General features: G+C 43.3%; 1 protein-coding gene across 8 annotated transcripts; it reads right to left on the reverse strand.

Annotated features, from left to right (window-relative positions):
- Positions 1–21,082: 21,082 nt before the first annotated feature.
- LOC129051639 (uncharacterized) lies at positions 21,083–42,655 on the reverse strand. 8 transcript variants are annotated; one of them, XM_063716961.1, is made up of 5 exons: positions 42,406–42,641; positions 42,169–42,309; positions 41,828–42,050; positions 23,611–24,012; positions 21,084–22,803 (listed from the first exon to the last, which is right to left on the reverse strand). In XM_063716961.1, the coding sequence occupies exons 3-5, from the start codon at positions 41,932–41,934 to the stop codon at positions 22,623–22,625; spliced, it is 690 nt and encodes a 229-aa protein (XP_063573031.1). In that variant the 5' UTR covers positions 41,935–42,050; positions 42,169–42,309; positions 42,406–42,641; the 3' UTR covers positions 21,084–22,622. The 8 variants fall into 8 exon arrangements, 4 of the variants coding, with proteins under 4 accessions (XP_063573030.1, XP_063573031.1, XP_063573032.1 ...); XR_010137639.1 differs by having other exon boundaries at positions 21,382–22,258; positions 42,406–42,655; XR_010137637.1 differs by having other exon boundaries at positions 21,382–22,258; positions 41,778–42,050; positions 42,406–42,633.
- Positions 42,656–72,089: the final 29,434 nt, after the last annotated feature.

The following is a 72,089-nucleotide window of genomic DNA, read 5'->3' on the forward strand; positions in this document are numbered from 1 at the left end:
AGGGAGACACCAGCCTCCAGCTTTCACTAAATGTAGCCACAGATTACATTCGTGTTTTACAATTTTGTTTGACTGTTTATTAGTAATTTCATAATACTCTTTACTGATTTTAAAGTGAAAAATAAACTTTTAGCACAATACAGATTCTCCTTGACTGATGGGGTTACATCCCAATAAACACATTATAAATTGAAAATACAGTAAGTCAAAAATGCATTTACTATTCCTAACCTACCGAACGTTGTAGCTGAGCCCAGCCTACCTTACACGTGCTCAGGACATTCACACTAGCTGGGCAAAGGCTCTGACACAAAGCCTGTCTTATAATAAAGTGTTGAATATCTCATGAAATTTATTGACTGTACTCAGTGAAAAACGGAATGGTTCCATGGGTCCTCAAAGTAGAGACTGCTGAATAGGTTTCACTTTCACACCATCATCAAATGGAAAAATCCTAAGTCAAACCATCGTCAATTGGGGATGTCTGTACAGGAATGAGGTCTGGTTGACAGGCCTCTTGTGCTAACCATTCAGAGTTAGAGAAAATTAAAGGGAGTGTCCAGACGTGGAGAATATCTTTGACCTAGATATTCGAAGAAGAAAACTAACTTATGGGCCGGGAAATTGTTGAGGACTTCAAAGGTGGTGGGTGACATGAGGAGGCACAGCGTGAGTGCTGGGGTGGCAATCCCAGGCTCTGGCCCATGCTGCCACTCAGGAGGAGGGCACCTGGGTCCCATTTGCTCATCTCCAAAGTTGGGTTAACTAGATACAGTAATATCATTGAAGGACTTAGTTTATAAGTTTTCCAATTTATTGAACAATGCCTATTCAATAAATGGTAGTGATGGTGATTTCATTTGATTTAAACAATGGTTTGAGATAGGCAGGAGTGATACTAAAAATATTTAACAATCCACTGGGTATCAACCAACTAGCATGGACGAGGGATATGGTTGCAGCAGCCAGCTACACCCAGCAAATACTAATTGGCCTTGGAAATAGGTATTGCTGCTGTTTTACAAACAGAGACACAGAGAGTTAATTGCCCCAAATAAATTACTATGCATTTGAAATATGAGGACAGCTTGAGAGATTCAGAGAGATGAAATGTGTTTTACTGCCCTGCACATTGGGTGTTTGGGTTGGAATACTGAATAGAACATCTTCTGCTTCCAATGCACCTATCTTCTAATCTTTTAAAAGCTTCAGTGTGAAGTCTATTTCATAACAGGCTCTGAGAAGCAACATCCCATTTTCAAAATGGATATATGCCTTGTGATCTCCAGCAACATTACATAATGAAATAATATCTGACCCTCTATATTGTCACCATTGACATGATATTTCAGCAGGGTGGGACCCGGCTGCTGTTTAGATCAAGCAAGAAAGGAAATGAAAACTATGCAGATATGGGGGTTTAATAAATGCGTTCCTGTCCCCGTGCTCGTCTCATGGAGAATGACCCAGAGTTAATGCATGTATTGTGCATCCATGAATGTTTCAGGATAAATATTTAAACTACAGCTTGCATCACACATGCCGGTGTTAAATTAAAGTCATTAGCTTCAGGTACTCTATTTCGGAAATGCACTGAGCCCGTAAATCACACTGTAATTCCAGTGATTTACACTGAACGTACACCTATGCCTTTTTTTATTTAAATGCACAAATTGTGCTAAGCCCTGAGGCGTTTGTGCTGAGATACATTTCCCATGTAAGACATGCATGCCCTGCTACATAAGAATTAACTGCCCTCTTCCCAGCTACGTTATGGTGTTACTGATGGGAACAGGCTGTGATATTCCTGTGTAATTTCCATTCATATTGTATTAAAATGTCCAAGATGCATTTTATGTCAAAGAAAGCATCATTTAATAAAATTATTCACTATTGCCCCATATGGAGATGTCAGACATTACTAATATAATCCTGGAATGATTGCACAGAAGTATCTTTAGGCTGAGAGGCACAGTCCCTGTGCTGTAGTACAGGTGGTTTGTTCACTCTATCCTCAGGTAACCGGTCCGAGTCTTGTTTGCTTTTACTCCATGTTTATATGGTGTCATCCCCACTGAGAGACTTCTTTTTCCCTTATTTTCTCCTCTTAGTGATTCCACAGGCATAGAAATTGAAAAACATAATAAACAAGATGCCTTATTTCCTTGATTTTGGAACACTATTTGTGAGTGATTTTCAGCTTGGGGATGCATAGAGAGCTTGTAAAAACATGCATTCCTGGGACCCTGCCTTAATGATTCAAAGTTGGAATATCTAAGGAGGTGCCTAGGAGTCTGCATTTTTGACAAGCATCCCAATATCTTTTTTAAACCTATGTACTATGTATGTCATGCTTTAAGAAGTATTGCTAAGTACATTAACACTACTTTCATAACTAGATTCAGTGTAAATTTCCTTTCCATTTTAAAGATGCCACTAAGTCAGCCAAGTCATATGAGTTTCATTCTCTTCTAATCTGTCCTCTTCAGCCTTCCCTCCTGCCCTTCTTCATCTACCTACTCTTCCATTCATCCATCCATCAGTCCATCCATCCATCCATCCCTCCCTTGATCCGTCTATCTATTCTCCTATCCATCCATCCATTCACCTATTCTACTATACATTCATCCATCCATCTATTCTTCTATTAATCCATCCATCAATCTAGTCTATCCATCCATTCATCCACCCATCCATCCCTCCTTCTATCCATCCATCCATCCATTCTTCCTTTCTTCTGTTTATCATCCATCAATTACTCTATCAATCCATCTATTCTATCCATCCACCCATTCACCTATTCTAGTATACATTCATCCACCCATCTATTCTTCTATTAATCCATCCATCAATCTACTCTATCCATCCATCCATCCATCCATTCTGCCTTCTATCCATTCACTCATCCATCCATCCATTTTTCTATTTATCATTCATCAATCTATTACTCTATCAATCCATCTATTCTATCCATCCATCCATCCATTCACGTATTCTCCTATCCATCCATTCATTCATTATCCTTCATCCATTCATCCTGTCCTCCATTCTTATTTTGACCACTTTTGAAGTATCATTATGTATCTCAGGATTCGGAGATTCTTGTCTTGAAGGGACTAAAAGACTTAAGAAGAGTTTATAATTAGCCATCTTGTTTTCTCCTTTTATCTATTACTGAAAATCTAAACAATGCTCTGCTTTAAACAAACAACAACATAAAAGTAAAACAAAACAAAATTGTTGCCTGCTTTACTTGAACTGCTTCCTATTACTTACATCCATGATGTCACTAACCATTAAAACTGAAGAGTTGTATTGAACTGTAATGAATCTAAGATCTTTATCCAAGTTACATGGGCTGAATGTGTGTGTCCTCTCAAAAATCACATGTTGAAACCTGATCTCCAATGCAATAGTATTACGAGGTGGGGCCTTTGGGAGGTGATTAGCTTATGAAGGCTCTGCCCTGGCTAATGGGATTGCAGCCCCCTAAAAGAGGCCTGAGGGAGCTTGTTCGTCCCATCTGCCATGTGAGGACACATGGAAGGCTTCATCTGTGAGGAACGGGCCCTCACCAGACACCCAATGTGCTGGTCCCTTGATCGTGGACTCCTCAGCCTCCCTAGAACTGTGAGGAATACATATCCATTGTTCATAAATTACCCAGTATAAAGTATTTTGTTATAGCAGGCAAACAAACTGAGACACCAAGACCCTCTTTCTCTCTCTCTCTCTCTCTCTCTCACACACACACACACACACACACACACACACACCTGTGTAGCTATGGACATACTGACCCTAGTAAAAATCACCAACTGTTTGCCTTTGGTCCATTGAGAATAGAACTTAGCATTTTGAAGGATTTGAAGGACCTGACCCCTCTTTTATAGACTAGGAGGGCCAAGCATCTTGTGAAACACCCCAGCAGTCCCATACCTACTGTATTATGCCAGGACATCTCACTCTCAGTATTTTGAGGGATTTGAAGGACCTGACCCCTCTTTTATAGACTAGGAGGGTCATGCGTCCTGTGAAATACCCCAGCAGTCCAGTGCGTGCTGTATTATTATATTGATGCCAGGACATCTCACTCGCAGTCCACTTGCTCATTTTCTCATCTTGGGATAAATTTAGTTTGGTGAGGAATTTGTGCAAAGTAGATTACACAGAGTACCAATCTTAATGTTAAAGTCAGGTATATGCTTCATTTCTTTGCATGTGGACAATATAAGAATGTATCCTTTAATATGGAAAAATAAGGTCTTAAACACTGCTGTTTGCAAAAATATTAAACCTGGATCCATTAATATTTTGAAAATCTGTACTACATGAGAATTCATTTATTTCCAATAGAATTTTACTTATATGCATAATACTATTTTCTTCAAAGTACTTTCTCATATATTAAATCGCTATAAGTATATCCTAGGAGTTAAGATATATTCAGTTGTATACGTAATTTTAAGGAGGTCTAAAATCTACATTCCCCCGTCCTGCAAATCAGGAATTTATATGAGGTTAACCTCAAAAGTATATTTTAATTGTAATTTTGGGGCGATTTTTACTTTCTTAAAACTTTGCCCTTAGCGAGTTCTCCTCAAACACCACCGTGTGAGGAAGCACACTGCTGAAGGCCTCCCCATCCACCCTGTGGTGGAGTCATCTTTTTCCCATTGTTACCCAGGAGGCAGAAGTTGCGGTGAGCCAAGATCGCACCATTGCACTCCAGCCTAGGCAACGAGCAAAACTCTGTCTCAAAAAGAAAAGAAAAGAAAAAAATTTTCAAAAGGACTACAGGCATGGTGGCACATACCTGTAGTCCCAGCTACTCAGGAGGCTAAGGTGTGAGGATTGCTTGAGGCCAGGAGTTAGAGGTTACAGTGAGCTATGATTGCAGCACTGTATTCCAGCCTGGGCAACAGAGTGAGACTCTGTCTCAAACAAATACATTAATTAATTAAAAATAAAATAAAATCCTCACACATACACCAAATAGAAGGAATGATTGGCCACATTTTGATCTTTTCTATCAAATCCACATATGCAAATAACAATTGCACCCAGAAGGGGCATAAATAACATAAACAAGTAGAAAGGGCCTCTATACACAGCCCAGGATGTGAAGGGAAGTGTCAATATCAGTACCACCTCTGCTCCGTTCAGACAGGGATGGGTCATCCTGGCTTTCTTCACCAGTAATCAAAACTTTGCCAGTGTCTATCCTAGAATATTGTGATTTCTATATAGAATATTTAAATTGTGTAGGTTTAAACTTCTAACTGGATTTCACAAACCCTTTTTTTTTTTTTGGAAGAGAGATGTTGGAAAGAGTGAAAATGGATCTGTGATATTCTACCCAGATCTCGGAGAAACACAAGTTTAGGGTATACGAATCCCGATCAGATTTCTCTAGACCCTCTGCTGGCGTCAGAGACTCACGTCTCTGCTCCCCACATCCTTGCCTTCCACGTCTGACCTTTTAAAATCCTTTCAAGGAACACTGACCTGGCTCAGACAAAGTTGGCCTTTACAAGGGTGACCATGGGTAATGCGGATGGCATTCTTCAGAGAGGGCTGCCTGAGCTGCCCAGGTGATGGGAGCAACTGGGGTTGTCACTCAGGGACTGGGACCAAACACTTGAAACCTGCCGTGTCCCCGTCCTGGGACCACTTGAGGACAGGCCTCCCAGGCAACAGAGAGGCTGCATTCTATCATGTGGTGCTGCCTTCTGCTGCCAACCATGGCCCCCAAAGCACAACTTGTTTCTGTTTTCTTCCCCCTAAAGTAAAGCAATTCATTTTATTCTTGAATTGTTCTACACACACAAAAATGTCATCCCTTTTTTTGTCCACAAAAAGTGTAAGTTTATTATTATTTTTTAAATTTGTTGTTTCTATCAGTTATTGGGGAACAGGTGGTGTTTGGTCACATGAGTAAGTTCTGTAATGGTGATTTGTGAGATTTTGGTGCACCCATCACCCGAGCAGTGTACACTGAACCCTATTTATAGTCTTTTATCCCTCACCCCCTTCCCACCCTTTCCCCTGAGTTCCCAAAGTCCACTGTGTCATTCTTATGCCTTTGTATCCACATAGCTTAGCTCCCACTTATGAGTGAGAACATACAATGTTTGGTTTTTCATTCCTGAGTTACGTCACTTAGAATAATAGTCTCCAGTCTCATCCGGGTCTCTGTGAATGCCGTTAATTCATTCCTTTCTATGACTGCGTAGTATTCCGTCATATATATACACCACAGTTTCTTAGTCCACTCGTTGATTGATGGGCATTTCGGTTCGCTCCACATTGATGGGCATTTGGGTTGTTTCCACATGAATGCTTATCTTACCATGCTAAATGCTAACAAAAGGCTGGGCACAGTGGCTCACACCTGTAATTCCAGCACTTTGGGAGGCTGAGGTGGGCAGATCATCCGAGATCAGGAGTTTGAGACCAGCCTGGCCAACGTGGTGAAACCCCATCTCTACTAAAAATACAAAAATTAGCTGAGTGTGGTGCTGGGCACCTGTAATCCCAGCTACTTGGGAGCTGAGGCAGGAGAATCACTTGAATCCGGCAGGCGGAGGCTTCAGTGAGCCAAGATCTCTTTATTGCACTCCAGCCTGGGCAACAAGAGCAAAATTCCATCTCAAAAATAAATAGTAAATAAATGAAGAAATAAATGCTAACATAAGCATTTTGCAAAATATATGATAACTAACACTACAATTTTGGTTTCCTTTCCTGTTTCTATTTTTAGCTAAACTAAAAAAAAATTGGTTTTCTTAGATTTCTAGGTGGGGCTATGTTGAAAATTTGTTTTTCAATTGTGGTAAAATATATGTATAATAAAATGTGCTATTTAACATTTCTAAGTGTACAATTACTTACATTCACAATGTTGAGCAACCATCACTACTCTCCATTTCCAAAACTTTTCCATCACTTCAAAGGGCAAATTTAAGCCCTGTAAATAGACTTAGGCTTAATTAAGCAGATAAAAGAAGAAGCGAGCTGTAATGGGTGATCAAGGTGTTACGTTTATAAGGAACGTGAAACTCTGGGGTTTTTCAACCAAGTGATTAAACCCACAGCTCAAAGCAAAACCCAGAATTAAAGCTCAAGTTCACATTCAAGGGAACATTAGTTAATTCACTTGGACCCACCGGTTCTGAATTTGCCCCATTTCTTCTGAATACTTCTCTCTTCTCTCGGTCATATCGATGGAAGGGCCTTCAGTTTTCCCCTTGTATTGAATTCCGGCGGGTCTCACTTGCCCAGTGCTTTCTGTTTTGTTTTGTTCTCAAGTTATTTTTTTTTTCACAGAGAATACGCTGCATCGAACACAGAACAAAAAGACTCACTACAACGCTGCAGCCACAATAGCGTGTGATTTCAAGTCTTAAAAACCAGAATCACTTTTTTTCTCTGGACTGGAAGCATATTTATTTTGGCCGGTAAATGAGGACTTGTTCCCTGCCTGGGGTGGTGGGGCGGGGGAGAAGCTCTGTTCCGCTGGCTGTGGCGGCAGGCGGGCAGGCGGGTTCCAGTTTCAAGTTTGGCCCAGTTCCTCCAAGCTAGCCCTGGTGTCACCTATGGAAAACAGAGAACCTGGGGAGATTTGCTGAAGGCAGCTCCTGAGCCTTCCCACTCCCCACACGCCCTCACATCAGCAGCAGAGCCCGGGGCTGACGGAGTGGGTTTCTCTGGGAAGGACTCTGCCCTTGGATAGATCTGTATCTATGGTAACAGTAAGATGTTTGTGTGAATAACTAAAAAAAAAAAAAGTCTTTCAAATCTCTTCTTCTAAACTGTCAAGGCATGTTATTTCCAGCTTCAAATATTATTTTTAATAAATACTTATTTTTCCCATGTAAACACTCAGGCAACTCTCTTTAGAACTTATGTGTTCCCAGGGTGCATAATGGGAGGTGTTTCAGTTACACACGAGGGAAACATGCTGTGAGTCAGAGGAAAGAGTAAATTATGTAAGAAAAGTGTGTGTGTGCCTGCGTGTGTGCGTGTGTGCCTGCGTGTGTGCCTGCGATGGAGGGGGCGATGTGCCTGCGTGTGTGCGTGTGTACCTGCGTGTGTACCTGCGTGTGTGCCTGCGTGTGTGCCTGCGGTGGAGGGGGCGATGTGCCTGCGTGGTGGGCTCCCTGGAGTGATGGGCATTAGCCTTCTCATGACTGCAGCCTGGGAGACTGGTTATTCCAAAGGACCTGGCGCCCAACGCCAGCATGACCGAAGCCTTGAAGGCGAGCAGGCACCCTCCGCGGGTGTGGTCTTCTGCCCAGAGGGCCAGGAATGGCATCCTTGCATCCCGCTCATGCTGGTTCCCCAGACAAGGGCAGGGGTTCCAACTGGAATTTCTTCCTCCATCTAGGAAGAGAGGACTTTTGCGATTGGTATATTCGGACCGGAGTATACACTCACCCACATTCAGTCTGGGTGAAGTGGGAGCACTGGAAGGCAGAGGGGGACTGCGTGGTTGGTTCACTTTCTGGGGTGCCAGGTAGAGTCCCCTCTACCCTGAAGGTGCCTGCACACAGCTCTTTGAGTTGGACATCGCGGGAGGGAATCCTTTTTCCGGTGAGGCAGGGTCTCAAGACAAGCACATTCTTTCATTCTTTCGCACAGGTCCAATGGAGAAAGAGGGTGGGGCCTCAGGTTAAAACGTGCCGCTGAGTTACACAGAGAGGCAGAGAGTGCCACTGAGCCCTGCGCAAAAGCTCATGCCTGAGTGAACGTAGATGATGGTCATGTCTCCTTCCCCTGAAGCCCCACGGAACACACGTCCATTCCAGAGCACTGAGGAGGTGGGGTGCCCAGGGTGCGATGGGGCGGGAGAAGGTGTTGCCTGGAGTGGACTTAGGAAAGGTGGGAGGAGATGGAGCAGATGGCATTGAAGGGGAATTGTGACAGAGCTGGGAAACGTGACGATGGTATTTACCTGGCCAGGGCACAGGGAGGCCTTTCTCTATCCTGCTGATATTAGTCTGCTCCCTGGACCCATATCCCCTCTTTCCAACTGCCTTAGTCTATTTTCAATTGCTTATAACAAAATACCTGAAACTAGATAATTTATAAGAAAGGGGAGGAGCCAAGATGGCTGAATAGGAACAGCTCCGGTCTACAGCTCCCAGCGCGAGCGACGCAGAAGACGGGTGATTTCTGCATTTCCATCTGAGGTACCGTGTTCATCTCACTAGGGAGTGCCAGACAGTGGGCGCAGGTCAGTGGGTGAGCGCACCGTGCGCCAGCCGAAGCAGGGGCGAGGCATTGCCTCACTCGGGAAGCGCAAGGGGTCAGGGAGTTCCCCTTCCAGAGGTGACAGACGGCACCTGGAAAATCGGGCCACTCCCACCCGAATACTGTGCTTTTCCGACGGGCTTAGGAAACGGTGCCCCAGGAGAGTATAGCCCGCACCTGGCTCAGAGGGTCCTATGCCCACGGAGTCTCGCTGATTGCTAGCACAGCAGTCTGAGATCAAACAGCAAGTCGGCAGCGAGGCTGGGGGAGGGGCGCCCGCCATTGCCCAGGCTCGCTTAGGTAAACAAAGCAGCCTGGAAGCTTGAACTGGGTGGAGCCCACCACAGCTCAAGGAGGCCTGCCTGCCTCTGTAGGCTCCACCTCTGGGGGCAGGGCACAGACAAACAAAAAGACAGCAGTAACCTCTGCAGACTTAAATGTCCCTGTCTGACAGCTGTGAGGAGAGCAGTGGTTCTCCCAGCACGCAGCTGGAGATCTGAGAACGGGCTGACTGCCTCCTCAAGTGGGTCCCTGACACCTGACCCCCGAGCAGCCTAACTGGGAGGCACCCCCCAGCAGGGGCAGACTGACACCTCACACGGCCGGCCAGGTACTCCAACAGACCTGCAGCTGAGGGTTCTGTCTGTTAGAAGGAAAACTAACAGAAAGGACATCCACACCAAAAACCCATCTGTACATCACCATCATCAAAGACCAAAAGTAGATAAAACCACAAAGATGGGGAAAAAACAGAGCAGAAAAACTGGAAACTCTAAAAACCAGAGTACCTCTCCTCCTCCAAAGGAACGCAGTTCCTCACCAGCAACGGAACAAAGCTGGACGGAGAATGACTTTGACGAGCTGAGAGAAGAAGGCTTCAGACGATCAAATTACTCCGAGCTACGGGAGGATATTCAATCCAAAGGCAAAGAAGTTGAAAACTTTGAAAAAAATTTAGAAGAATGTATAACTAGAATAACCAATACAGAGAAGTGCTTAAAGGAGCTGATGGAGCTGAAAACCAAGGCTCGAGAACTACGTGAAGAATGCAGAAGCCTCAGGAGCCGATGCGATCAAATGGAAGAAAGGGTATCAGCCCTGGAAGATGAAATGAATGAAATGAAGCGAGAAGGGAAGTTTAGAGAAAAAAGAATAAAAAGAAACGAGCAAAGCCTCCAAGAAATGTGGGACTATGTGAAAAGACCAAATCTACGTCTGATTGGTGTACCTGAAAGTGATGGGGAGAATGGAAACAAGTTGGAAAACACTCTGCAGGATATTATCCAGGAGAACTTCCCCAATCTAGCAAGGCAGGCCAACATTCAGATTCAGGAAATACAGAGAACGCCACAAAGATACTCTTCGAGAAGAGCAACTCCAAGACACATAATTGTCAGATTCACCAAAGTTGAAATGAAGGAAAAAATGTTAAGGGCAGCCAGAGAGAAAGGACGGGTTACCATCAAAGGGAAGCCCATCAGACTAACAGCAGATCTCTCGGCAGAAACCCTACAAGCCAGAAGAGAGTGGGGGCCAATATTCAACATTCTTAAAGAAAAGAATTTTCAACCCAGAATTTCATATCCTGCCAAACTAAGCTTCATAAGTGAAGGAGAAATAAAATACTTTACAGACAAGCAAATGCTGAGAGATTTTGTCACCACCAGGCCTGCCCTAAAAGAGCTCTTGAAGGAAGCGCTAAACATGGAAAGGCACAACCGGTACCAGCCACTGCAAAATCATACCGAAATGTAAAGACCATTGAGACTAGGAAGAGACTGCATCAACTAACGAGCAAAACATCGAGCTAACATCATAATGACAGGATCAAATTCACACATAACAATATTAACTTTAAATGTAAATGGACTAAATGGTCCAATTAAAAGACACAGACTGGCAAATTGGATAAAGACTCAAGACCCATCAGTGTGCTGTATTCAGGAAACCCATCTCACGTGCAGAGACACACATAGGCTCAAAATAAAAGGATGGAGGAAGATCTACCAAGCAAATGGAAAACAAAAAAAGGCAGGGGTTGCAATCCTAGTCTCTGATAAAACAGACTTTAAACCAACAAAGATCAAAAGAGACAAAGAAGGCCATTACATAATGGTAAAGGGATTAATTCAACAAGAAGAGCTAACTATCCTAAATATATATGCACCCAATACAGGAGCACCCAGATTCATAAAGCAAGTCCTGAGTGACCTACAAAGAGACTTAGACTCCCACACATTAATAATGGGAGACTTTAACACCCCACTGTCAACATTAGACAGATCAACGAGACAGAAAGTCAACAAGGATACCCAGGAATTGAACTCAGCTCTGCACCAAGCAGACCTAATAGACATCTACAGAACTCTCCACCCCAAATCAACAGAATATACATTTTTTTCAGCACCACACCACACCTATTCCAAAATTGACCATATCCTTGGAAGTAAAGCTCTCCTCAATAAATGTAAAAGAACAGAAATTGTAACAAACTGTCTCTCAGATCACAGTGCAATCAAGCTAGAACTCAGGATTAAGAATCTCACTCAAAACCGCTCAACTACGTGGAAACTGAACAACCTGCTCCTGAATGACTACTGGGTACATAATGAAATGAAGGCAGAAATAAAGATGTTCTTTGAAACCAACGAGAACCAAGACACAACATACCAGAATCTCTGGGATGCATTCAAAGCAGTGTGTAGAGGGAAATTTATAGCACTAAATGCCCACAAGAGAAAGCAGGAAAGATCCAAAATTGACACCCTAACATCACAATTAAAAGAACTAGAAAAGCAAGAGCAAACACATTCAAAAGCTAGCAGAAGGCAAGAAATAACTAAAATCAGAGCAGAACTGAAGGAAATAGAGACACAAAAAACCCTTCAAAAAATAAATGAATCCAGGAGCTGGTTTTTTGAAAGGATCAACAAAATTGATAGACCGCTAGCAAGATTAATAAAGAAAAAAAGAGAGAAGAATCAAATAGATGCAATAAAAAATGATAAAGGGGATATCACCACCGATCCCACAGAAATACAAACTACCATCAGAGAATATTACAAACACCTCTATGCAAATAAACTAGAAAATCTAGAAGAAATGGATAAATTCCTCAACACATACACCCTCCCAAGACTAAACCAAGAAGAAGTTCAATCTCTGAATAGACCAATAACAGGAGCTGAAATTATGGCAATAATCAATAGCTTACCAACCAAAAAAAGTCCAGGACCAGATGGGTTCACAGCTGAATTCTACCAGAGGTACAAGGAGGAGCTGGTACCATTCCTTCTGAAACTATTCCAATCAATAGAAAAAGAGGGAATCCTCCCTAACTCATTTTATGAGGCCAGCATCATCCTGATACCAAAGCCTGGCAGAGACACAACAAAAAAAGAGAATTTTAGACCAATATCCTTGATGAACATTGATGCAAAAATCCTCAATAAAATACTGGCAAACAGAATCCAGCAGCACATCAAAAAGCTTATCCACCACGATCAAGTGGGCTTCATCCCTGGGATGCAAGGCTGGTTCAATATACGCAAATCAATAAATGTAATCCAGCATATAAACAGAACCAAAGACAAAAACCACATGATTATCTCAATAGATGCAGAAAAGGCCTTTGACAAAATTCAACAACCCTTCATGCTAAAAACTCTCAATAAATTAGGAATTGATGGGACGTATCTCAAAATAATAAGAGCTATTTATGACAAACCCACAGCCAATATCATACTGAATGGGCAAAAACTGAAAGCATTCCCTTTGAAAACTGGCACAAGACAGGGATGCCCTCTCTCGCCACTTCTATTCAACATAGTGTTGGAAGTTCTGGCCAGGGCAATTAGGCAGGAGAAGGAAATCAAGGGTATTCAATTAGGAAAAGAGGAAGTCAAATTGTCCCTGTTTGCAGATGACATGATAGTATATCTAGAAAACCCCATTGTCTCAGCCCAAAATCTCCTTAAGCTGATAAGCAACTTCAGCAAAGTCTCAGGATACAAAATCAATGTGCAAAAATCACAAGCATTCTTATACATCAATAACAGACAAACAGAGAGCCAAATCATGAGTGAACTCCCATTCACAATTGCTTCAAAGAGAATAAAATACCTAGGAATCCAACTTACAAGGGATGTGAAAGACCTCTTCAAGGAGAACTACAGACCACTGCTCAAGGAAATAAAAGAGGATACAAACAAATGGAAGAACATTCCATGCTCATGGGTAGGAAGAATCAATATCATGAAAATGGCCATCCTTCCCAAGGTAATTTACAGATTCAATGCCATCCCCATCAAGCTACCAATGACTTTCTTCACAGAATTGGAAAAAACTACTTTAAAGTTCATATGGAACCAAAAAAGAGCCCGCATCGCCAAGTCAATCCTAAGCCAAAAGAACAAAGCTGGAGGCATCACGCTACCTGACTTCAAACTATACTACAAGGCTACAGTAACCAAAACAGCATGGTACTGGTACCAAAACAGAGATATAGATCAATGGAACAGAACAGAGCCGTCAGAAATAATGCCACATATCTACAACCATCTGATCTTTGACAAACCTGAGAAAAACAAGAAATGGGGAAAGGATTCCCTATTTAATAAATGGTGCTGGGAAAACTGGCTAGCCATATGTAGAAAGCTGAAACTGGATCCCTTCCTTACACCTTATACAAAAATCAATTCAAGATGGATTAAAGACTTAAATGTTAGACCTAAAACCATAAAAACCCTAGAAGAAAACCTAGGCAATACCGTTCAGGACATAGGCGTGGGCAAGGACTTCATGTCTAAAACACCAAAAGCAATGGCAACAAAAGCCAAAATTGACAAATGGGATCTAATTAAACTAAAGAGCTTCTGCACAGCAAAGGAAACTACCATCAGAGTGAACAGGCAACCTACAAAATGGGAGAAAATTTTCGCAGCCTACTCATCTGACAAAGGGCTAATATCCAGAATCTACAATGAACTCCAACAAATTTACAAGAAAAAAACAAACAACCCCATCAAAAAGTGGGCAAAGGACATGAACAGACACTTCTCAAAAGAAGACATTTATGCAGCCAAAAGACACATGAAAAAATGCTCACCATCACTGGCCATCAGAGAAATGCAAATCAAAACCACAATGAGATACCATCTCACACAAGTTAGAATGGCGATCATTAAAAAGTCAGGAAACAACAGGTGCTGGAGAGGATGTGGAGAAATAGGAACACTTTTACACTGTTGGTGGGACTGTAAACTAGTTCAACCATTGTGGAAGTCAGTGTGGCGATTCCTCAGGGATCTAGAACTAGAAATTCCATTCGACCCAGCCATCCCATTACTGGGTATATACCCAAAGGACTATAAATCATGCTGCTATAAAGACACATGCACACGTATGTTTATTGCGGCATTATTCACAATAGCAAAGACTTGGAACCAACCCAAATGTCCAACAATGATAGACTGGATTAAGAAAATGTGGCACATCTACACCATGGAATACTATGCAGCCATAAGAAATGATGAGTTCATGTCCTTTGTAGGGACATGGATGAAATTGGAAATCATCATTCTCAGTAAACTATCGCAAGAACAAAAAACCAAACACCGCATATTCTCACTCATAGGTGGGAATTGAACAATGAGAACACATGGACACAGGAAGGGGAACATCACACTTCAGGGACTGTTGTGGGTTGGGGGGAGGGGGGAGGGATAACATTGGGAGATATACCTAATGCTAGATGACGAGTTGGTGGGTGCAGTGCACCAGCATGGCACATGTATACATATGTAACTTACTGCACATTGGGCACATGTACCATAAAACCTAAAGTATAATAATAATAATAATAATAATAATAATTACAATAAAAGAAAAAAAAAAAAAGAACACATCCTTTTATCCCTATTTTATGAAGAGTTTTAATATCAGAAATTGTTTAATCATATCAAATGCTTCCTAGCCTCTGTAAAAGACATTGTAAGCCAAAAGTGTATGAAAATTGCTCAACCCTATTAGCTCTTAGAAAGGTGCAAATCAATACCAAAATGAGACATCACTACGTTCTACCTGAAATGGTAACAGTAAAATCGGGTTGACTAGAAAGTACTGAAGAGAATGCGAGCAACTTGGACTTTTAAATGCTGCTGGTGGGAGCATAAATTGGTAAAACCAGTTTGGGACAGTGTCTGCCAGCATCTCTTAAATCTGAGTAGACACACATCATAAAACCTACAATTTTGACTACTAAATATATAACCAACAGAAATGCATGCACATGTGCATATGTTTATGGTAGTTCAATTTATTGTTGACTCAAATTGAAAAGCAATGTTCATTAACAAATAATAGGATAATAGATATTTAGAATATTCATACAATTATCCTAAAAAAGAAAACACACTGTATTTTTTTCTTTGACCTAATATGTTGAATTATGTTAATAATTTGCTTAATGTTGCCAGGTGCTTCCAAAAAAAAAAAAAAAAAACTTTTACAAATGGCATAAAATTATTCAAGGGCTATTTGAATTGCAGGGCTCCAAGCCGAGCAGCCTGGCTGTTTTCACATGTGCTGATACTTTGAACTTTCTCTTGCCTATATTTATTCAACAGATGGCAAGGCTTGTGATAGGATCAAACAGCCTTCTGAGAAGAGAGAAGCTCACTTTTTGCAGGGAGCCTGTCAGGTAGCCCTCTCCGCTGGTAAACAAATAGATGGGCTGATGCGGGTCCCAAGGGGATGAACTCAGGCAAGCCACAGAGGGCAAAAAGAGCCACCCAGAGAAGGAGAAACAACTGAATTTCAAAAGGCTTACTTGCAGAAAGGGGCCTAAGAAATCCAGACTAAGACCCCAAAATCACAATTAAAACTGTCTTCCAATCATGTGCATTTTATATTAAAGAATACTTTATGTCTAGAATACGTCAATAAATCACAAAAATACACCTTGAAAAAAAAAAAAGAAAGGGAATTTATTTCTTCCAGTTATGAAGGCCTCTGAGAAGTCCAAGCTGGAGGTGTGGCATCTGGTGAGGGCCTTCTTGCTACTGGGGACTCACTAGGGAACACCAAGGCAATGCAGGGCTCCACATGGAGAGGGGGCTGAGCATGTTAGCATGGCAACGTGCTAGCTCAAGCCTCTTCCTCGTCTTCTAAAGCCACCTGTTCCCCTCCCGTGATAACCCATTAATCCATGAACCCATCAGTCCATGAAGGGATTCATCCATTCATGAGGGTGGAGCCCTCTTAAAGGCGCCACCTCTCAGTGCTGCCACATTGGGGATTAAGTTTCAACGTGAGTTTTGGAGGGGACATTTAAGCAGGAACGCCTCTCTCCCTGCCTTGCTCCTGCCAAACTTGTAAAACATTGCAATCAACTCTGAGAAAAGGGATGGAGGCAGGGGACACGAAGATGTTTCTAAAAGAGACGTCTGTCACAGTGAAGGGAGGTAGAGCAGAAGGGTTAGACTCGGGCCCTGGGCCAGGCGGTCTCGTGCAAGCCCCGCCTCTCCCTTACTAGCAAAGTTGTGAGGACAGCGCCTGCACCCAACACTTGCTTACTAACTTGTAACTGTTGTTATTACAGAAAGCGTGGAGCCAAACGGATGGCAGAGGCCCAAGGAAGAGTGCGCGAAACCCGAAGTAGATCTGATTTCACATCTTGACTTGGCGATTGTTTAGCTGGGTCAGGGTAAATGCCTCACTGTTCCTCATCTGTAAATGAACACGGGTGCTGAGGTTGGGGTGGGCGCCTCACCGAGCCTCAGTTTCTCGTCTGTAAAATGGACACCTGTGCGTGGCTCGCGGCCGGGGCTGCAGAGCACCTGGATGGGTCCTCTGGAGGCTGGGCCGCCAAGAGGCTGCGGCTGCACCACCTGATGCTAGAGAACGAGAACGGCAGTGCGTGCCCGACAGAAAGGGAAGGACAGGGGACACTGGAACAGGGAAGACGACATGGAAGAAATCAGGGGGAGCCAAAAGCGGCCATGCCGAGAAGGGGGTCGGAGGAGGCGCGGGAGAGAAAAGCCAGGGCTGTACACTCGCATCCCTCTGCTGCCGGCCCTTCGGGTACATTCAAATACTGGGCATGAGTCACGCAGACAAGGCTTTGAAAGGATATTGTTCTCCCATAAATAGAAGTGAAGGTGCTGGAAGAGGCCCAAACAGGAAAATTATGGCTGGGCTGTGGACATCTATGGAGAAGACAGACTTGTGTGTCACTGTTGAGCAAAGGAGAGCCCTGCACACCTGCCCAGAGAGAAAGCACCCTGCCTTGGGCTACTTCTGGCTGCAGAGCCAGCCTGGCGGATCCTGCAGTTCCTCCCCTCCAGACTCTGTAGCAATTTTGACGCCTCCTTTTTTTTTTTTTTTTTTTTTTTTGAGACGGAGTCTCGCATGCCCCGCTAATTTTTTGTATTTTTAGTAGAGATGGGGTTTCACCGTGTTAGCCAGGATGGTCTCGATATCCTGACCTCGTGATCTGCCCGCCTCGGCCTCCCAAAGTGCTGGCATTACAGGAGTGAGCCACCGCGCCCGGCCGACGCCTCCATTTTTATAGGCACCTGAACCCCCTGTTTTCTTTGCTTCCTTTTGCTCTAGAGAAAAATGTAAGCAATTTGAAGAGAGTCGTCGTCCCTCACCCAGCTATACATTCATATACGTAGATGCAGAAACAGGCGTACCTTTAGATTATAGGAGAAAGTACCTTCTAAATTTGCAGCAAGAGGCAGAAGCAGTCTTAAAAAGGGGATTTGAGAAGCCAGTAGCCCACTCTCAGGTGTTCTAGGGATCCCTTCCTGCCACGGTAGAAGCCTGAATTTTCAGATTTTCTCCAAGTATAAAGATAAAAAAGTAAATGAACCAAAACAGTTCAAAATTAAGTTGATATTATTTAAACACTTCATTATATATTCTGGTTTCTCTTCTGATTGCATGAAAACCAAAGGGAAATTCTTTGCCTTCTGGAAATGAATTTGTCCAAAGGAATCTCTAGCCTTGAATTTGTACCAAAAAAAAAAAAAAACCCTAAAAACATGTGAGTGATCAGTTGGCCCTGTTGGGGTCTTTCTGGTTGGAAGATGAATAAGGAAAGGCACATCTGACATTTCATTTCACTGACATTTTATTTTGTTCTCAGTTTTTTTTCCTGTTTCCTCAAGTACATTTTCTGCTATGATGCTGCAAACAGGCACCAGGATGAGTCAGACCCATTTAAGATTGTTGAGCCTCACAGGTTTGGCGATTTAATTACGTGTTTTGTGGGATTTGCAAGCTGCGTGCAATCTCCCCGCATGCGTCAGGTCCACACGTGGCAGTGGCCCTTGTCTCTCTCTGGTTTTGTTTGGTGGTACATCAGGCCAGGCTCTGGAAGCCTGGAATTGAGGATGCAAGCATGTTCATGCGCGCGGTGTGGGATCGGCCGGGAAGGAAATCGCTGGAGGCCTTCCGCTCCCTCCTCCACCTGGGGCTGGGCCGCGAAAACGTGAGTGGGATACAGTGAGGGTTTGTTGTGTGTGTTTGTTTTGTGAACATGTTGATTAAGGGTGCTGTCCAATCATATAGAAAGAAACATCTGGCAGGCACTTGGAAATGTGGAATGTGTGTTCAGGGCAAAGGACCATCCAGTTCACCAAGTCCACAGATGCTGATCTTAACAGCAATCTCTGTAACAAGATGCTGTTCTAGATGCCAGAGATATTGCAGGAAGCAAACAAGTGCTTGGGACTCAGTTTCTAGATGGGGAGGCAGAGGGACCAAGGCAGCGACGTGTCTGTCAGCAGTGAGGTGCTAAGAGGTAGGAAGAGGGGAATGCAGAGGGGCAGGGAGTCAGGGAAGGTAGAAGGGGGATGGGAAGGGCATTGGAACAGGGGGAGGGCCCGCGGCTGTCGGGGGAGAGGGCTTAGAGCAAGGGGACCTGTGCTGCTGCAGTCCCAAGAGCGGTGGTGACCAGTGCACAATGTCGTGATGATACTAAGAACCGCTGCATTGTAAATTTTAAAGTGGTAAATGTTATGGTATGTGAATTGTATCTCAACACAAAAAAGTGATTCATCATAAAATGGTTGAAAGCAGTTCAAAAATACTGAGTGATATAAATTTAAAAATTAAAACCTCTTGATTCTTTCACTGACTACACCTTCCTCATTGCTAATTTCCAAAGGGAAATCATGTTACCACTGTGCAGAAACCTTCTAGGACCAATAAAGTATATATGTGAGCATCTTTTTTAATTTTGGCAAAAATAGGATCAAACTTTAAGTGGTGTTTTGCAGCTCACTTTGTTTATGGGACAACAAACATCTCCATGTCAATTCAAGTGCCTAACTGTTAAAGAACTAACTGTTAAAGAAGTGTTAAAGTAGGACTCCCATTGTCAGGCAGTCCTACCACTTAGTTAAGCAGTCCTTTATCAATGGACACTTAAATGTTTCCAAAATTTTGCCATTAGACTTTGAACTGAATATGCTTGTGCCGGCATCTCTGTAAATTAATGCAAGCATCTGTGTTGCATGAATTCCTGGAAGTAAAACTGATGGGCCAAAGGACATGTGTGTTTTAGATCTTGATAAATATTGCCAAATGGCTTTCCAAAAACTGTTCCTAATGGACAGGGGCCCAGCGGTCAAGCAGGCCCCGTCTCCTCCTACCCTGCGGGCTGAAGTCTTCGTCCTCTGAAGTCTCCAAGACCACTTGATTGGGGGCGATGGAGAAGGCAGGGAGTGGGGAGATGAGCCTCAGCCCATTATGGCTCGAGCTAGGATGGCTGTATTTTCATTTGGATATAAACTGTGATTCTGATAACAAGGTTTTTTGATCAAAGAATTCTGCTTTAAAAAAACAATCAGAAAAATAGGCCGGGTGCAGTGGCTTACGCCTGTAATCCCAGCACTTTGGAGGCTGAGGAGGGCGGATCACCTGAGGTCAGGAGTTCAAGACCAACCTGGCCAACATAGTGAAACCCTGTCTCTACTAAAAAGACAAAAATTAGCCGGACGTGTGGCACACGCCTGTAATCCCAGCTACTCAGGAGGCTGAGGCAGGAGAATCACTTGAACCTGGGAGGTGGAGGTTGCAATGAGCTGAGATCGTGCCACTGAACTCCAGCCTGGGCGACAGAGTGAGACTCCATCTAAAAAATATATATATTTAAAAAGTTTAAAAAATAAGAAGAAGAAGAAGAAAAATAACATGTTTGGAAACCACTAACAGGTTCTCCTAAAGCCATTTTCCCTCTCCCTTCCAGAGTCCCATTTAACCCTGCTGTGGCCTCCAAATGGCACCCAAGGAGCTTCACGCCAGCGTTCACACCTGTGTAGCCCCATTTCACACCTAACAGAGAGGATCTGTGTTACCACAGGTAATGCAGAATGATGGTATTAAGGACATTGCATCTTCCGCCTTGTGTGGTCTGATCTCCCATTCTGGAGTAAGATAGCACTGTGTCCTGAGGGCAGAGGGGCAGCCTTTTGAGACCCCAGGTGAGGCAGAGCCGGGCTGGAAGTCACTCTTAGGCCCTCAGCCTCACCCACACCATGCCTGTGGTCTTGTGGGAGACCTTGAGCCAGCACCACCCCACTGAGGTGCTCCTGAATCTCAGCCTGCAGAAACTGTGTGAGATAACCTGTGTTGATTGTTGTCTAAGCCTCTAAAGGTTGGATGAGTATTATGCAACAATGGATAACTAGTAGACCTGGACTTGTGTGGTTTCGGGTCCTAGATGCTAAAAATCTGGTTTTATACTTGGATTTAAACCTACCTCTGCCTCTGCCCCATTGGAGGTCCTTGGCATTTCCTCCCGGGTTAGGACACCCAGCCCCGGGCATCTCCTCTCATGACGTTTACCAACGTGGTGACAGTTCAGATGAAGGTCCTTGGCACGAACAGGAGTTGTAAGGATGGACATAGTGACTTGGTGATTGAATGCTAAACCCAAATTTAAAATAAACGTGGGTCATTTGGTCCTATAATCTTTGAAAAAGCAATTATGTATAACGGCAGAAGGTTTCAGCTGGAGGTCAGATTATACGGATCCAAGAGTCAGTAGGAGGCCAGAAGAGTGGGAACTATTCTTTTCAATGTGATGGTGGGGAAGCGAAAACAGAGGGCTCTTTTTTGGTTTCTTGGTTGGTTTGTTTATTAAGGCATGGAGAGGTGAGCTTGTGTTGTGGGAATAAGAAAAGGGATTCGTGGGAGGAGATTGAAAATGCGTTCTAGAGAGGGTCATATGGGTGGAGAGGGGTGCAGAAAGATGGGGGTCAGCTTGACTCTTGTGGTTTCCCTGAACTCTGCCTCATTCTAGAGAGAACTGGGGAGAACTGGTGTCTCAGTGGGACTGTGGAATCCACAGGTGCAGAATGAGGTGCTTGTCCAGCTGAGGTGGGTCTTCCTGGAGTTGGAAGCATGGATGTACAGGAACCCCCGTCACCAAGGCTGGCAATTCCACCTGAGGGTCAACTCGAGAAGTGGCCATCAGAAACCTGTGACGATGAGCCCGTGGCTCTCCTTTTGCCTGGTGCATCCCAAGTGTGGGGACTGTACTTGGCACACAATAGGCATTTAATGCACATTGAATGGATGAAGTCTGAATGTGGTTGCTCAGAGTTGGTGATTACCGAAGTCAGAATGGAGGGAGGTCAAGGGGCCGTGTCTTGAGGGAGGAAGGAAGAACCTCGTGGCAATGGCTGAACTGGGAATCCAGAGGTAAACTGATCCAGCATGGGGGAAGGAGGCTTAGGGTCTGGAGATGATTTAGTAAGAGTAGCAGGGCCTGAGAGGGAGGCAGCAGGAATGTGGCTGGAGGAGCCTCCAGGAGCCCTCTGCCAGGGTCGTGAGAACCCATGGGCTGGGGCCAGGGAGATGAGAGGTCGAGACTGGGACCACGGTGTCCTCTTCTTAATCAAAAGCTGATGCATTTTGTTTCCTCTTGAAGGTCTCAGAGTCCCCACAAATCCCTGCCTTGTTCACTACAGTCGGGGCTTTGTGCTTCTCTCTGAAATAAAACTTTTATCTTAAAAAAAGAAAAGAAAATGTATCCAATATAGTATATCATAATCACAGTATTGGGAACTTTCCCAACCCTGGTGGGAAGGAGGAGAAAGTCGTGGGTTACTGGGGCACAGGAAAAAAATGCAAGAGAAGTCCACCCCTAATTTTTTTCCTCTCCTCTTCTGGGTTTCTGTTGTAATGGATTGAAAATACACAGGAAATGTAATGCAAAACTTGGCTTTGATTTTTTTTTTTTTCCCCCACCTAACTCTTTAAAGGTTTGGAAAGATTTGATTACATTGCAGGGAAAGTAAAAATGTGGATGAAATACCCTCACGCTCAGGCCACGTGACCAGGTGATAAGGCGTTCAGAGACTGCCGGCGGCCGCTGCTGGGTCAGGTGCGGCCTGTGTGGGAGGACTCGTGTCTCGGTGGTTACAGAGAAGCTGGCTTCCACTGTGTGAACCCGACTGAATCACAGGCCGCTTTTTTGTTCTCCCTCGGCCTTGGAGGGCTTGGGACGTTCCTGTTGCCCAACACCCTGGTGAGCTGAGAACATTCTGTAGATTAATTAGGTTCTCTCCTCTGGCTCAGCAGGTCTGTTCTAGCCATTTGACCAAAGGCTCTCTGATATTTTCTACCAGCCTTAGAACGCCAGGCTGCAGATGTGTGCACATAAATGTCTGGGAGGAGCACACAGATACTGTGGGAGGAGTGGGTCCGGCTTAGCTATTGGGAGATCTCGCTCGTACACATGGCGCTACATAGAAAAAATGAAGGTGACAGACAGCTCGGCAGTTTCTTAATACCCTGAACTTGAGTGGGGCCTGTGCTGGAGAAAATATACGGTGCTTCTTAAAAACAAAAGCTAGCAGCCTGCGAGTAGGGCTGTGCCTGCGAGTTCCTGGGAGCAGGAGGGAGCTGTTCCTCTGCCCCTGGCTCCAGTTTCACCCAAGTCACTTCACAGCAGTTGGAAGGAGGTCACCAATTGTGAGTGTAGGGAGGGGGCGGGGAGGGAGAGGAAGTGGGATGAAAAGGGAAGGCCCGGGTCAGCTGGGAGAGGAGCTGGCGGGCTTTCCGGCGGGCTGGCCTGAAGTGGAAGGGCCCAGGGCTGCCTGCCACCCTCGGATGCCACGCAGGTGCTGGGAGGGCACCCGTCTGTGGGCTCAGGGACGTGTTCCCACCGACAGGCACAGAATGGAAAGCACCTTGGGGGAGACGCCCTTCTCCCCATCTCAGGAGGGAGGCCGGGCCTGCAGACCGCCAGCCCTTCCCCAGCGCTCACTGTGAGCTCCCTCCCCCCGACCCGCCCCCCACCCGCCCCCCACGTGCTGGGGAGCAGGTCCGTTTCCCCACCAGTTTGCCTCTGGTCTTTGTGTTTGCTCTGGGGCCAGGCGCGCCCCCTGCTGCAGGCCCGGGCTCCTGTGTGGAGTTCTCCTTTCAGATGTTGCTAAAATGTCTTGAAAGGCTGTGGCCACACCAACAGAGGTCGTCCGGCCTTCTTCACACGAAACGAAGCGCCCAGGTGGAAATGCATGTACCCGCGGCAGCTTCTCGGCAGCGGGCTTCCTGGGACGGAAGAGACAGGCTCGCCCAAGGGAGACGGAAGCAGGGGATCTGCTAGAACTCAGCTCGCCTCCTCCTTTCTCAGCAGGGCAGAGAATCACGGGCTTGTGCTGACGAAAGCTCCAGAAAATGGACTCATTTAACCTTTCCAAAGATATTATCCAAGCTGCAAAATCTTGGCAATCCGAAGACCTTTTAAGTCGATATACCAAAGAGCTTTAGTCAGGATTGAATGCAAAATGCCAAAATTTCACTTTTAAAATCATCATAACATCTAAATACAACCTAAGCACACTTGTAAACTGATGCCGAACAGGCACTTCGAGAGCCCTCCCTGCACCCCTTCCTCGCCCCGTCCTTTGTGCAAATGCTGTTTGCCCAGAATTTCAGCCACTGAAAATCCTGGGAACTTTCTCTTCCTGGCTGCCAACCTAGCAGTTTGGACTCACAGACGAGTTTTTAAATCACTGAGGGATTTAAGCCTGCCTGTGTCACAGAGAAGCCAACACCCCCCCAGTTGAAGGTGGCCCCAAAGATGCGGGCCTGGGACCCAGGACTTCTGCAGGAGAGTGGACGCCTGGGTGCCCCCTGCCTTGCCCTGCACATGGTAGGTGCTCAATAATTACACAATAAATATTCACACAAAGCAATGATTCTGCCGAAGAGATCCACTGCAATGCACCTGGCTTCCTAGAAGCAATAAATGAAAAGCTTTTCTATTTTTTTAAAAAGAGAAAAGATTAATGAAGCCCTGACGTAGAGGCGGAGAGCTCAACAGAATCCAGTGACTCAAGACGTGCGCAGAAGCAATTTGCTTCTGAAACTCTAAACACGGGTTCTTTAGTACTTCCTGACACTCCTCAGCAGCAAGCAAATAAATATTTACATGTGGAAGGAAACTGTCCTTTGAAATGTAGGTTGTTCTATTCAGAAGAGAAATACGACAAGGTGCCACTGCTTTACTGGCAACACGCGTTATTATTTATGTTTTCCAGTTTGAAAATCGTGTGCTTTCTATTAGGACCCTTACGTGGTAAACACTGATTCCCACGTGAAGCGAATTAGTCCAGCAACCCCACCTTGGTGGTTCAGGGACAACAGCATAAGCTCTGACAAATCACCCTTTGTTTTATGCTTTGATTACCTGGTGAGCTAAAAACAATGATAGTAAAAGCCTGGACCTGCCATGTATTCAGTCTGCATTTGTTACTCTCCCCTTTCTTCCATTTATGAGTTTGTTCCCAAAAGATTTTTTTTTAAAAATTCTGACTTGAGTAACTTTTCCTCTGATCTGATCTGATGTCAAATTAGTGGGTGGCAGGAGAAAGCCGGCCACATGATATCATCGTTTCCTATTCAAACAGACGGCTTTTTTTTTTTTTCAATAAAAATACTCGACTGCAAGGCTATGAGTGTGCAGATAATTCTGCTGCTTACTCCAATTGGAGGTGTCTCCAGGGAGTTTCCAAGCACAGGAAGCATTCCTGCTCTGAGGTTTCGGAAGAACACTTTCAGCAGGATTCCGGGTCACTGAAATGAAAGTGAACTATGCTCTGTACAAATGTATCATGTTTAATTCAAGAGAAATTCATGCATTTCTTTGTTCTATAAATATTTACTGGCAGCTCGTTTTGTATAGGAGGCTGCCACCTCCCAAAAGCCCCCTGCTCCTTGAGTGGGTTGAGCCTGAGACCCCACATCCACAGGTGTGCCCAGCGGCCTTGGGTGCTCAACACAGGCTCGTTCAGGTACGACAAGATAACGGGGCATACCTGGTCCTAGAGTTCAAGGGCTTGTCTTATTTTATTTTAAAAATCAGACTCTAACTGCTTGTTTAATCTAAATGTTAGCAATCAACCTACAGCTACCTGAAATATGTGAGTGGTGTTTAAGAGATGATAAAGATCATATATTACTTGCATGGAAAGAATGTAGAAATATAGGTGTCCCTTTTAGTCTTTAGTGTGTCCCCATAATCAATGTCCCCAGCTCAGTAATGAAAAGGTCCCCTCCTCCTCCCCCATCGCTGCCCTCGTTCCTATAATATAAACAGCCATCAATGGCTCCTGTTTCTTTATTCAAACAAACAATAGCCTTATAACGAAGAAGAAAATTAGTATCAGGTGAAAGCTCACTTCAGGGTGCTTATGGCTTTTTCTTTTTTCCAGAATAACAGAGTACACCAGTCATCATAAGAAGAAAAATTCACATTTAAAGTTTGGAAAGCAACAGGACAAAGGTCTGTCTTCAGTGGTGCGTAGACATGTTCGTGATTGAATTGGAAATAGTTCTCTTTCCTTCTCTCTGACTTCCTAACTGAAAAGCTGCAGCGTGGGGAGAAAGGCTGCTCAGAAGCCTGGAGCCAGAACACGCACCCTGGCTTTGGTAGGGCCGGCTTGTTTGGTTAGAATCGAAGGAAAAGCCTTGTTATTTGGGAAGCTGGGCATCCTCACCAAATTAGGGGATTTAATTTGCAGATATCTAAGGAGTGCTTTGAAATGAAAGATGAACTAAAATCTGCTCCGAGGCCCGTGATTTTTGACCAGTGGAGAAGGATTCTCTTGCTGCTGGACATACGTGGAAAGCATTGTCTGATCTGAAACGCAAGTCCCTGCAAGACGGAGGAGAGACTGTATAAACATTGTATACCATTATATGAAATCAATTCGATTCAGGGCTAGAATTCAAGAAATAATCCATGGGCGAGTATGTCTGATGGTAAACCCCAACCATTATACTGTTACCCTCTTGTACTTTTTAAAATTTGTTATTATTTGATATTATTATCACAAAAGTCGCTGGAACAGGATCCATGAGCTGCTCCTTCACTGCTTAGTGTTTTCAGAAGCTGACGGATTATTAAGCTCCAATTGAATACTTGATTTCCAATGATTCCATTAATTTTTCTGGTTTGTGATAGGATTTGATTTACTTATTTTGTACTTTAACACACCAATAAAAAATAGATATTAAGAAATAGTGAAATTTGTTGCCTCAAAATAACCCTTAAAATTTAGAGTTTAGTGAAATTAAGCAATTCAAATAGAGAAACGATTATCCTTCATTTCCTTAAGGCACAGAAATTGAGACTAGGTTCGAGAACCTTCATATTTTAAAAACTGGAAAATACTGGCTAAGTGAGGACTGGGCAGTCATACTCCACACATGCTCTGTGTGCTTGGAGCGAAGCGGGGAACGCACTGAATGAGATGAACTGGAAGGAGGTGCAGCAGCGAAGGAAATCCTTCTGTTGGGAGAGTTCACCTGTTTAGGATAATCCTTCGAATAGGACCCAATAGTGATGTGAGGAGAAGCTTTGGAGCTGATTTAGATTTAGACAGTCTATCACAGGCTGTTTGGTTGCATCCCTTTGGGGCCAGTCTCATTTTAGGTCTAAATATGCAGGAATGGGGCTCTGGCTTCCAGAAGTTTCAGGCTGCAAAAGGCTGGGGCCACCATCTTTACAGATAATCCACTAGTTTGATTCTCTTGGGGACCAGGAAGAAAACCAAGAACACTCAATGGACTATGGGACTCAAATAATCCACAGGAGGCGTTTGTAAAGGGGCAGAACTGTGTGTGCCCAGTAATTCTTGGAGCTCACAGTAGAGGTGGAGAAGCAGTAATGGGCCCCACAGCAGCAGGGGCTTGGGAATGACGGAAAAGAAAAAAATGATGGAAGGACAGCTGGAAGAAACAGGGAAGGTTCCTTTTAACTGGATGCTGGGTCTCAGCCTTGAATAGTTCCAGGCCTTCGGAGGCCTTTTCTCAGGGTGCATGGCCTGGGGACTCCCTGCTTGCTCTGCTGAGCTTTCAGGGAAGGAGAAATGGGCAAGGCCAGAGGCGACCATCAGGTGCTCCGTAGGCACAGAAGCAGAACTCAAGGTTTAGCTTTACCTTAAGAGGGTGACTGCAAAGTGTGCTCCCTGGACCAGGGGCCTCGGCCTCACCTGGGAGCTTGCTAAAAATGCAAGTTGCTCTCGCCCAGACTGAATCCAAAATTCTGGGTACAGCCCAGCAATCTCTGCTCACACTTTCTCCAGGTGATTCTGGTGCAAGCTAACCTTTAAAAAGTCCTGGGTCCCATTCCCAGAGGCTGTGATTAAGTTGGTCTAGGGCTGTGGCCTAGACCTGGGGGTTTTGGAAGCCCACAGGTGATTCTGTTGTGCAGCCATGGTTGGCAGGCTGTTCGCGGTGCTGTTCAACAGGTCCTGCTGTGGGATGGAAAGGGTCTGTATCTGCACTGGCCAATGTGGGAGCCAGCCCTGTGGCTACTGAGCACTTGGCCCCTGGCTAATGCAACTGAGGAGCTGAATTTTTCATTTCGTTTACTTTTAATTAAGTTTAAATAGCTAAATGTGGCTATTGGCTGCCTTAGTGGATAGCAGAGTTCTAGAGCCACAGATAAATGTAATACTGTCCCATTAGTTGATTTAAAAATCCAATGCCTCTGTAATCCTAGCACTTTGGGAGGCCAAGGTGGGCTGATCACGAGGTCAAGAGATTGAGACCATTCTTGCCAACATGGTGAAACCCTGTCTCTACTAAAAATACAAAAATTATCCGGGCATGGTGGCAGGCACCAGTAATCCCAGCTACTCGGGAGGCTGAGGCAGGAGAATCGCTTGAACCCAGGAGGCGGAGCTTGCAGTGAGCCAAGATCGCACCACTGCACTCCAGCCTGGTGACAGAGGGAGATTCCATCTAAAAAAAAAAATGCCTCACAGAGTTAAATATTTAAGTTGATAAGAAAAATGGTAGTCAAGAGTCTTTGAGGATTATTTTAAAATCCATTTTTGGTGATAAATAGATAAAAACAGTGTGGTAGGGCCCAGAAGTTCTTCCTGATTTCTACCTGTTGGAGCTGAATTCCTCGATTTTACTTGTAGGAGAACGGCTTCCTAAAGGGCACCTTACCCAGCCATTCCTGCACGCAAGTGTGTATGAGAACTGCAGGGGGCATTGTATGAAAATCCAATTCCTGGGCTCTCTCCCAGATGTTCCTATCCAATAGGTCTGGGTTGGGGCCCTGGAAACTGCATTTTTGGCAAACCCCTTACTGATTTGCATGCACAAGTTTCAAGGAACAGGCACTAAGGATCGCTGATTTAGAATCTGTTTGTCCATCCAGGAAAGCCAGAGTCACCACACTTGAGTACAGTGGGTTTTGATGTAGGAAAGGTCTTTATAATTCTTTCATGAATTCACCAAACTTTAAAAACTGTACTATTTTTGGCTGGGCATGGTGGCTCACGCCTGTAATCCCAGCACTTTGGGGGCCGAGGAGGGTGGATCATGAGGTCAGGAGATCAAGACCATCCTAGCTAACACAGTGAAAACCTGTCTCTACGAAAAATACAAAAAAAAATTAGCCGGGCGTGGTGGTGGGTGCCTGTAGTCCCAGCTACTCAGGAGGCTGAGGCAGGAGAATGGTGTGAACTGGGGAGGTGGAGCTTGCAGTGAGCCGAGATGGCGCCACTGCACTCCAGCCTGAGCGACAGAGCGAGGCTCTGTCTCAAAAAAAAAAAAAAAAAAAAAAAAAGCCGTAGTATTTTCAAGACTGTGCTAAGCTGGAGGAGAAATTTGCAAACAGAGTTCAGTGCCTCCCTTTAACTAATAACATAAATGCACTTCGTGTTGCTGTGTAGTTAATATTTGCAGCTGCTGAAGGTGCTGCAATTCACCGGGTGACTGCTGAAAACTCCAATCAGTGCCTGACTTATGTTCCTTTCCACACTGCACAGGAAGGGCCTTTTTGGGTAGTGCCTACAGCTGTTAACTGTTTGTGGGCTCAGCCTTCACATGCTGCGTTACAGAAAGCCTTTACCGCAATCCTAAATGCTGCTTCTTTTATTAGCGGTACTGTCATTTATTTAGGGCCTCCTGTATGTTAGGCAATCCACACACATTGCACATAGCATGAATGTATTGTTCACACTGAAATACTTTTGAAAGTAAATGGGGACAAATTAAAAATTCTTTCAGGACAGCAAAACTGTGGGACACACTGGGAGGTACTGTCACCCTAATTAGACATCATCATTACTGGGGGAATGAGAATTATGAGGTCACACAGCTAGGAAGGGGCCAAGGCCCCAGCATAGGTCTGTCTAATTCTATCCTGGGTTGAATTCTGTGCCTCAAAATTCATGTCTACCCAGAACCTCATAATTTGACCTTATTTGGAAATACAGTCTTTGAAGATGTAATTAATTAAGATGAGGTCATATTGTCAACTGCCTGGCTAAGTATTGAAGGTGTGTCCCAACCTGCACAGGGTCCATTGGCAAAACCTGGGAGACTTACCGGTTCCAAGTAGTTAAGGGAATCTCTAATTATTAGCTGATTTCTAAGCTAACTAAGGAGAGACTTCAGTGGCTATACATGACAAAGAATAGAGACTTTACAGAATTAGTTCAGAAAAGTCACTAAAGAACAATTAGCTATACCTATAACAAACAACAACAAATCCTCAAGAGGGGAAAAATATTTCCAGAATTGTCACATTATATTATCTAAAATACCTAGTTTTAAATACAAAATTATGAGACATGCAAAGAAACAAGAAAATATTACTCATTCACAGGATAGGAACTGTCCCTGAGGAAGCTTAGACATTGGGCTTACTCAACAAAAACTTTGAATCAGCTATTTTAAATAGATTCAAAGAACTAAAGAAAGCCTTGTCTAAAGGTCTAAGGAAGGGATGATAATGCTGTTTCAAGAAACAGAGAATATTAAAAATGACATATAAATTATAAAGAAGAATCAAATAGAAATTCTGGAGTTAAAAAGTACAGTAATGGAAATACAAAATTTGCCAAAAGAAAGTCTTAACAGCATACTTGAGCAACAAAGAAGCAAATTTGAAGATATGTCGATAGAGATTACATAGCCAGAAGAAAAGAAATTAAAAGAATAAAGAAACGACAAGGAGCCTCAGAGACCTGTGTGACAACTTTAAGCATAACAATATATGCATAATGGGAATCCAAGAAGGAGTAGAGAGAAAGAGGCAGAATGAATATTGGAATAAATAATGACCAAAATCTTCCCAAACCTGTTGAAAGACATAAGTCTATACATCCAAGAAGTTTGATAAACTCCAAGTAGAATAAACTCAAACAGATCCACATCAAGACACATCATAATGAAACTTTCAAAAGATAAAGACAAAGAGAGAATCTTGAAAGCAGCAAGAGAGAAGCAACTCCTCATGTATAAGCAATTCTCAATAAAATTTATAGCTCATTTCTCATCAGAAGGAAATCCTTCAAGGTAAGATGAAGGTATCCTAGACAATAAATTGAATCCACACAAAGAATAAAAGAACACTGATAAAGGTATCTACAAAAGTAAACATATAAGACAGTTATTAATGTAATTTTTGTTTGTAACTTCTCTTTTTTCTTTATTTTGTATTTCAATAGGTTTTTGGGGAACAAGTGGTGTTTGGTTACATGAATAAGTTCATTAGCGGTGATTTCTGAGATTTTGATGCATCCATCACCAAAGCAGCGTACACTGTACCCAATGTGTAGTGTTTTATCCATCATTCCCTCCCACTCTTTCCCCTGAGTCCCCAAAGTCCATTGTATTATTATTATTTGTACTTTAAGTTCTGGGATACATGTGCAGAATGTGCAGGTTTGTTACATAGATATACATGTGCCACAGTGGTTTGCTGCACCCACCAACCTATCATCTAGGTTTTAAGCCCCACATGCATTAGGTATTTCTCCTAATGTTGTCCCTCCCCTAGCCCCCCATCCCCTGACAGGCCCCAGTGTGTGATGTTCCCCTCCCTGTGTCCATGTGTTCTCATTGTTCAGCTCCCACTTATGAGTGAGAACATACGGTGTTTGGTTTTCTGTTCCTGTGTTAGTTTGCTGAGAATGATGGTTTCCAGCTTCATCCATGTCCCTGCAAAGGACATGAACTCATTCTTTTTTTGGCTGCATAGTATTCCATAGTGTATATGTGCCATTGTATTATTCTTATGCTTTTGCATCCTCATAGTTTAGCTCCCACTTATGAGTGAGAACTTACCATGTTTGGTTTTCCATTTCTGAGTTACTTCACTTAGAATAATGGTCTCCAATTCTATCCAGGTTGTTGTGAATGCCATTATTTCATTCCTTTTTACGGCTGAGTAGTATTCCGTGGTGTGTGTGTGTGTGTGTGTGTGTGTGTGTGTGTATGTGTTTATATATATCACATTTTCTTTATTCATTTGTTGATTGATGGACATGTGGGCTGGTTCCATATTTTTGCAATTGCAAATTGTGCTGCTGTAAACATGGCATGTGCAAGTTTCTTATAAGGACTTTTTCCCTTTGGGTAGATACCTAGTACTGGAATCGCTGGATCAAACGGTGGGTCTACTTTTAGCTGTTTAAGGAATCACCACACTGTTTTCCATAATGGGTGTACTAGGTTATATTCCCACCAACGGTGTAAAAGTGTTTCCTTCCTACCGCATCCATGCCAACATCTATTATTTTTTGAATTTTGAGTATAGCCATTCTTGCAGGAGTGGGGTGGTATCACATTGTGGTTTTGATTTGCATTTCCCTGATAATTAGTGATGTTGAGCATTTTTCCATATGCTTGTTGACCATTTGTATATCTTTAAGAATCCCACTTTTTGATGGAATCGTTTTTTTCTTGCTGATTTGTTTGAGCTCTTTGTGGATTCTAGATATTAGTCCTTTGTCAGATATACAGATTGTGAAGATTTTCTCCCATTCTGTGGGTTGCCTGTTAACTGTGCTGATTATTTCTTTCGCTGTTGCAAAGCTTTTTAGTTTAATTAAGTCCCATCTATTTATCTTTGCTTTTGTTGCACTTGCATTTGGGTTCTTGGTCATGAAAAGTCTTTGCCTAAGTCAAGGTCTAGAAGGGGTTTTCCAATGTTATCTTCTAGAATTTTTATGATTTCAGGTCTTAGACTTAAGTCTTTGATCTATCTTGAGTTGATTTTTGTACAAGGTGAGAGATGAGGATCCAGTTTCATTCTTCTACATATGGCTTGCCACGTATTTCACACCATTTTTTGAATAGGGTGTCCTTGCCCAACTTTATGTTTTTGTTTGCTTTTTCAAAGATCAGTTGGCTGTAAGTATTTGGCTTTATTTCTGGGGCTCTCTATTCTATTCCATTGCTCTGTATGCCTATTTTTATACCAGTACCATGCTGTTTTGGTGACTATGGCCTTATAGTATAGTTTGAAGTCGGATATGTGATGCCTCCAGATTTGTTCTTTTTGCTTAGTTTTGCTTTGGCTTTGTGGGCTCTGTTTTGGTTCCATATGAATTTTAGGATTTTTTTTCTAGTTCTGTGAAGAATGATGGTGGTATCTTGATGGGAATTGCGCTGAATTTGTAGATTGCTTGTGGCAGTATGGTCATTTTCACAATATTGATTCTACCCATCCGTGAGCATGGAATGTGTTTCCATTTGTTTGTGTCATCTATTATTTCTTTCAGCAGTGTTTTGTAGTTTTCCTTGTAGAGGTCTTTCACTTCCTTGGTTAGGTATATTCCTAAGTATATTATTATTATTATTATTATTATTATTATTATTATTATTATTATTTTGCAGCTATTGTAAAAGGAGTTGAGTTCTTGATTTGATTCTCAGCTTGGTCGCTGCTGGTGTACATACAGCAGAGCTACTGATTTGCATATATTAATTTTGTTTTTGTTTGTTTGTTTTTGTTTTTGTTTGAGATGGAGTCTCACTGTTGCCCAGGATGGAGTGCAGTAGCACAATCTTGGCTCACTGCAGCCTCTGCCACCCAGGTTCCAGTAATTCTCCTGTCTCAGCCTCTCAGGTAGCTGGGATTACAGGCATGCACCACCACGCCTGGCTAATTTTTGTATTTTTAGTAGAGATGGGGTTTCACCATATTGGCCAGGCTGGTCTTGAACTCCTGACCTAAGGTGATCCTCCTGCCTTGGCCTTCCAAAGTGCTAGGATTATAGGCATGACCCACCGTGCCTGGTCTGATATGTATATATTAATTTTGTATCCTGAATCTTTGCTGAATTAATTTATCAGTTCTAGGAGCTTTTTGGATGAGTATTTAGGGTTTTCTAGGTATACAATTATATCATTAGCAGTGACAGTTTGATTTCCTCTTTACCAATTTGGATGCCCTCGATTTCTTTCTCTTGTCTGATTGCCCTGGCTAGGGCTTCCATTACTATGTTGAATAGAAGTGGTGAAAGTGGGCATCCTTGTCTTGTTCCAGTTCTCAGAGGGAACACTTTCAACTTTTCCCCGTTCAATATAATGTTGAATGTGGGTCTGTCATAAATGGCTTTTATTACCTTAAGGTATGTCCCTTCTACGCCAATTTTGCTGAGGGTTTTAATTATAAACGGAGGCTGGATTTTGTCAAATGCTTTTTCTGCATCTATTGAGGTGATCATGTGATTTTTAATAACTTCTCTTTTTTTTCTATCTGATTTAAAAGGCAACTGCATAAAACAAAATTTATAAATCTATTTTTGATGGGCACTTAAGGTATAAAGATATTTTGTGACAATAACAGCATGGAGAGCAGAGCTATAAAGAAACAAAGTTCTTATATTTCGTTGAAATCAAGTTGGTATTAATCCAAACTAGATTTTCAGAAATTAAGATGCTAATTTTAATCCCCAGTGCGACTACTTAGAAAATAACTCACAAATATAAGTAAAATAAACAGGCCAGGCGCAATGGCTCACGCCTGTAATCCCAGCAATTTGGGAGGCCGAGGCGGGTGGATCACCTGAGGTCAGGAGTTCAAGACCAGCCTGACCAACATGGAGAAACCCCATCTCTACTAAAAATACAAAATTAGCCAGGCATTATGGTGCATGCCTGTAATCTGAGCTACTGAGGAGGCTGAGACAGGAGAATTGCTTGAACCCGGGAGGCAGAGGTTGCAAAGAGCCAAGATCACGCCATTGCACTTTAGCCTGGGCAACAAGAGCGAAACTCTGTCTCAAAAAAAAAAAAAAGAAAAAAAAATTAGCCAGGCGTGGTGGCACGTGCCTGTAGTCCCAGCTACTCAGGAGGCTGAGGCAGGAGAATCATTTGAACCCAGGAGGCAGAGGTTGCAGTGAGCCCAGATCATGCCACTGCACTGCAGCTTGGGTGACAGAGCGAGACTCCGTCTCAACAGAAAAGAAAAGAAAAGAAACAAACAAGGAAACATCCTTCATTATCAGTAATTATATTAAATGCAAATGAATTAAATTCTACAATAATTCTGCAATGAAAAGGCAGAGATTTGCAGCATGGATTTAAAAAACTACTTGATCCAAGTATATGCTCTTCACAAAAGACACTTTCTTTTTTTTTTTCTTTTAAGTTCTGGGGTACATATGCAGGATGTGCAGGTTTGTTACGTAGGTAAATGTGTGCCATGGTGACTTGCTGCACCTATCAGTCCATCACCTAGGTATTAAGCCCAGCATGCATTAGCTATTTTTCCTGATGCTCTCCCTCCTCCCCCCAACTCCAGACAGGCCCTAGTGTGTGTTGTTCCCCTCCCTGTGTCTACGTGTTCATGTTGTTCAGCTCCTGCTTATAAGTAAGAACATGCGGTGTTTGGTTTTCTGTTCCTGCATTAGTTTGCTGAGGATAATGCCTTCCAGCGCCATCCATGTCCCTGCAAAGGACATTATCTCATTCCTTTTTACAGCTGCATAGTATTCCATGGTGTATATGTACCACGTTTTCTTCATCCAGTCTATCATTAATGGACATTTGGGTTGATTCCATGTACAAAAGACACTTTCAATTCAAAGACATAAATAGGTTGAAAGTCAAAGAATGGAAAAAAATATTCCTTGCAAACAGTAACCAAAAGAGAGCTGGAGGGCTATACTAACACTAGGCAAAAAAGACTTTATGACAAGAATTGTTATATGAGATAAAAGGGTTACTCCATTAAGAAGATATGACAATTGGGAACATATATGCACCTGCAAACAGAGCCTCCAAAATACGTAAAGTTATGAGATAATTGAAAAGAGAAAGAGTTCAACAATAATATTTATTTGAAGATTTCAATATACCCCTTTCAATAATGGATGGAACAACTAAACAGAAGATCATCAAGGAAACAGAAGACTTGAAAAAATTATAAACCTACTAGACCTAATAGACATTTATAGGACACTCCACTCAAAAACAGCAGAATGCCCATTCTTCTCAATTATACATGGAGCATTCTCCAGGATAGACCATATGTTATGACATAAGTCTTTATAAATTCACATCATACAAAGTATCTTCTCCAACCCAATGGAATAAAACTAGAAATTAATAATAGAAGGAAAACTGGAAAATTCACAATATGTGGAAATTAAACAACACACCTACACAATCAATGGATCAAAGAAGAAATCACAAAGGAAATTAGAGAATATTTGGAGATGTATGAAAGCAAAAACACACAATACCAAAACCATGGGAAGCAGTATTTAGAGAAAAATTTATAGTTGTAAAATTCTGAATTTGAAAAGAATAAATATCTCAAATCAATAACCTAGCTTTATACATTAAGGAACTAGAAAAAGAAGAGCAGGCAGAGCATGGTGGCTCACACCTGTAATCCCAGCACTTTGGGAGGCTGAGGCAGGCAGATCAAAAGGAGGCAGAAGTTGCAGTAAGCCGAGATCGCGCCACTGCACTCCAGCCTAGGCGACAGAGCGAGACTCTGTCTCAAATAAATAAATAAATAAATAAATGAAAAGAAGAGCAAACTGAAACCCAAAACAAGCAAAAGAAGTAAATAATAAAGATTAGACCAGTGATAAAGTAGACAATAGAAAAACGAGAAAAGAAGTGAAACCAAAAATTGGCTCTTTGAAAAAAAAAATCAACAAAATTGACAAACCTTTAGCTAGTCTGACCAAGAAAACAGTGAGAAGATTCAAATAACTAAAATTAAGAATGGAAGCAGGGACATTGCTACCAACTTCACAGGAAAAAATGAGTAAGACTATAATAATTGTATGCTACTAGGATTTGGATGTGGTTTGTTCTTACCAAAACTTGTGTTGAAATTTCCTTCCCAATATGGCAGTGTTGAGGGGTGAAGTCTAGTGAAAAATGTTTGAGTCTGGAGGTGGGTCCCTCATTAACAGATTAATGCCATCTTGTGGCAGTAAGTTCTCACTCTCGTGGGACATTGTGAGTCCTGATTTCAGCAGCAGCTGTTCCAGATGTGCTGTCCTTATTAACATGCAGCTATTATTCTGCATGTTTCTGTATGGATATTTTTAGATAAGATTAACATTTAAATCGGTGGACTTTCAGTAAAGCAAATTGCCTTCTGTAATGTGGGTGGGCCTCATCTAATCAGTCGAAGGACTGAATAAATCAGCCTAACCTCTCCAGAGTAAAAAGGAATTCTGTGGCAGACAGTCTTCAGACTTGAACTGCAATCTTGGCTCTTCCTTAGATCTCCAGCCTGCCAGTCAACCCTGCAGATTTTGGACTAGCCGACTTCCACAACTGCATGAGCCAATTCCTTAAAATAAGTCTCTTTATGTATGCACTACATACACACATCCTGTTGTTCGTCTTTCTCTGGAGAACTCTGACTAACACCATCTCCTACAGACAGGACCAACAAGCTGTCAGGTTTATGAAGAATTAATATTTGGGAAGCCCTCGTGTATAAAGACTTCAGACCATTTGAGGTGTTGGCTGAAAGCAAAATAAACGTGATGATAAAAAAAAGTCTTAAATATCAGCTTTGGCCTCATGAACAGCTGCAGAAATCCAGACTGTATCCTCTCCTTCCTGCTGTGTCATGTATATATTTATGAGTTAATTAATTTTTCTTTGATTCCTCTCTCTTCTCTCTCACTATTATGTATACGGTTTGTTTACAGTTAACTATAATTTAGTTCATAGTTTTCAGAACAACACAACTACAGCGCAAGTGGAACTTGAGAATGAATGAACATCCAGGATTGAGGATGGATGTGGTCAGTAACTATTGGCACCCATTGATGAGGGAGTGAGCACATTTTTTGTTTGAAATAAGGAGAATGGCATTGTCTCAAACAGAACCAGTTTCTTACTGTTGTTATGGGTGGAAATCAATGTCAGGAAAGAATATTATGTATGTAAATCTAGAGAGTCAGATGAATAGATTTCAAAGGGCGTTTGTCATTCCTTTGTATTCTGGCAGACTCTCCAAAGTGTGTATCAGTGGATGCAGTGCTGGGTCTTCCCCTAACAAAGCTGAAATGCAAGTAAATCCTCCCTCTTCCTGCTCCTTGGTGGTCTGAACTCAGGATCTGGACCTGTCCTTACCCTACGGGATGCTCCCACATGGATCTTTGACTCATCCACAGCAAAGTGATTCTTTGAATCCATTCACAGTGACTGTATTGTCCAATACTAGAACTCTGGCCAAACTTTTCGTGCAAAGAGAGAGCTGTGCTGCCTCCTGCTTCTTGACCTTCCAGAATTTCTGGAGTTCCTAGCAGCCTTCTGAGTTCTTAGTGCTGTGACCCTCATCTCATTCAGTGTCCTACCAATGAATGTTTTGTACTTAAGATGGCCAGAGGCAGTTGTTTTGGTTGCAGCCAGAACCCTGACCAGTACAATGGTTTTGCACCACAGATTCGAGTCCCAAGGCAGGAAGTACCAATGCTTTCGTGCAGGGGCTGAGACCGTGAGAGGAGGTTGCAGAGCAAAGGCCTGTGTGCTTTCTGTGGCTAATCCAGTGTTCTACCTCCTAAGACACAACAAAAAGAAGTTTGGTGTTGGCGCATTGTACAGGGAGCAAAGAAGGAGGTTAAAATGTTTTTCTAAGATGTTCTCTGTAAAACCTTCTTGATGCAAAGCACCTCTTTTTAGAGATTTGGGATAGGCTATTTAACCCCTAGCATCCTGGATTCTTCCATGGACAAAGACTGTGTCCTGTGGTTCTGTTGCTGTGGGTACCTACTCCAGGCCTTACCCCCTGGATGGTAAAAAGCTGTCAGGTGTTAATAGAAGGATTAGCACATAATAAAGTGCCTCCCACCCAAGTAATATTGGAAGAATTTAAAGAGGATGGTAATAATAAGAGCACCTTGGAAGAAAAAAATCAAACAAGCATCAGCCATTGCATTCTATGCTGCAATTAGGTCAAATTTTGTTTTTAACACAAACCTTTATGCTTGTTTAGGAATAAAAGACACTTAGTGCCAATAGGCACTAACTTAGTTTAGGAATTTTACCTGCTCACCAGAATGTCTAAAACATATTGTCCCACAAGTAAAGATTTTGCCCTATTGTTTCAAAACACCATTCATTCCCATGGTACAAAACAGTGCAAAGTATAGGACGTGTTTGGTGGAGATAAAGAATCCTTGAATGAATTTAGACGGTGGTGGTGATGATGATAATGATGATGGATATATTAAAGAGTCTAGCCGGGCACAGTGGCTCACACCTGTAATCCCAGCACTTTGGGAGGCCAAAGTGAGCAGATCACCTGAGGTCAGGAGTTCCAGACCAGTCTGGCCAACATGGCGAAACCCCCTCTCTACTAAAAATACAAAAATTAGCCGGGTGTGGTGGCAGGTGCCTGTAATCCGAGCTACTTGGGAGGCTGAGGCAGGATAATTGCTTTTTTTTCTTTGAAACAGGGTCTTGCTCTGTTGCCCAGGCTGGAGTGCAGCGGTGCAAACACAGCTCACTGCAGTCTCAACCTCCTGGGCTCAAGCAGTCCTCCCACCTCAGCCTCCCAAGTAGCTGGAATTATAGGTGCACACCACGACACCTGGCAATTTTTTTTCATTTTTTGTATAGATGAGGTCTTGCCGTGTTACCCTGGCTAAGGTTCTTATATAGTAAGTGGCTTAGATTGTAGATAATAGATTTAGAACCAAAATATAGATCTCTTGCCCCTCCAGTCAGTGCTTCTTGTACTGGAATGGATCTCTAGACAGTGTATGCACTCTCAACAGTGTGTATCAAAGGAGACGAGAGGGCAGAGCAGGGGCAGTAGGGCGGGCTGGCCATTTTCTTGTGAGGTGAGAGGCTTAGACTCAGACTCTGTTGGCACTAAGTGTCTTCTGATTTTAAATAAGTCTCTTTACCTCCCGCTGCCTCTGTTCCTTTCTGTAAACCAGAGGAGAAGGGAAATTGTAGGATACTCTCCTAATATGATCTCGTGTTCTAGGAAAGTCATATGAAGGAGGAAGTGAAAGTAGATAATCTATTTTATTTCGTATGATTTTACCAACACATCTATTGAAAATTTTTTTAAAACGTCATCATTCTGGTTCATATTTGCTTTTTTAAGACACGTATTTGAGAATTCAGCCACTGGGCTTATTTATACTCATTATTATTCTAGGATAACCTTTGGGGTTTGAAATCACTTATAATCCCATAACACAAAACTGTGGCGAACATGTCCTCTGACCTACACGAATTATTTTCTATGAAAATGAAAGTCGTGGATAGCCCTAATTAAATCCCTGCTTAGCAGGTGCAAGTGCTTAGGACAGCTCTCTACGTGATCCATAGAAACAAATCAAGGTTTGCGGTTAGAGAACCACTAAAAGCAAGCCAATGACTGTTCCTGTGGCTTGTAAACACAAAAGAAAATATTAAAAAGTACACATGAGATACAAAGAATACTATTACAAGCAGGCCCAAGTCAGCCACTCAGCTTAGGCCTTAGAGCTGTGTCAGTATCGCTGAAGACCCTAAGGACTGGGCCTTCCCAACGCTATTCCTTCTCCTTCCTCCCAGAGCCACCATTGTCTAATGTTGTGTTCATAATTGACTTAATTTCGTTCCTCATTTTCCTATATAAACATGTATCCTTAAAGTATATGTTGCTAAATCTTGCATATATTTGAAGTTTCTATTTAAGATAAGTGGCATTATATTGTAGATAACCCAGTCGTTGGTTCAAGTTTATGTTTGGGAAGTCATCCATGGGTGTTGACATTTTCAGCTGAATGTCATTCATTTTCACTATCCTATAGATTTCCATTGCATGAATATCCCATGATGTATTTACTCATAGGGGGATTTTTTCTTTTAATTACACAATTATATTATCTTAATATTATACATACATAACAATTATCATACCCTGTTACCCAAAAGTTGTAAACATTCTGTGAATATAGGCTCCAATACGTAGAAGATTGAGCTGTGAACTCGTTAATTTTCTACATAGTTTCTTTGGAAACCAAAGATTTGAAAGCCAGAGTTATTGCTGATCTCCTCTTTCTGCTTCATTAGGCCTGCCTGTCACGGTAACCTGTTCCTCAAATAATATTTCTCCTAACTGTGACACCAACTAGATGTAAAAGCCTCAATGATATCCGTTGATCTCAAAACATCAATTTATGTCAAATACAATTTAACCTAAAGCCAAGTTTCCTTTATTAGAATGATAATGTCATTTATCATATGTCTTTTCTTTCACTTTCCCTGATTTTAGTTATTAAAACAACACCCCGCTTGAATGTGCTCATTTGTAAAATAGCAATGCCATTACTAACTTGTGTCTGTTACAGAGAGTATCCCATGAAGATGGTCTCAAAGCACTTTGAGATGAACAGAATGTTCTATAAATGGGTATTGAAAATAATCAAGACATTCATGGATCCAAACAGGCCACAGAAATACCATAGCAACAAATGAACAATAATTGCTGCATTATGGGCTCTTTCCCCAGCTGCACTCATGCAATCAAAGCTCTGCTGCGTCTTCAGAGGAGCCCAGGTCAGGTCTGGCTGCCATCACCCATGAGGAAGACGTGCGGAGCCAGACAGGTGCCTGGAGGAAAGGTGGGTGTGTGCTGTCCTGCCCCAACTTCTCTGTTTCCCTCCCACGTGTTTGCAGAGACGTCCTCAGCATGGAACCAGGGCCCTTGACAGAGACATTGTCATTCCAGACACCCCACACCCAAGCCAGTTCATCCAAGTCACCTGATAAAATCGTGCTCTGAAGAAACTGCCTGTTGCAGCAAACTCCTCACCTTACTGGACGCGTAGCGATGGCCCACACGGGATGAGGCTGTGGGAGGGTCTTAATGACACAGTCCACTCTGCAAACCAAGGTCAACCAGGCAGCAGGTATGGCCATGGCCCCTCACCGTGGACTCCGTACGAGTCAATACACTGTGTTCTGTTCCCCAGTGATTTCTGAATACAGCCGCAGGAAGATGTGAGCCAGCCGTACTTTTCTAGGGCACACAGAGGCTAGAAAAGATCCACAGGACCTGTTCAACTTGCCAGTCATTCCAGACTCCTGACCCAGGCAGATCACTAAGAGAGAGAGAGAAATATTCCCTTTTCTAGGAAAGTCCTCTGGTCTCACCCAGCTCCATGATGTGTCCACTAGCTCAAGACACCCCAGTTAGTGGGGGGCATCTTCTCCAACGGTGGGGAGGACTGCGGTGGGGGCAGCTGTGGAGATGGCAGAATCTTTCCTGCGGGATTCTGGAATGTTGCGTCCCCTCTGGAAGAGACACAAGGAGTGAGGGCGAGACTGGAAAGGGTGTGGGAAGGAGAACCTTCCTTATTGCCTAGCGTCCCTCAGGGGCCAGTGACCAACCTTATTAGCCACCTCTGTGAATTCAACCACTTCGTCTCTCCTGAGGCAGCCAGAGCCTGAATATCTCAGCAAGGCATTAAGAAAGGCTTCAATAATTGATTTAATTAAAGTCTAAAAATTATAGAAGCAGCTCCTATGCGTTGAGTGATTTCAGAGCTCTCTTTTTCTTTGCCATCTTCGAAGGGTCATCTGGATGCCGGAGGTTGCTCTCTGGCTTGACAAACTCAGTTTGTTTCCATAGTTACAAAACACTTGTGCTCTTCCCGACCCACAATCCATCAGGAAGGGTACGCTGGCTGCCTGGTAACCACGAGATCATTTCCTGAATTCGCAGACCTCTTTAACATTATCCAAACATTAGAAAGGTGGGTGACCACACCTGTTTTGTGCACTCCCTGACAATCTCATTTTGATTTAAGTATTTTGTAGGAAGCAAAGGAAAGACTATTTGCACTATAAATTGCAAATATTTATGTCTAATCCCCCAATAAATGGGAATTTCAAGGGAAAAGGCGGGAACTCGAAAGAGTGAGCGCCGTCGCTGCAGTGGCCCAAGGAGTTTGCTCTTGCCCAGGCTTACTCCATGAGTCCAGCTCCCTCCTTGGAGAAAGGAAGCTGTCAGGGGAGCCAAATGCCACCGTAGTCAAGGGCCAGGCAGCAGATCTGAGAGATCTGGACACAAATCTTTTTCTTTTTATTTTTCTTAGACGAAGTCTCGCTCTTGTCGCCCAGGCTGGAGTGCAGTGGCACGATCTCAGCTCACTGCAGCCTCTGCCTCCTGGGTTCAAGCTATTTTCCTGCCTCAGTCTCCTGAGTAGCTGGGATTACAGGCGTGTGTGCCACCACGCCCGGCTAATTTTTATACTTTTCGTAGAGACGGGATTTTGCCATGTTGGCCAGGCTGGTCTGGAATTCCTGACCTCAGATGATCCGCCCACCTGGGCCTCCCAAAGTGCTGGGATTACAGGCGTGAACCACGGCGCCCGGCCACATAAATCTTTTTCTTACTAGATGTGGATAATTTATTCTCTCTTAACTGTATTAATAGTTCCCTTATCTGTGAAAGAAGTAACTCATGGCTTTGTTGAGAGGATTAAATAAGTGAAGGATTTAATACAAGTATATATTTTGCACTCAGTAAGTGATCATTGCTATTTTGCCCTATTGTTTCAAAACACCATCCATTCCCATGATACAAAACAGTGCGAAGTATAGGACATGTTCAGTGGAGATAAAGAATCCTTGAATGAATTTAGATGGTGGTGATGATGAAAATGATGATGGATGTATTAAAGAGTGTAGCCAGGCGTGGTGGCTCACACCTGTAATCCCAGCACTTTGGGAGGCCGAGGTGGGTGGATCAGCTGAGGTCAGGAGTTCCAGACCAGCCTGGCCAACATGATGAAACCCCCTCTCTACTAAAAATACAAAAATTAGCTGGGTGTGTTGGCGGGTGCCTGTAATCCCAGCTACTTGGGAGGCTGAGGCAGGAGAATTGCTTGAATCTGGGAGGTGGAGGTTACAGTGAGCCGAGATTGCGCCACTGCACTCCAGCCTGGGCAACAGAGTGATAATCTGTCTAAAATTAAATTAAATTAAATTAAAATTAAAAGTCTAGAGCCTTTCATGTAAATGTGGTTGCATTTGCTCCACTTCATGCAAGAGGCTGTTTAGCATGTGATTACAAGTGGCCCTCAAGCCAGAGTGTATGAGTTCAAATCTTGTCATTATCTCACACTAGATGTGTAATCTTAGGTAACCTCCTCAAAGTTTATTATACTTGTGTAGGTTTCCTTATCAGTAAAATAGAAATAATAATATAAATCTCACTGCACTGGTAAGAGGATTAAGTGCACTCAGATTTCTAAAGGGCTTAGACTAGTGCCTGCTATTTAAGGAACAGACTCTACCACGTGGAATGAGTTGGACACCCTATGACACACACAAACCTCTCAGTCTGCTCTGTGAGCTGTTTCTCTCCTGCCACCTTGGATGAAATCTTCTCCTGGTCCTCATAACTTTCACAATCACTCCTGAATGGTACAAAGTCCTCTGGTCACGTCTTGAAGTAGTAATGACCTTATTTCAGAGATTAACGTGCCTAGTCCCACGTGAGAAAGTACTAAACTTCATCGCATGTTTCTCTTCCCCCAGTTTATGCTGGCCTAAGGGTATATTTGAATTTGTAGCTTTTGCTAAGAAGGTTGATGGAGGGGCAAGAGTCATGGAACTGATTTTTTACCACTTCCTTTAAAAGTCCCTCATAGGCCCTGCACCTTGCGTGGAATGTGGTTGCAGCTCACACTCATTATCTTGAGGCCTGGGCTGAAACTGGGAGAAAAAGAATCCCATTTCCCAACCCCCAGCTTCATTAAGATATCATTGAAAAATAAAAATTGTATATATTTATGGTGTACAGTATGATGCTGTGACATATGTATGCACTGTGAAAGGGCTCAGTGAAGCTAATTAACTCATGTATCACCATATATGTATATATATATACACACACACATATATATCACCATACACACACACACACACACACACACACACACACAGATGAAAACATTGAAGATCCACTCTCTTAGCAATGCTCCAGTACACAATACATTACTATTATCTGTGGTCACTGTGCTATGTACTATAGAGCTCCCAAACTGCCTAATGAAAGTTTGTGCCCTTTTACCAACATCTCCCAACCCAGCCAGCCCTCACCATTCTACCGTCTGCTATGAGTTCCACTATTTTAGTTTCCACACGTAAGTGAGTATTTGTCTTTCTGTGCCTGGCTTCTTTCACTTAGCAGTATTTGTCTTTCTGTGCCTGGCTTCTTTCACTTAGCATAATGGCTTCCAGGTTTTTCCATATTATCACAAATGATAGGATGTTCTTATTTTTTTAAGGCTGAATAGCGTTGCATTGTATATGTGTATATTAAGTCTATATATACACATATATATAGTGTATACTATATACTATATATACACTATATACTATATACTATATATACACTATATACTATATATACACATACATACCACGTTTTCTTGTTTGTTTGTTTGTTTGTTTTTTGAGACAGGGTCTCACTCTGTCACCCAGGCTGGAGTATAGTGGCTCAATCTCGGCTCATTGCAAGCTCCTCCTCCCAGGCTCAAGCAATCCTCCCACCTCAGCCTCCCCATAGCTGGGACTGCAGGCATGCAGCACCACGCTTGGCTAATTTTTAAAAATATTTTGTCGAGACCAGCCCTCACCATATTTCCCAGGTTGGTCTCAAACTCCTGGACTCAAGCTATCCTCCTTGGCCTCCCAAAGTTCTGAGATTATAGGCATTGGCCACCGAGTCTGACAATACCACATTTTCTTTATCCTTTTATTCATAGATGGACTCTTAGGTGAATTCCAAGTCTTGGCTGTTGTGAAGATTGCCACAATGAACACGGGTGTGCAGACATCTCTTCGACATACTGATTTCATTTTCTTTACATATACACCCAGAACTGGGATTGCTGGGCCATAATGGTAGTCCTATTTAGTTTAGGTTTGTTTTTTTTTTTCCACCCAGGCTAGAGTGCAATGGCGTGCTCATGGCTCACTGCAGCCACAACCTCCTGGGCTCAAGCAGTCCTGCCTCAGCCTCTCAGGTCGCTAGGACTACAGGTGTGTGCCACCATACCCAGCTAATTTTTTTATTCTGTTAAGACAAGGTCTCACTATATTGCCCAACCTGGCCTCAGACTCCTGGGCTCAAGCGATCCTCCCACCTTGGCCTCCCAAAGTGCTGAAATTACAGGCGTGAGCCATCACGTCTGGCTATTTTTATTTTTTGAGGAAAGTTCATCTGTTTTCTATAATGGCAAAACTAACTTACCTTCCCACCAACAGTGTACAGGGGTTCCCTTTTCTCCACATCCTGACCAACAGTTATCTTTTTTCTTTTCTAATAGCCATTCTTACAGATGTGAGATGATACTTCATTGTGGTTTTCATTTGCAATTCCCGACTGATTAGTGAGGCTGAACATTTTTTTCATATACCTGTTGGCCATTTGTATGTCTTCTTTTGAGAAATGTCTGTTCAGGTCCCTAGCTCATATTAAAATCTGGTTATTTGTTTTCCGGCAGTGGAGTTGTTTGAGTTTTTTTATTATTATTATTATTATTATTATTATTATTATTATTATTATTATTTTGAGATGGAGTCTTGCTCTGTTGCCCAAGCTGGAGTGCAGTGGTGCGATCTTGGCTTACTGCAAGCTCTGCCTCCTGGGTTCACGCCGTTCTCCTGCCTCAGCCTCCCAAGTAGCTGGGACTACAGGTGCCCGCCACCGTGCCCAGCTAATTTTTTGTATTTTTAGTAGAGATGGAGTTTCACTGTGTTAGCCAGGATGGTCTCCATCTCCTGACCTCATGATCCACCCGCCTCAGCTTCCCAAAGTGCTGGAATTACAGGCGTGAGCCACTGCGCCCGGCCTTGAGTTTCTTACATAGTTGGGATATTAACCTCTTATTAGATGTATAATTTTCTTTTTTCTTTTTTTTTTTTTTTTTTTGAGATGGAGTCTGGCTCTGTCGCCCAGGCTGGAGTGCAGTGGCAGGATCTCGGCTCACTGCAAGCTCCGCCTCCTGGGTTCACCCCATTCTCCTGCCTCAGCCTCCTGAGTAGCTGGGACTACAGGTGCCGGCCACTACGCCTGGCTAATTTTTTGTATTTTTAGTACAGACGGGGTTTCACCCTGTTAGCCAGGATGGTCTCGATCTCCTGACCTTGTGATCTGCCCGCCTCGGCCTCCCAAAGTGCTGGGATTACAGGCGTGAGCCACCATGCCCGGCCTAGATGTAAAATTTTCAAATATTTTCCCCTGTTTTGTAGGTTGTCTCTTCGCTCTGCTGATTGTTTTCTTGTTGTGGAGAAGCATTTTGAGTTTGATGCACTCCCCTTTGTCTACTTTTGCTTTTGTTGTCTCTGCTTTTGAGGTCATAGCCAAAAAGAAAAATCCCATTTTTAATACTTATATGTGTAAAACAAATGTGACATTATTATTCTCAAAATGACAAATCTTAAATAACAGATCCTCAGTTTCACTCACGTATTGGGAGTCGAATCTAATGCAGCCCGTACAAATACTAATTTTCAGTTACCATATACATCTGTACCTATTCCAATACTGGGTTACAAGATTCAGCAAATAAAAATATGAGAAATGTAGTTACATTTGAATACCAAATAAACACAAGTAATTTGTTATATGAATCAATCCTCTGCCATATATGGAGCATACTTATACTAAAAATGTATTCACTATACTATGCAGCCATAAAAAATGATGAGTATAGGGACACGGATGAAGCTGGAAACCATCATTCTCAGCAAACTATCGCAAGGACAAAAAACCAAACACTGCATGTTCTCACTCATAGGTGGGAATTGAACAATGAGAACACTTGGACACAGGAAGGGGAACATCACACACCGGGGCCTGTTGTGGGGTGGGGGGAGGGGGGAGGGATAGCATTAGAAGATATACCTAATGTTAAATGAAGAGTTAATGGGTGCAGCACACCAACATGGCACATGTATACATATGTAACTAACCTGCACATTGTGCACGTGTACCCTAAAACTTAAAGTATAATAATAATAAAATTTAAAAAAAAATAAAAATGTATTCACTGTTTATCTGAAATTTAAATGTAACTGGATGTTTTATATTTTGTCTGGAAACTATTCCAATAATTCTTCTATTGGAGGTAGCTTGAGTTTTCAAGCCTAGATCAAGTAGCATATTTTGGTTGCAAATAACAGATTACACGTCTCATAACCGATGAGTAATTGGCATTTTCCCACAGAATAAGACATTGAGAAGAGGGTGGTTCCCCTGTTGGTTAAACACGTTCCTGGTCATCCCTTCTACAGTGTTCTCAGTTTCCATCACGGGTCAGATGCAGCTCCAACATCACATCCTCTCACAGCACATCTTAATGGATGCGACCCAACCCTGAGCAGTCCTCTTTTAATTAAAGGAGGAGGTGTTTGAGATCTGTGGGAAATGGACTGGCCTCCTCTCCTAGGGTTGGCTGCCGCTTGTTGGGGATGTGGATAAGGCACTTAGGGTCTTCGCCCCATGACAGAGAGACTTTCAGTTGCCCCTGGAGGCTGTCCAGGGAGATGCTGAGTTGGTGCTGGCTCAATAGCTCCGGCGGGCGGTGGCTGGAGGCCCAGGCCTGGAGGACCTGCCCAGTGAGGAGATATGGGAATGGGCACCCACATAACAATCTGGCCACTTTTCTGCAGGGCTGCTGTGCTGTGCCTGGGGCCCACTCCAGTCTCTACTCACCTCGGATTTTCCAGAACCTGGGTGTGTCACTAGGGAAGGCTGAGAAACAGCAAAGATGACAGCCTGTCCCTCCCTCTGGGAGCTTTGTCCCAGGGAGGAACGGACTTGTTGCCGGGTGAAAGGCATCTGTAGGAAGTGGCTGGAGACCCCGGTTGAGAAGCCCGGCCCAACAGGAAGGAAGGGGATCAGGACCTGCTTAAACAAGCAGAGACTGGCCACGTTCTGGTAGAGCAGCTGTGCTGTGCTGGGTCCCACTTCAGTCCCGTCGCCTCAGATACTCCCAAGTCCAAAGGCTGGAACGGCAAAGTCACCTAAAAAACAAGGAGCTGGCGGCCCGCCTGTCCATCTGGGCGCGCCATCCGAGGGGGACTTCAGATCTCTGTCAGCTGGAGATCTCCAGCAGGGGTGGCTAGAGGCCCTGGTTGGGAGGTCTGGCCCAATGAGCGAGAACGGCGTCAGGCACCTGCTAAGCAGCAGTCTGGCCATGTTTTGGTAGAGCAGCTGTGCTGTGCTAAGGGATCTCTTCCGCCCCAGGTTGGCTCAGACTCTCCAGAGCCTGGAGGCTGGAAGAGCTAAATCACCTGAACAGCAAAGACGGTGGCCCACCCCTCACCCCGGGAGCTCCTTCTTAGGGAGGTGCAGGGCAGTGCTGGTAGCTGGCTGGAATTCCAAGCCGGGGGGCCTTTATCTTGTGGGGTGCCGTGGAAGTGGGGTCTGCAGGCTGTCGCTGCTCAGCCCACTGGATTCAGCCTCTTTCCTAGGGGTACGTATGGGAGTCTAATCTCCCTCTTTGCCAGAGCTGCAGCTACTTTTGCCAGAAAGCCCAAGGATCTAAGGCTCCAGGGTCTCCATGCATGCCTGAGCAGCTGCTCTGCCCGGACTCCAGGCAGTTCTGTGTCAGACTGAAGACCGAAGGCCCTGGTGAGTGGGTTCACAAGGAGATCTCCTGACCTAAGGGTTGCAAAGATCTGTGGGAGAAGCTTGGTTTCCTGGGCGGCTCATTCACTCACTGCTTCCCTGGGCGAGGGAGGATCCCCTGGCTCCATGTTGCTCTCAGGGGGGCCGTTGTCCTCTCTTGCTTCTCTTCATTCTCTGTGGGTCAAGTTGTTTCCTTAATTAATCCCAATGCAAGGACCTGAATGTTTCAGCTGCAGAAGTTGTATTTACTCGCCCCTTCTGTTCCTCTCTGTGAGAGCCACGCACACTAGCTGCTTCTAGCCAGTCATCTTGGCCCATCTCCCCAGATATTGGTGTTAACATTTTATTACTTCAAGTGAAGTGTGGAAATCTCTCTCCCATTAGTTTGTGTCACTTTCGTCACTTAAATAATCAACATGATTTATGCAACACAGGAGGGGAAGGATAATCTTTGGGATGCGTACATTTCTACTCTTTCAATTGTCCTTTCTTACTTCCTGGTGCACCAAGGTTTTTACTTTTATCATTTTCTTTCTGTTTGAAAAACTTCCTTTAGCCATTCTTAACCCTTTTCCCATTTAGAAAACCAAAAAAAGTGCAGTTCACTTCCAGGTCTCATTTAGTTTTACATAAACACGCTCTTGGAGTCTGAAGCAAATCTGACTTTCTTTCTTTTCTTTTTTTTTTTTTTTTTTGAGATGGAATCTTGCCCTGTCACCAAGGCTGGAGTGCGGTGGCTCGATCTCGGCTCACTGCAACCTCTGCCTCCTGGGTTCAAGCCATTCTCCTGGCTCAGCTGCCCCAGTAGCTGGGATTACAGGCATGCACCACCATGCCCAGCTAATTTTTGTATTTTTAGTAGAGACGGAGTTTCACCATGTTGGCCAGGCTGGTCTCGAACTCCTGACCTCGTGATCCGCCCGCCTCAGCCTCCCAAGGTGCTGGGCCACCGCGCCTGGCCAAATCTGACCGACTTTCAATGTGAAAATAAAATATAAATGCTGTCGTTGGAGTTGTTTCTAAACAGAGCTAACTTCAGAATTGCCTGAATCATCAGATTCATGTATTTCGGAAAAATAGGATTCATCAAAAGAATCTTCTTTGGGAATGATGTTAACATCATGTGTAGGAATGCTACGTTTTCTAGGATTTGACATTTTCAGCAGTTGAAAATTACTATATTTTGTAAATAGGAATACCACTAACTAAATCCAGAATGCCCTAAATAGAATGATGTCTTTTGTTTCCAAAGTTAGTATACTACAGTGATGCAAAAATAATAATAAAAGCAAGATATTTCAGCCGGGCACGGTGGCTCACACCTGTAATCCCAGCACTTTGGGAGGCCAAGGCGGGCAGATCACGAGGTCAGGAGATCGAGACCATCCTGACTAACATGGTGAAACCTCGTCTCTACTAAAAATACAAAAAGTTAGCCAGGTGCGGTGGCTGGTGCCTGTAGTCCCAGCTACTCGGGAGGCTGAGGCAGGAGAATGGGGTGAACCCGGGAGGTGGAGCTTGCAGTGAGCAGAGATCGCACCACTACACTCCAGCCTGGGCGACAGAGCGAGACTATGTCTCAAAAAAAAAAAAAGATATTTCGTGGCAAAGTTATATTGGGGTAAACGCTGCCGCTGCAAGCACTGCTGGCGAGTATTCTTGGGGCAAATGGGAAAAGGGTTAAAGGTAAATATCTGGTGACAAATTCTTTGTTTTCCTTCATCTGAGGATGTCTTTATTTCCCCTTTATTCCTGAAGGATAGTTTCACCAGATATAGAATTAGCAGCGGACAGTTTTTTTCTTTCATCACTGGAAAAGTGTTGTGCCGCTTCTTTCTGGTCTCGATGGTTTCTGATGAGAAATCTGCTGTCATTCAAAATGGTGCTCACTTACTGTGAATGTGTTATTTCTCCCTGGAACTTTTCAAGATTTTTTTCCTTGTCTTTAGTTTTCAGACATATATGGTTCCCTGGCATGAATTTATTTGGATTTATTCCCTTTGGGGTTTTCTCAGCCTCTTTAATCTGTTGGTTTATGTCTTTCGCCAAAATTTGGAAGTTTTCACCCATAATTTTCTTCAACATCCTTTTGTCTTCTCTCTTTCTTCTTTCCTTCTTGAAATCTAATAATACAAATGTTGCATCTTTTGTTATTCTCCCACTGGTGCCTGCAACTCTGTTCATCTTTCACTCTATTTTCTGTTGTTTATTTTGGGCACGTTGTTTTGCTCAATCCTCAAGTTTGCTCTATTTTATCTTCTGCCATCTTAACTCTACTAGTGAGCAAAGCTTGTTACTATTTTTTAAGTTCTGTAATTTCCATTTTGTTCTTTTTTATAACTTTTATTTTCTGGATCAGATTTTCTAATTTTTTATTTGTTTTAAGAGAGCCTGTAATGCTTGTTGAAGCAGTTTTACGATGGCTGTTTGAAAATTCTTTTCAGGCAATTCAACCTCTGATTCAGCTCCATGTCAATGTCAGGTGACTGTAATTTCTTATTAAAGTCGTGGTTTTCCAGAGTCTTGGTATGACAGGTGATCTTCCATTGTATCTTGGACATTTTAACTATTGTGTTAGGGAACTATGGGCCCTATTTAATTCTTTTGTTTTAGCAGTTAGCCATCCTGATTAGGTTTAGGCACACAGATCTTGGCCTTTTTTCGTATGCTGTGGTTCCAATGACAATTTAATCTTCAGAGCTTTTGTGGAGTTATTTTGGGCTACTCATTTTTTTTGTACTGCTTGATCTCCCAATGGTCCCTACTGGTGCTGCCTAAATAGGCAGATAGTTTCCCCATGCTAGGTCCCTGGTGCCCACAGGTTGGGGAAAGGAGTCTGCAGACACTGGGGATGAAGAAACTTCCTAGGCTAGGTGCTTGTTGCAGTAAGTCCTTCTTGCCTATGTCTCCCATGTCCCTGGTTAGGGGAGGGGAGGCTCAGGTCCTCGGGGAAGTGATTCCTCTGGTCACTTACTAGTGGGGCTTCTGAGTGATCCTTCTTCTTAGTGCTGCTGGGCTTACCTGGTATTGGTGGTGGGATTCCACAAATCTGGGGGAGGAATGAAGCTACCTGAGCCACCTTCTGTGGCTAGGCTGTGGGTCAGAGTGGATTTTCTTTCTCTGCTGGATGGTGGGTTGTAAGATGCCCTGCTATTATTTTGTTTGTCCAGTCCTGGGACCTCTAACCAGCTTGGCTTCCTCTTTCCATCTTCTAGTGGTCTCCTTTGGTTGTCTCTTGTATTATGTTCAGGGTCTAGTTTTACTTAGTAGAAGGAGCAGGGAGAACAGCATCCTTCCCATAAGAGCCTGGACTTGAAGTCCTCATTGGACCCCTTTTTATTAGGGGTGAACCCCTCTAATAAAACCTTCAACCAACTTCTTCTTAAATATTATGAGACAGCATTGCATTGACTAACCACACATAAAGCAACCAGTAGCAAGGGAAGTAGAATTGCCAGGATTGACTTACAATAACCAGCGTCCACTTACTGGGTTCCCAAGACCTGAACAAATCAAGATTCTACTAGCAAAGAAGGAAAAATAGATAGTTGGCCAGCAGGCCGGGCGCGGTGCCCACGCCTGTAATCCCAGCACTTTGGGAGGCCAAGGTGAGCAGATCACGAGGTCAAGAGATCAAGACAATCCTGGCCAACATGGTGAAACCCCATCTCTACTAAAAATACAAAAGAAAAAAAAAATGGCTGGGCGTGGTGGCAGGCGCCTGTAGTCCCAGCTACTCAGGAGGCTGAAGCAGGAGAATCGCTTGAACCTGGGAGAAGGAGATTGCACTGAGCCGAGATCGTGCCACTGCACTCCAACCTGGTGACAGAGGGAAACTCTGTCTCAAAAAAATCACTAGGATGATGCAAATAAAAATCCCAACATTTATCTTAATAATTATTATTGATGCAGAATTTGGGGTGAAAGAGTGGGTTTGCTATCTATAAATAGGATTCCCAACAGTATCCTCTTCAATTTCCTTCATCAACGTTTTATAGTTTTCATGGTAGAGATCTTTTACTCCTTTGGTTAATTTCTAGGTATTTAATTTTAGTTGTAGCTATTAATATTATAGATGTGATTTTTTTTGCAGATTTTTCACTGGTATATAGAAGTGCTACCATTACTGTGTTGATTTTTTATCCTGCAACTTTACTAAATTTGTTTATCAGTTCTAATCATTTTTTGGTGGAGTCTTCAGGCTTTTCCAAATATAAGTTCATATCATCTGCAAATGAGGATAATTTGACTTTCTCCTTTGTGATTTGGATGTCCTTTATTTCTTTCTCTTGTCTGATTGCTTTAGCTAGGACTTACGAGGACTATGTTGAATAACAGTGCTGATTGAATAACATAGTGATGAAAGTTGGCATCCTTGTCTTGTTCCAGATCTTAGAGAAAAGGCTTTCAGTTATTTCCCATTCAGTATGATACTAGCTATGGGTCTGTCATATAGGGCTTTTATTATGTTGAGGTATGTCCCTTCTATACCTAGTTTTTTTTTGAGGGTTTTAAGTTACAAAGGGATGTTGAATTTTATCAAAGGCTTTTTCTGTGTAAATTGAAATGAACATATGGTTTTTGTTCTTCATTCTGTAGATTAAGATGTATCGCATTGATTGATTTGATTTGCATGTGTTGAACCATCCTTTCATCCTTAGGATAAATCCCACTTGGTCACGATGAATAATCTTTTTAATGTATTATTGACTTTGGTTTGTTAGTATTTTTGCATCAATATTCATCAGGATTTTTTTTTATCAATGTTTAGTAGGGATATTGGCCTGCAGTTTTCTTTTTTAGACGTGCATTTGTCTGGTGTAGGTATCAGGGTAATACTGGCCTTATAGAATGAGTTTGTACTCTATTTTTCAGAATTGTTTGAATAGAACTGGTATTAGTTCTTCTTTAAATGTTTAGTAAAATTAGGCAGTAAAACCATTCGGTCTGGGGCTTTTCTTTGCTGGGAGACTTTTTATTATGGCTTCAATGTCGTTATTTGTGATTCTGGATTTCTTCAAGGTGCAATCTAGGTAGGCTGTGTGTGTCTAGGAATTTATCCATTTCTTCTAGGTTTTCCAATTTCTTGCCGTATAGTTGCCCATGGTAGCCTTTAATAATTGTTTGAATTTCTGTGGCATCAGTCATAACGCCTCCTTTTTCATCTCTGATTTTATTTATTTGGGTGTTCTCTCATTTTTTTCTTATTTAGTCTGGCAAAATTTGTCAATTTTGTTGACCTTTTCAAAAAAACAACTTTTGCTTTCATTTATTGTACTGTTTTCATTTAAGTTTCATTTCTTTCTGCTCTGATCTTTATTATCTTTATTTCTGTTCTGTTTTTTTGAGACAGAGTCTTGCTCTGTCACCAGGCTGGAGTGAAGTGGCGTGATCTCGGCTCACTGCAAGCTCCACCTCCTTGGCCCCCCAAAGTGCTGGGATTACAGACATGAGCCACCGCGCTTTTTATTACCATCAGTTCTCATGCAAACTAAGAGTGACAATTCGCACAAGTGAGACTGTCACCAAGCCATTTATGAGGGATCTGTCCCCAAGACCTAAACACCTCCCACCAGGCCCCATCTCCAACACTAGGGAACCAACTTACACATGTGACTTGGCAGAGCCGAACAAACTATATCCAAACCACAGCAGTTCCTGAAGGTGAGGTGTAGCATTTGTGTCTTATTTGAAGGATCCTTTATACATTCTGCCCATAGCAGTGTTGTCTGTCTGGGAATTAATTTTCTCAAAAGGCAGTGACTGTGTCTGTCACATTCACTTTTTGCTGATTCAGCAGTGGTGCTTGAGAACTTCCAGACTGAGTGGAAGGAGTGAGAGAGAAGGGAAGAGCAGGTCTCATGAATGCACAAGGGAGCCAGGTACTAAGCAGTTAGGAAGAAAGACAGGTGGTGTGTGACAGACTGCCACGGTTACCACTCGAGACCGTCATTACAACAGTTACTACTGTTACTACTTGAGACCGTCATTACGACAATTGCTACTCTTACTACTTGAGACCATCATTATGACAATTACTACTGTTACTACTTGAGACCATCATTATGAGACTGAATGAAGGGGGATGAACGTAGAAATGAAAACTTAAGACAAAAGAAACTGTTTTAAAGGAAAGGGCCAGGGGAAGAAGAAGAGTGCTCCCTGCTTCTAGTGAGCAAAGCAGCAGCCCTGAGCTTCTCCAGCCCTTCGTATTTATTGGGTAGAAAGAACAGGGAGGAGGAGGTGATGACTGGTCAGCTGCTTAATTGATCACAGGTTCACATTATTGCTAACAGGCTCCAGATGCGCCTAATCACCAGCAACACTTGTGCCTGGGTCGTGACTGCCCTCAGCATTCCTTCTGGGCAGCAGATGCAGTTTGTCAGTTTGCCAACATCCTGCTTTCATGAGAACAGTTTGCTGTTTACTCATATAGCCTCCAGTGGTGCACTGAGTTGATCACGACCTTCACCCTTTTGGCCTTCAACAGTGGTGGCCAAGGGACAGACTCTGGCCTCACAGGGTCCACTCACTGTGTGTCTCACTCTGTTTGGGCTGTTATAGCAAAGTACCGTAGGCTGGGTGGCTCATAAGCAACAAAACTGTATTTCTCACAGTTCTAGAGGTGGCAAGTCCAAAGTCAAGGCATATTTGGGGTCTGTTGAAGACCCATTTTCTGGTTCATAGATGGTACCTTATTGCTGTGTTCTCACACAGTGGAAGGGACAGACAAGCAGTCTCTCTTGGGGCCTCTTTTATAAAGGCACTAATTCCATCTATGAGAGCTTCAGCCTCATGACCTTATCTGCTCCCAAGTGCCCCATGTCCAAATACCACCACCTTGGGAGTTAGGATTTCAATGCTTTGGGTGATGTAAACATTCACACCACAGCCTTGTGGGACACTGGGCAGGTTACCTTCAGTGCCTCATGTTCATTATCTGTGCAGTGGAGGATCGTAACCACACAGGGCGAGAATAAGGCATAAGCAATATCACTAAGGACACTGCCTGGCTAAGAGGTAGCATCAGGAAGTGACTATAGTTTCCATGTTGCCTGCATGTGTGCCCCAGGAAGGTCCCACTTTTCCTCTTGGTCCACTTGATTGCCTATTAAGTAGTCTACGCACTGTTACAATTTGCTAGTAGTACATCAACTACAAGTTGATGCAATGAAGTTGGCCAAAGGAAAAATGAGGGATCAGGAGTCTGGCTGGATGCCCTTTCCACGGGCTCTTCCCACAAATGGCTATGTCTCCCTGCTAATGGTCCTCCAGGACCCATCTCCTCCCCATCATCCTCTCATGAGTTGTCTTTAAGAGGAGGTAGCCCTTTGCTATTTGAAACCACACAATTAATGGAGAATGCTGGAACATACTCAACACTAAATCTACTTTATAACTTTTTAGTGTCTTTTATCTAGTGTCTCCAACTTCTGTAAAAGGAAAAGAATTCCAGCCCTAACCAGAATAGCCTTCAGTTACTGATGGTATCAGTAACCACCGAGGGCTTTGCTTGAGAAGATACAGCCACTTCTGGCCATAAATTCATTTTTCAAAGACCCCTTGCCTATAATACCTGGGCAAAACCACTCAAGAACAAATGGTATTGTTCACATTAAACAAAAAAGCAAAATTTCCAACAGCACCACCCCTGCTCATGTCCCACATCTATGGAACCAGTTCTTTACTTTTTGAAGCACAGAGTTTTACTGTCTGGACATACCCAGCAGGAAAGGGTCAATCGTTGGTATTATCTGAGCAAGTCCGTGTTTCCCCTTATATGATACCAATAACCAATTGCTGTCCTGAGTGATTTTTCCAAATTAACTCACTTAATCCTTATAAGAACCCGATAAGGTAGGGACTATATTTAGCTCCATTTTATAGGAAAATGCGAGAGGAAAGCTGCGTCACTTGCCCGATGTTACACGTCCGCTAGACAGTGGTTGGGAGACCTGGGTTTGGACTGAGCAGCCCCTGCCTTTGTCATCCATGGCATGCACCCTCTTGCTCGGAGGAGGTCCCCTGCATCAGCTCAATCCTGGCTTGGAAAAGTCTCAACCTAAAATGAGTGAGAGCAGTTTGAGTATCGTGAATAAAATTTGGAATAAATTAAAGATTTAATGTTCCCTTATCAACAAAACATAACTAGCTGTGCTTCAAAAAGAAAAAAAAAACTTTTGAATATTGAAAAGGCATTTCTTTTATTTACATGATGATCTATATCTGGATGTACAGGAAACAAATCCCAGGTTATAACAATACCTACAGCTCCGAGAAAGATACCTCTTATTATGCTGCATTTCTAATACAACTGATTCTAAATACAATTGATCCTCTTAAATTCCATTTTGAAATATTTTTCCCCATCTGCTTGCTTACAATCTATTTTTCAGAAGCAACTGAATATACATTCGACATAAAACTGAGATATTTACTCAAAGTGTCAATGCATACTGCTCCTGACACATTTATATGAAGGATAATTTCTTGGTGATTGAATGATTTTTAGGACTACTTTTTGAAACATCCCTTGTAAGTAATTTAGACCTAGACTGTATTTCCTATAATGTTAAGCACTCAGTAACGGTTAGGAGGCAGAAATCAGCTTACTTTGTAAATGAGTTTAAGTGATCGCTGCTCCTAGGAAAAACAGAGACTGTTCCCAGTGCCCCTGATGACTGATGGGGGCCAGGATAAGGGGCATCCTGCTCTGTGGACATCTTCTTTTCACTTCTCCCCCTGCATACTTCAAAAAAATTCCATTGTCGCTTTTTAAATTACGCAAAGGACATTCTAGCAGTGTTATGACTGAGGAGCACATAAGGTAAATATAGGAAAATACAGATCAACAAATTTGTATAAAAGTATATGTCAACTGCTCCTTCAGATAGCCTCCAAATTGAAGTAGTGGAAGTTATAGTTAATTTTTAGTTCCAAAAGATTAAGAGTCCCGCTTTCTCTTGTGGCACCTCTTTTCCCATTTCTCTGGAACTTTCTGCTTCAATGTAGCTCCATTTATCGTCATGGTGCTCAGGCTGGGGCACTTTGTTCTGGCCATGCAGTTATCTGGGTCTGGATCAGTCCCTTTACTGCAGCCTTTATTGGTACTCAAAGGGTGAGGCTCATAAAAAACAGGACCAAAGAAATGCAGCCACCACAGCTCGGGAGCCAGGCTAAAGCAGGAAATGACAATGATCTCCACTAGGGCTTTCAAGAGCTCAAAGTACTGTAAGAAAATGTGAATCGCGGCCCGTCTGAAATGAAGCCCCTCCAAGTCAGGATGGAAAGGAGGTGCCGCCATCTAGGAGAAATGTGTGGAGCAGACATGGATGAGCAAAGCATCTGGAGTTTTATCAGCGTCCTTCTTGTTCCCTGGGGAAAAAAAATGTAAATTTTGCATAAAAAACACCATTTATTATTTATTTTTTTCCTTCCCTTCCCTTGGTAGCTTTCTGAAAAGACCAGAGCTTAATAATTCAATGATCATAACAATTTCTTCAACTTAATGAGAAATTCAGTTCTTTCCTTGCAGGGCAAAAAATCTCTCACATTCTCACATTATATCATCATGGCAGGGAACACTGCATCCGTGTGGATAAACACCACGATCCGCTGAATAAAATCTCTCAGGAAACCTGACGCCATTAACTAGACTGTGCTAAGAAGAGGCGGATTAAGATTGAGGGCAACATCGCGGTAGAGTCTATTTATAGATACCCACATGACGAAGAGGTCGAGGAAAGCTTTTTTGGTCAACTCACCAAAGCTTTCTGTTACATCTGGTTATGATGGGGCATTAAACTCCTGTTACATTCTGGAAAAACAATTCAGCTGACCACAGACCACCAAGTCGATTTTTGGTCTACACTGGAGAGAACTTCCTCCCTTAGACTGTTGGAGGAATCAAACAGAACAAGGTCTGTTGCTAATCTGACCTTTAACAGGGAAGAGATTCTGAGAGATTTAGAAGTCAATCTCTTGGAGGTAGATGGGTTAGAGGAATGAGTGGCAAAAAAAAAAAAAAAAAAAAAAGAGACACAATATGTAAAGGGAAGAAAACTGAAATCAGAAAAAGAAAGAAAAAGAGCTTTCAGAAATATATGTTCTATTTAACACAGTGGATTGACCAGATGGATTTTATCTTCTCTTTTACCTAAAACTCTGCATAATAGTTTTAAAGATATTATTCACAATAACAAAGAAAATGAGAGGAAAACAGCAGCCAGTGAGATATTTCAACAAGGGTACAGACGGCAGGAACAGATGAGAGGTGGTAAAGTACAGGGAACGTGTCTACAGCTGAAGATGTGGACAGGAAGAGGTCGTTTACCACAAGGAGCCCAATAAAAAGGGTCTCCTTCCATAGCTGGGCCACAGGGCCAGAGCTCTCGCCCTCCTTCTCCATCTCACAGGGGTGGGGGCGCTCCATGCAGGGGACGCAGGAAAAGTTTCCTCAGTGCAGGAGCCCCTGACCACCTGCTCCCAGACAATCAGAAGCCATGGGTGGGCGGCCTTCCCCCCACAAGGGAAATGAATGACGCCCCTAGCTCACAGGCCCTACTGTGACTCAGTCTGGTTTTTAGTACCTCGGTCGTCAATGTGAAAGGACAGTCCAACACCACAAGAAATTTGATTTAAAAAAAATAATGAAAGTTACAAAAATTAACATAGAGGAAGCAGTCTATAAAGAGAGCAGAAAAAAACTTTTAAAAAATCTATATTAACATCCTTAGATAGGCAAATGCTGCATTCATAAAACAGCAGGATGAACGCACACTTGCACACAGACAGAGAATAAATCACAGCTCCTGGAATTTGTAGGAATGACAACAAAAATAAAACAAAATTTCTGGCCAGGCGCAGTGGCTCATGCCTGTAATCCCAGCACTTTGGGAGGCTGAGGCGGGTGGATTACGAGGTCAAGAGATCGAGACCATCCTGGCCGACATGGTGAAACCCCATCTCTACTAAAAATACAAAAATTAGCTGGGCGTGGTGGCGTGCACCTGTAGTCCCAGCTACTCAGGAGGCTGAGACAGGAGAATAGCTTGAACCCGGGGGGCAGAGGTTGCAGTGAGCTGAGATCGCACTACTGTACTCCAGCCTGGCGACAGAGCAAGACTGTCTCCAAAAAAAAAAAAAAAAAAAAAAATTCTGTAGAAGGTCTGAAGGATAAAGTCAAGTCAAAGTTCACAGAACTAACAAGTGCCCAAATGTAAGAGACCTGCCAAGGACCAGCAGAATGAAAGGAGACATGATCATAGGTCTATCGTCATGAAATTCCAAGACGCCATCATTCAATAGATGATCTTGAGGGCTTTAAAATGGGAACAACAAACAAGCAGCTCCCAGGTGAAGAGGCATTAGAATGGAAGTGAGTTGCTCAGTCGCAGGGAGGTTAGAAGATGCTGCAGCACCTTCAATAGGGGCATTGTGGCCCGTATTGCAGCCTGGGAGACACAGCTGCCCAGGAGTCGATCTTTGTTGAGGCTGCATGGTGCCTGTTCACAGGGGTCCATTATACTACTCTCTCTTTTTTTATATATGTTTAGAGTTTCAAAAATAGAAATTTTAGGACCTACTGTGAAAACCAACCAAAAACAACAAGGCAACAATAGGAGAAAGTGAATGAAGCCAGCGTTGCTGGTACACACATATTACTTAAATGGATTGGGTCAGTGGTCAACACCAAAAGGACAGCCTGGAGTAGGGTCTGGCTCTATTGGACATTTTCTTTGATAAAAATAAAAAGTAAATAAACTAGCGAAATGCTAAGTGGAAAACTATAGTAAAACTATAGTTTTATACCAAACTATATAACATGAAGGTAAAATAAAGACGTGTAGTCCTGGCAGGCCCTCAGAACCGTGCCCCTCTGCACCCTTCTTAGGATTCTACTGAAGGATGCCTACCTCCTGGAGGAGAAGCGACTCTGGACAGAGGAAGGTCCAGACCCTGGGAAACAGGGTCCCACAGATAACAGTAGCAGAGGGAGGGTCCAGGGATGATTTCAGCTGCTCATCAGGTCCAGGGAGCGATCAGTCCAGGCTGATCTGCCCCTCCAGACACTCCATCTGCCTCCCGCCCCATCTCACTTCCCATCTGTCTACAAGAACACAAAGAGGGGAGAAGATAAGGCAAAGGAATGGGGCTGTGGGTCCTTGGTGCAGTAGACATGGCTATGGCTCCCAATCAGGTGTCTCTCCCAAAACCAAGTTCATGGGGTGCACACCAAATGGGGACTCACAGTGATTAGAGCTGTTTTCACAGGACAGAGGGGTCCCATTCCCCAGGCAGATGCTGGCCCAGCCAATCCAGGTGTATTTGGAGGGAGAGACCAGAGTGGGGAGGAGGAGCAGGCAGAGGATGTCTGTACCGGCTGCCATTGCTGTCTCCACTGTGAGGATGGTTCATTTCCCTTCACCAGATGGGCTCCCTGGGAAGTAGCCAGGAATGGTTGGTGCCTCTTCCAAGAAGGCCTGGCAGCACAAGGGGCTTGTTGCAGCAAGAGACTGGGGGTGAACAGCCTCAGGCAGGTGGGGCCCCACCCTGGAGGGGCTGGGGACAGAGTTGGAACAGGCCATCTGGAGTCAGCTTACCTCTTTAGGGACACCTCCCACCCATACACTGCGTACATCCATACTCTGAAGAATTCATACCATGCCCAGGGGGGACCAGCATCCAGCCCCCTGTATTGGTATGTAACCTGTGTTTGCCACAAGAACAGCAACATCCAAACTTCATCTTCCTGAAGTGACAATTCAGCTAGATCACAAAAACAGGATCTTTGCGAGTGGTGCAGCTGTAAGGTGGCAAAGCTTATGAGGACTCCACAGCACAGGAGAAATAACAAACATTCATATACTGCCAGGTCTACTAGGTGAAGGAAAAAGGTTTTTAAAACTCCCTTTCCGAAAGAGGAAAGCAAAACAACAGAATGTATATATTTTTAATGTTTGAATTAATTATCTTTGCTGAAGAGTGCTTCTGTGAACATCAAACTTGCATAACCTCCATATAGATGCACGGGTGGAAAAGCAAATTAATAGAGGAAGACGAATAACCAAATAATCACTTTGCAAAGGATGCATTTGCTCTGGGGAAGTCTGATGTTTTACACTCCAGGCCATTTTACACATTGGCACACATCAGTCACTGTGGAACACAGGCAGTCACAGGAGAAGTCCCAGAGGACAAAGAGAGTCTCCGGAGGATTTTCAAAGGAGACACTGTGGCCATTGTTTAAAAGAGATGACCTAGTACCCAGTTACAGACTGTTCACCTTTGAATCAATACTTGGAAAAATCCTGGAACAAATAATCAGATACTCAACTGGCCATCAACTAGAAGGGTGGAAAACGCTAGGAAGGAACCAGCAAATGTTCCTGAAGGGCAAATGGAGTCGTGTAACCCAAGGCCCCACTTCAAATCTTAAAAACACAGGGAACCAGAGGCCATGGCTCAAACCTGTAATCCCAGCACTTAGGGAGGCAGAGGTGGGAGGATCTCTTGAGCCCAGGAGTTCAAGACCAGTCTGGGAAACATAGCCAGATCTCATCTTTACAATTTTTTTTTTTTAATTAGCCAGGAATGGTGGTGTGCCCCTGTGGTCCCAGCACTTTGGGAGGCTGAGGTAGGAGGATCCCTTGAGCCCAGGAGTTCAAGACCAGTCTGGGAAACAGCCAGATCCCATCTTTACAATTTTTTTAAATTAGCCAGGAATGGTGGTGTGCCCCTGTGGTCCCAGCACTTTGGGAGGCTGAGGCAGGAGGATCGCTTGAGCCCAGGAGTTCGAGGCTGCAGTGAACTATGATGGTCCCACTGCACTTCAGCCTGGGCAACAGAGTAAGACCCTGTATCAAAAAACAAAACAAAACAAAAAAGAATACAGGGTGCCAAGGACCCCTGGAGGTCGAGCACTGCAGTTGCCAATGAACTTGCTAAGGTAAGAAGTATTGTAGTGTATTGTGATACATCTCTTAAGCACCTATAAATAGTGTATTTAGATACAAATCTTCCTAAACATGAAAGATAGAATGTAACACATATACAATAGGGTATAAGGGCTGAAGAGCAAAACCCTGGCAAGACTGCACCTGAGCAGCTAGAGCAGAGAATTTGAGGGTCACACAGGGGTCACCCGTTTCCTGACATAAAACTATCTGTTCCTTACCCAGTTCCAGAGAGGTTTGCAAATACTAATCCAACCATAACAACCAAGAGAAGGGAAGGCAAGTTGCAAAGTGAATGCCAGAGAAGAATTACTCCTAGCATTTGTATTATTCTGTTAATAACAGTCACAACAAAAACAAGGGCTAACATTATTTGAGCTTGCTAATCTGCCAAAAAATGTCCTAAGCACTTTAATCTTTTAACCCACATAATCAGTGTAACGACCCTCTGAAGGTGAACTCTTATTATCTCCATTTTACAAATGATCCAGCTGGGGCCCTGAGAAGTAGAGCAGCTCGTCCAAGACCACACAGCTCAGAAGAGAAAACAACATAGTTCGCCAAAACCAAAGAACACAAGGAAACTTTCATGCTTTAGTGTTCCTCAAACTTACTCACATGGCATGATGAACTGATAAGATATCCCGCTAAATATAATTAAATATAACATTTTGTGCTAGATCAAATAGTACATTTGCTTTTACTCATTTCAAGTATAAAAAGCAACAGGTATTAGAGAAAATTAAAAAGCATTTTTAAATTTTTTTTTTATTATACTTTAAGTCCTGGGATACATGTGCAGAAAGTACAGGTTTGTTACACAGGTATACATGTGCCACGGTGGTTTGCTGCACCCATCAACCCATCATCTACATTAGGTATTTCTCCTAATGCTATCCCTCCCCCAGCCCCCACCCCCTGACAGGCCTCTGTGTGTGTGATGTTCCCGTCCCTGTGTCCATGTGTTCTCATTGTTCAACTCCCACTTATGACTGAGAACATACAAGTGTTTGGTTTGCTGTTCCTGTGTTAGTTTGCTGAGAATGATGGTTTCCAGCTTCATCCACGTCCCTGCAAAGGACATGAACTCATCCTTTTTTATGGCTGCATAGTATTCCATGGTGTATATGTGCCACATTTTCTTTATCCAGTCTATCATTGATGGGCATTTGGGTTGGTTCCAAGTCTTTGCTCTTGTGAACAGTGCTGCAATAAACATACGTGTGCATGTGTCTTTATAGTAGAATGATTTATAATCCTTTGGGTATATACCCAGTAATGGGATTGCAGGGTCAAATGGTATTTCTAGTTCTAGATCCTTGAGGAATTGCCACACTGTCTTCCACAATGGTTGAACTAATTTACAGTCCCACCAACAGTGTAAAAGAGTTCCCATTTCTCCACATCCTCTCCAGCACCTGTTGTTTCCTGACTTTTTAATGATCGCCATTCTAACTGGTGTGAGATGGTATCTCATTGTGGTTTTGATTTGCATTTCTCTGATAACCAGTGATGATGAGCTTTTTTTCATGTTTGTTGGCTGCATAAATGTCTTCTTTTGAGAAGTGTTTGTTCATATCCTTTGTCCACTTTTTGATGGGGTTGTTTGCTTTTTTCTTATAAATTTGTTTAAGTTCCTTGTAGATTCTGGATATTAGCCCTTTGTCAGATGAATAGATTGCAAAAATTTTCACCCATTCTGTAGGTTGCCTGTTCACTCTGATGAGAGTTTCTTTTGCTGTGCAGAAGCTCTTTAGTTTAATTAGATCCTATTTGGCAATCTTGGCTTTGGTTGCCATTCTTTTTGGTGTTTTAGTCATGAAGTCTTTGCCCATGCCTATGTCCTGAATGGTATTGCCTAGGTTTTCTTCTAGGGTTTTTATGGTGTTAGGTCTTACATTTAAGCCTTTGATCCATCTTGATTTAATTTTTTTTTTTTTTTTTTTGAGATGGAGTCTCACTCTGTTGCCCAGGCTGGAGTGCAGTGGCGCAATCTCGGCTCACTGCAAGCTCTACCTCCCGGGTTCACGCCATTCTCCTGCCTCAGCCTCCCGAGTAGCTGGGACTACAGGCACCTGCCACCATGCCTGGCTAATTTTTTGTATTTTTAGTAGAGACGGGGTTTCACCATGTTAGCCCGGATGGTCTCGATCTCCTGACCTCGTAATCTGCCCATCTCAGCCTCCCCAAGTGCTGGGATTACAGGCATGAGCCACTGCGCCCAGCCTTGAGTTAATTTTTGTATAAGGTGTAAGGAAGGGGTCCAGTTTCAGTTTTCTGCATATGGCTAGCCAGTTTTTCCAACACTATTTATTAAATAGGGAATCCTTTCCCTATTGCTTGTTTTTGTCAGGTTTGTCAAAGATCAGATGGTTGTAGATGTGTGGCATTATTTCTGAGGAATCTGTTCTGTTCCATGGTCTATATATCTGTTTTGGTACCAGTACCATGCTCTTTTGGTTACTGTAGCCTTGTAGTATAGTTTGAAGTCAGGTAGTGTGATGCCTCCAGCTTTGTTCTTTTTGCTCAGGATTGTCTTGGCTATATGGACTCTTTTGTGGTTCCATATAATTTAAAGTAATTTTTTCTAATTCTGTGAAGAAAGTCAATGGTATCTTGATGGGGATAGCATTGAATCTATAAATTACTTTGGGCAGTATGGCCATTTTTATGATATTGATTCTTCCTATCCATGAGCATGGAATGTTTTTTCATTTGTTTGTGTCTTCTCTTATTTCCCTGGGCAGTGGTTTGTAGTTCTTGAAGAGGTCCTTCACATCCCTTGTAAGTTGCATTCCTAGGTATGTTATTCTCTTGGTAGCAATTGTGAATGGGAGTTCACTCATGATTTGGCTGTCTGTGTTATTGGTGTATAGAAAGGCTTGTGATTTTTGCACACTGATTCTGTATCCTGAGACTTTGCTGAAGTTGCTTATCAGCTTAAGGAGATTTTGGGCTGAGACGATGGGGTTTTCTAAATATACAATCATGTCATCTGCAAATAGAGACAATTTGACTTCCTCTCTTCCTATTTGAATACACTTTATTTCTTTCTCTTGCCTGATTGCCCTGGCCAGAACTTCCAAAACTATGTTGAATAGGAGTGGTGAGAGAGGGCATCCTTGTCTTGTGCCAGTTTTCAAAAGGAATGCATCCAGGTTTTGCCCACTCAGTATATCATTGGCTGTGGGTTTGTCATAAATAGCTCTTATTATTTTGAGATATGTTCCATCAATACCTAGTTTATTGAGAGTTTTTAGCCTGAATGGGTGTTGAATTTTATTGAAGGCCTTTTCTGCATCTATTGAGATAATCCTGTGTTTTTTGTCATTGGTTCTGTTTATGTGGTGGATTACATTTATTGATTTGTATGTGTTGAAGCAGCCTTGCATCCAGGGATGAAGCCTACTTGATAATGGTGGATAAGCTTTTTGATGTGCTGCTGGATTCGGTTTGCCAGTATTTTATTGAAAATTTTTGCATCAATATTCATCAGTGATATTGGCCTGAAATTTTCTTTTTTTGTTGTGTCTCTGCCAGGTTTTGGTATCAGGATGATGCTGGCCTCATAAAATGAGTTAGGGAGGAGTCCCTCTTTTTCTGTTGGTTAGAATAGTTTCAGAAGGAATGGTACCAGCTCCTCTTTGTACTTCTGGTAGAATTCGGCTGTGAATCCAGCTGGTCCTGGGCTTTTTTTGGTTGGTAGGCTATTAATTACTGCCTCAATTTTGGAACTTGTTATTGGTCTATTCAGGGATTCACCTTCTTCCTGGTTTAGACTTGGGAGGGTGGATGTGTCCAGGAATTTATCCATTTCTGCTAGATTTTCTAGTTTATTTGCATAGAGGTATTTATAGTATTCTCTGATGTTAGTTTGTCTTTCTGTGGTATCAGTGGTGATATCCCCTTTATCATTTTTTATTGTGTCTATTTGATTCTTCTTTCTTTTCTTCTTTATTAGTTTGGCTAGTGGTCTATTTTGTTGATCTTTTTAAAAAACCAGCGCCTGGATTCATTGATTTTTTTGAAGAATTTTTCGTGTCTCTATCTCCCTCAGTTCTGCTCTGATCTTAGTTATTTCTTGTCTTCTGCTAGCTTTTGAATTTGTTTGCTCTTGCTCCTCTAGTTCTTTCAGTTTTGATGTTAGGGTGTTATTTTAGATCTTTCTTGCTTTCTCATGTGAGAATTTAGCACTATAAATTTCCCTCTGAACACTGCTTTATCTGTGTCCTAGAGATTCTGGTACATTGTGTCTTTGTTCTTATTGGTTTCAAAGAACTTATTTTTATTTCTGCCTTAATTTGGTTATTTACCCAGTAGTCATTCAGGACCAGGTTGTTCAGTTTCCAGGTAGTTGTGCAGTTCTGAGTGAGTTTCTTAATCCTGAGTTCTAATTTGATTGCACTGTGGTCTGAGAGACTGTTTATTCTGATTTCCGTTCTTTTGCATTTGCTGAGTAGTGTTTTACTTCCAATTGTGTGGTCAATTTTCGAATAAGTGCGATGTGGTGCTAAGAAGAATGTATATTCTGCTGATTTGGGGTGGAGAGTTCCGTAGATGTCTATTAGGTCTGCTTGGTCCAGAGCTGACGTCAAGTCCTGAATATCCTTGTTCATTTTCTGTCTCATTGATCTGTCTAATATTGACAGTGGGGTTTTAAAGTCTCCCACTTATTGTGTGGGAGTCTAAGTCTCTTTATAGGTCTCTAAGGGCTTGCTTTATGAATCTGGGTGCTCCTGTTTTCGGTGCATATATATTTAGGATAGTTAGCTCTTTTTGTAAAAAGCTTTTTTTTTTTTTTTTGAGATGGAGTCTCCCTCTGTCACCCAGGCTGGAGTGCAGTGGCTCGATCTCTGCTCACTGCAACTTCTGCCTCCCGGGTTCAAGTGATTCTCCTGCCTCAGCCTCCTGAGTAGCTGGGATTACAGGCATGCGCCACCACGCCCGGCTAATTTTTTTTTTTTTTTTTTTTTTGTATTTTTAGTAGAGACAGGGTTTCAGCACGTTGATCAGGCCGGTCTCAATCTCCTGACCTCATGATCCGCCTACCTCAGCCTCCCAAAGTGCTGGGATTACAGGCGTGAGCCACTGCACCCGGCCCCAAAAAGCATTTTTATAGGAGAAACGCACAAACATTAAAGAGAGTCAAACCATTACCTTCGTTTTCTTCCTATGCACAGAACATCGAGCCAACTCCAGTTTAAACAGGAGGGCATATTGCCCCAGAGTGAGGCCTTTGTGCCACTGAAACAATGCCTGAAAACAGGGCTTTTAAGATCAGAAGTGGGTACAGAGAATAAAATGTTTCTGCAGCTCATATTCTCTCATGGTAAGGGAGCTGACGGATCTGGTGTGGGCCACTGGTCTGCAGAAAATGCAGGGGCAGATTCAAGAGTGGAGACCAGGTGCAGTGGCTCATGCCTGTAGTCCCAGCACTTTGGGAGGCCGCACTTTGGGAGGCTGAGGTGGTGGATCACAAGGTTAGGAGTTCAAGACCCACCTGGCCAACATGGTGAAACTTGTCTCTACTAAAAATACAAAAATTAGCCAGGTGTGGTGGCACACATCTGTAGTCCCAGCTACTTGGGAGGCTGAGGCAGGAGAATTGCTTGAACCCGAGAAGCAGAGGTTGCAGTGAGCCGAGATCACACCACTGCACTCCAGCCTGGGTGACAGAGAAGACGCCGTCTCAAAAAAAAAAAAAGAAGAGGCCAGGCGTGGTGGTTCACACCTGTAATCCCAGCACTTTGGGAGGCTGAGGCAGGCGGATCATGAGGTCAGGAGATCGAGACCATCCTGGCTAACACGGTGAAACCCTGTTTCTATTAAAAATACAAAAACAAAATTAGCCGGGCGTGGTGGCGGGTGCCTATAGTCCCAGCTACTCGGGAGGCAGAGGTGAGAGAATGGCTTGAACCTGGGAGGTGGAGCTTGCAGTGAGCCAAGATTGCACCACTGCACTCCAGCCTGGGCAACAGAGCGAGACTCCGTTTCAAAAAAAAAAAAGTGGAGAAGAACAGAAAAGCCCAGTGGTGGGTCAGGCCATGCATTTCTCTTTTTCCCTCGCCTCTTCCAGCACAGGGACTTCCCACATCCTCTGGCTTCACTGTCTGCAGTCCACAGGAGCCGTAGTTGCTAAACCCACTGGGTGGATGAACCATTGTCACTAGAGCTTCGCGATCGCAACAGCGCTTCCATCGTTCTTTTAGCATCTCAAGGTATGACCCTATCGGTGTCACTGAGGTCAGCAGAGCAAGCTGGTGGATGAACTGACGCAGTTAGCATTCTGAGACCCCGCGGGGAGGTCACATCTGAGTAAGACTTGGCACGTTTGTGTTGGTCACATTTTTTCATGGAGAATTGATGTGAAGTGAGGAGGGCACTCGCCTTGGTCAGTACCATGCACCCACAGGGCTCTGGCCACCGGGAAAGCTTCTGCAACAAGCAGTGCAGTTGGAGGTGGAGGAGGGCCCACTGCTGCCACCGCTGCTGTTCAAACCCCACCCCAGCCACGCTGCCATGGTCTCTAGGACTGGTACAGATGGCTGCACGTGGAAATGTTACTAACCTGCCAAATCACAAGTAATTATCCCCTGAACATAATATTTGTGCTCCTTTTTTTATAGGTCTCACACTAAATGATATTAAACTGTGAAACTTTACATCAACGTAAAGAAAAGTGTTGCTAATACTAACTACCAGTTCCTGAGAAGCTCAGGCTCCAGGTGAGATAAGAGTTGGGCAGGACCTGGTTTTGCAAGGCACAGGTCACAAGGACCCTGCTGATAAAATGGGTCAGTGCGGTAAAGAAGCCGATCAAAACCCACCGAAACCAAGATGGCAATGAAAGCGACTTCTGATGACCCTCACTGCTTGTTAGACGCTAATTATAGTGCATTAGCAGCTAAAAGTCACTCCCACCAGTGCCGTGACAGTTTATAAATGCCACGGCAATGTGGGGAAGTTACTATATGGTCTGAAAGCGGGAAGTGGGAAGAACCTCGGTTCCAGGAATTCCCCACCCTTCCCACATCCCCCCCGCAAATCACAAATAACCCACCTCGTTTAGCATATGATCAAGAAATAACCATAAAAATAGCAAACCAGCCACCGTCAGTGCTGCTCTGCCTATGGAGTAGCCATTCCTTTATTCCTTTACTTTCTTAATAAACTTGCTTTCACTTTACTCTGTTGGCTGGCTCTTGAATTCCTTCCTGCATGAAGCCAGGACCCCATGTGGCCTCCCAGGCTGAGTCTATGTTGAAGTTCATCCTGTGACCCAGGCAATGTGCATTGCTGTGTGTGCACTAACCCTATGAGACAGGAAGCAGGGCACTTGTTTTACAGATGAAGCAGCTGGGATGCAATAAGTCTTCCTAATTTACCTGGATCACTCAGCAGGTAAGCTGTGTGCAAACACAAATACACCCATTTTCAAAACTAGTACTCATTCTAGTACCCTCTGTGGCAGAAGATATCAAACAGGACCTGCTAAATTCTGAAAAATAATAATAAATGGAAAATAATTTTTTACAGAGTCAAAGAAAACAATATTATAAAATAGTACAGGGTTTCTGGTTCTGGACTAGAATGGAATAAACACACGTCTTCCTACTCTTCCCTCTTAGTAGAGCAAAGTTGCCTGGACATTATGTATGAAGCAAACATGAAAGGCTTCATACATCTAAGCTGGCTAGATGTGGTGGTGAGTTCCCGGGTTTTCTTTTTGCCTTCTACGTCCTGCATCGGATGCTGGAGAAGCCAGAAACCCAGGAACACCAAGGAGCTCTGGCAGTTTTTTAAGAAGTGCCAAGAACATCTTGGAACAGCTGCTGTCTGGTCAAAGAACCAAGAAATGGGCAGTCTAGCAGGACAGAACACTTTCAGACAGTAACCGCCCTACCCCAACCAAGCACCACAGAAAAATGCACAAGTGCACACCTGACCCACCAGCAAAGGCTCCCAGCACTGTCTAATGGTAAGGAGGCCTGGCACCACAGCCAGGGCTGTGAGTGGAAGGCTGGGGATGCTGATACCCACCCCTGTCAGCAGTAAGGAGGTGCACATATTCCTCAAGGAAACTGGGCTTTCATCCTAACCTGGCAGCCATGAGCCAGTGCCCTTCATCCTCCTGCCAGCATGGTATCAAAAGAAGCCTGCTCAAATAAGATCCAGAGTCACAAAACACAGCACAGTAGTCTTTATATCCACAGTTTTGCTTTCTGTGGTTTCAGTTACCCCTCGTCAACTGCAGTCCAAAAATAGGTGAGGGCAGTAATATTTTGAGAAAGTGGAGAGGCAGGGGGAGATCACATTCACCATAAATAAAAGAGAACTTTTATTGCAGTATAGTGTTATAATTGTTCTATTTTATTATTGTTGTTAATCTCTTACTGTGCCTAATTTATAAATTAAACTTTATCATAGGTATGTATGTATAGGAAAAACACATCAAATACATAGGATTTGGT

This window comes from Pongo abelii, chromosome 17 (genome assembly GCF_028885655.2).
Source record: "Pongo abelii isolate AG06213 chromosome 17, NHGRI_mPonAbe1-v2.0_pri, whole genome shotgun sequence".
Lineage (NCBI taxonomy): Eukaryota > Metazoa > Chordata > Mammalia > Primates > Hominidae > Pongo > Pongo abelii.

Excerpts from the sequence above, each read along its gene's own strand:
- LOC129051639 (XM_063716960.1), bottom strand. The coding sequence starts at position 41,934 with ATGGCCATACCTGCTGCCTGGTTGACCTTGGTTTGCAGAGTGGACTGT. Across the intron at positions 24,013-41,827 it reads ATCGCTACGCGTCCAGTAAG|GTCTTCGGATTGCCAAGATT; the intron begins GTGAGGAGTTTG and ends TCGACTTAAAAG. Across the intron at positions 22,804-23,610 it reads CAAAGACCAGAGGCAAACTG|CTCACCAGGGTGTTGGGCAA; the intron begins GTGGGGAAACGG and ends GAATGTTCTCAG.